Source organism: Tachysurus vachellii, chromosome 22 (assembly GCF_030014155.1).
Source record: "Tachysurus vachellii isolate PV-2020 chromosome 22, HZAU_Pvac_v1, whole genome shotgun sequence".
In the NCBI taxonomy this organism is placed as follows: Eukaryota; Metazoa; Chordata; class Actinopteri; order Siluriformes; family Bagridae; genus Tachysurus; species Tachysurus vachellii.
The window spans coordinates 7,016,399-7,088,487 of NC_083481.1; the positions used below are offsets into that span (position 1 = coordinate 7,016,399).

The following is a 72,089-nucleotide window of genomic DNA, read 5'->3' on the forward strand; positions in this document are numbered from 1 at the left end:
ACCTCGGTAAAATGCTCACAATCCCAACAAAATGAGCACACTGTATTATACGTGCATTCCTACAAGTATGTTTTTTGTTTGTGCATTTGTAATCCTGATGCCTTATGTGATGCCAGTGCCTGATCTTTCTGGTCACTCCTTCTGCTGTACTTCCTCTCTCCCCTGCCAGCTCGATGTGCTATTAAGCTTGTAGCTCTTTGTATTTGTGCATCTGTGTATGGCCTGACATTGATACACTAAAAATTGTACTTCCCAAACCCAGCTTAGTTAAAGACATGAGTATAATCTCATACACTGTAAAATCACATTTTAAAGTCTCTGACTATAAAGTGGAAGTGCCAATGTTTACTAATGGACCCCAAGTGAAGTAATTGAGAGTAAAATGAGTGTGTTGTAAGTGAGAGTAAAAATGTAATTATGTATGTACTTCCTTGTATTTGAGATGTTTAAACAGAATTTCTATTGCACATATTATATTATAATAATAATTTTAGAACCAGTGAGACAATGTGTCATCTTTGACAGGTCATATTTATTGGCAATATTCATTTTTTCATTTTCCTAGTGATAAGTGGTTACTTGATTATGTTTCCACAGTTTTATATATAAATCATGTATAAAGAGAAAGTGGTTTGATCCGTATGACACATGCAGCACATACATACATGTTCAGATGATGATTTAACATTAAAAAACCATACAACCCGAAGCAAACCACTTAATTTAAAAACTCTTAGACTGCTTACATATTATTTATTTTAAAAAGAAATATAGCATAGTAGTAAATAATAGACAGATCTACTAGTTGTACAACCAGCTAGCCATGAGGTATTGATATTTGACCTTTGTAAACTGAGAATTTTGGAAAACCTGATTTCTGGTAGATGATTTTCAAACCCACTTAATGAAAAGCTTAATAACAATCGTCTACTAATGCCTACTACTTTCTTTTTCAGGAGAAAAATCAGCTGCAGTTTAAGCCATGAATCAATATCATATGAAAGCATTAAAAAGGCCAAATGCTGAGTTCATTAATAATAGATAATTATATTGGATTACATACTGATATAGAGTAGAAATGTATTAGTTCACTAAATAGTTCTCTGTTACCAATACCTTAAAGTTAAGGTCATTCCACTATGGCTACTTATGGAGGATGACACATTCATTAGACAAAGAGCAGGCACCTGTATCAAAAGAAACCATAAAGAGTCCATTCCAAACAATACATTGGGCAGTAAAGTGTTAATAACTTCACACTATCCGAATGCCCATCTGTGACTCAATGGTAACATTTGAACTTACAATTGAACACATTCAACCTTATCCACTGAACCAACGCGTGCATTTTTGTCAATCATTTGGCCCCTTACATTAATATCATGAAATTTCTCATTATCATTTTAGATTATGTAGCAGTGTTATGATAAATCACAGAATATACATAGATTACTTCTACCTAAAGGCCGTTGGTCAGCCAAGACATGTTTGGCATCTGAATTTCAAAAAAGGTTGTGCTGGAGCTGCAGGGATAATATACTAATAGAAATCTCTTTCATCCATAATATTAATAAATGTTAATGCATGCCAAAATCATCAGATATTTGATTCAATAAAGATATAGCCTTGTAGCTCCAGTGCAAAACCTAAGAAGTAAACTTAGACACAAAACGTGTCCAAACACATTTTGACTCAGCCTTCCACTGAAATGCTAATAATATAAAATTATAATAATACCCAAGAATGCAACGCATCCAGGAAGTTCATGCTTTTCCTACATTTTTAAATTATAGTGCAGCAGCATGTAGCTGGATAGTCAATTGCTTTGACCTTTAACTCAACACCATAAACAAAGTAAACGTAGTCCTTTGCCTGCCACCGGTACATCACCTTAGTGATGGGAATCAGCTCAACACTTTGTTGCTGGAACACAGAAAGGTCAGAAAATTCTAAATTTGTCTCCACATGAACAACAGTTATGAAATTTTAACCCATTCATGCATGTAGAACAAATGATGGAAGGTTCGTACAATCACATGAAGTGTTTATCTGTGATACTCTCAAATATGCAATACACTTTAGAAAATGTAAGAATATTACTGAAATAAAACTGAAATTTAAATATTTAAAATGTAATACTGAAATTTCGCCTGCAAGGAAGGTTAAAGAAAAAATATCAAAAAACAAAAGAATATCGCTGGCTAGACAAAACTGTGACTTCTGTTAATAAAGCATAGGATAAAAAATTTAAGTACTTCAAGTGTGCAAATGACTGTATGAACAGTCATAAATGAATATTAACCTGCTGTAAGATGCGTGATGTCTGGGAAAATTTGCTGTGATGGTCCCTGACCAATCTTTCAGATGCTTGAGCCAAATTATGTTCTGGAAATCCATTCATGGGATACACCTGTGATAAACATAACAGCAAGGATAAAAAATACTGTAAATTTCAGGATTTACACTGCCAGACATGAATCTAAAGTTTAAATAGTTTAGATTCTAAACTATTATTCAAAAGTAGTAGTAGTAAAAACAATAACCTTTTTCTCACCATGAATTTGGTGTCTTTGAGGAGCTTCTTCCCAGTGACTGAATCAAAATATTTTTTCTCCAGACCACTTGACTGCTCCGCTATATAATCGTCAACGTTGTTTTTCCTGATGTACGCATAACAAAAGTTTTTATTCGCTGACTAGGTTTCAGTAATTTTAAGTTTCAAAAGGTGAATGATTTACCATTCCACAATAAGCTTGATATACATTAACAGCTTCTGTTTCCCTTTGCAGGTGGCACATACAATGGTTCCCCGACCTGAACAATCAGGGCACCTATTAAACATGGGATAAAAGACAACACATGGCCCATATATGGTTATGTTTGTGGCATGAAGTAATAGTAAGTTGACACATTTTTCCATTTTAGTGCTGACTAATATGGGTCTTGCAATGAAAGAAAGCTTTCAGGTGTAATTCTAGTTCATTTTCAAAATGGGTTTCCTATATGGAGGCAAAGAAATGAATGATCGTTATCTTTTTATGCAAACATCTGATGTGCAACCTGCATGTCATTTAGAGATTTTCGCCTCATTGACAAGTGAGTCAGCTATAGTGTGAAAACTTACGACATTTTGCCTGTGCCATTGCATTTTGTACAGACTTGTTCTTCAGCAGCTTTCCCATCACCTTTGCACATACTGCACTGTACCTGAATTGAGACATTTGGAAGAATAAATACTAATTTGGCAAAAAGATTTTAAATGGCAAAATATTGTTTTTCATACCTTAATACTAAAAATAGAAAAAGAAAAAAACAACCGGTGTCTCTGTCTTTAAATGACCACCATTTTTTTGCCATGGCTCGGCTCTTCTTGTCTAGGTACTGCAGATCAATACAAAGATAAAACATTTCTGTCCTAAAGAGCATGGTCTCTGGACACATTATAGAATCTACTATAAAGCTAGGACACACTTATATGTGTTTCATTTTTGCAAGTCAAAATGACGACCTTTGAGTAGCATTTTATTATAATCAAGGCAAGATTGTCTTTTACTAACAAGAACAATCATTTAAGAAATAGAAAAACATGTACAAAGAATTCATTTATTTGTACAGAAATATGATAGGAATGTGGTTTTAATTTGGATTTCAGTAAGGCAATGTTTGGGTTTGGTTTAAAACTAAATAAAATAAAATCTGTTTCATGTATAATATCCTCATGTATATCCTCATTTAATATCCACTTTACAGAGAAACACTGCAAATCAGAAATGTGCAACGATGTTAACTTGTTTCTCATGACAAGAGTGAAAAAAAAGAAGAAAAAAAAAATGCATCCAACCTTTCCCATACCTGAACAATGAAACTGAATACTTTTATATCTTGTATGGGTTCCGAGTTATATATGAGTCAGGAATTTTGCTGAAACTTGGCAACCCTGTCCTAAAATTGTAAGAAAGAAGGCTAGGGGACTACAAGCAGTAACATTAAATTTGTCGAGATGTTCTGCCTTGATTAGTTTACATTCTTCATCTCAGAGTATTTCTTGCATATTTCATTGAGTCTGTGTTTTTCAAATCAAACATTAGCCCAACATACGTATACATACTCTTGGAATATCACTTGTTCAGTCAAAGTCAAAAACGTATTATTACTACATTTATATTGTGAAACATTTCAGAGAGTATGCTTTTAAAGTAATTGAATCCTCTTACATCTCCCTCATATCTACCCCTTTTAATAGAAAGTATAATTCGTAAAAGCTGAAATCACTCACATTTATGGATCCATGACACCTGGTACATTGACATTGTCCTGAGGCAGAGCATGTGTCACATGGCTAGAGAGGAAAATTTCAATATATGTTATATGTGTAAAAATGTAACTACTAGATATTAAACCATACAGTAATTGCAGATTAAAACCAGTTTGTTCAGTTGCATTAAATGCAAGTAAACTCTTAATTCTCTGCTACTGTCACGATCAGCACACCTGCCTCACCTCCCGACCAGCAACGGAGAGAAGCATCTCCGGAATATTAAACGTTTCCGGACTACACATCCCTGCACCCACCGCAAAGCCTAATTGACGCACCACCTGTTTCCTATCAGCCGGCGCGTATAAATACGAACTTGAACTTGACCTCAACGCGAAGTCTCGATTTGCTTTAGCAGTCATTCTGAGCGTTTCCTGTTTGTTTGATTCCGGTTTTGACTCTGTTTCTGTGCCTTGATCCTCTGATTGTTTGCCGCCTGTCCTGACCTACTGCCTGGTCTTTCGTTTCTGATTCTGCCTGTCCTACGATATCGTCTCTGCCGTGTTTTGACCCTGCCTGTCTGTTTCAAGAGTTGTTAATAAATTACGCTGCAAATGGATCACCAGCCATACGACTCCTCATTACAGGAGACCGAGCGATCCAGCAGCCGTCTTCCAGCTCACCACCCAGCTCTCCGCCCAAGCCCAGCAGCTCGCCGGGCACCACCAACAGCTGACGCGACTCACCTCGCTCACCGGAGAGCTCGCCGCGGCGTTACAGGGCCTGCGGGGAACCGCCACGACGCCGAATCCTCCTCCACCGGCGGCTTTCCCTCCAACCACTCCGGCTGCAGCCCCGGCCATCGCCAGCCCTCGGCTCGCGTTCCCGGAGAAGTTCTACGGAGACCCCGGAAAGTGCCGGGGGTTCCTGATGCAGTGCTCGCTCTTCCTAGCGCAGCAACCAGCACTGTACCCGAATGCCGCCAGCCGCATAGCGTTCGTATGCTCCCTCCTCACCGGGAAAGCGCTGGAGTGGGCCACCACGGTTTGGGGAGAGGACGGCTCTGCCTTCCCCACGTTCGAGCACTTCCTCGCGCAATTCCGAGCCGTCTTCGACCACTCCGCCACGGGGGAGAGCACGGAGGAGCGCCTGCTAGCCATCTCCCAGGGAGACCGTCCAGCCGCAGAGTACGCACTGGCCTTCCGCACTCTCGCTACCGAGGCAGGCTGGGAGGAGAGGCCCCTGAGATTGCTATACCGCAAGGGCTTGAATCCGGATCTGCAGGCCAAGCTCGCCTGCCGGGATGAAGGGAGGAACCTGTCAGAATTCATGGACCTCTCCATACAGATCGACAACCTGATGCAGACTCGTCGAGCACCCGCGTATGCCTCCCGACCCGAAGCCACACGCGCACCCCGACCGGCGGACTCCGAACCGATGCAGCTCGACTTCACGCACCTTACACCTGGAGAACGAACACAGCGCTTCCGTCTCCAGCTCTGCCTATACTGCGGAGAAGCCGGACACAGACTGGCTGCCTGCCCCACCAGACCTCCTAGCCGGCGGAACACCTCGGTGAGTTCTGATCTCCTCACTCCTCGATCTCCCAGCTGCGCACAAGTTCAAGTTCAAATCGAGATACGAGGGGAAATAATTAGTTTGCCCGCTCTCATCGATTCCGGTGCCACAGGGAACTTCATGTCAGGAGAGTTTGCCCAAGCTCACGGCGTATCAGTAACTTCATGTGCAACCTTTGGCAGTGGAGGCGATAGACGGTCGACCGCTTGGTGACGGCCGCATCACACGCATCACGGAGGACCTCCGGCTGCAGGTGGGACCCCACCACCAAGAACTCATCCGGTTTCACATCATCCACTCTCCACACCACACTCTCATCCTGGGTCTCCCCTGGGTTCCACAACCCCGCCATTTCCTGGAAAGACCTGCGAATCTCAAGCTGGGACGAAGCGTGCGCCCAACATTAGCAGCCCAAAGAAGAGCTCCTTCAACTCAACACCGCGATTTTCGTGTGCTCCTTCTCCAACACCACCGAACTCCCCGCTGAATACCAGGACCTCGCGGAGGCCTTCAGCAAGATACGAGCTACCGAACTGCCGCTACACCGACCCGGCTACTGCGCCATAGAGCTCCTGCCCGGCACAACTCCGCCCAGAGGGAGAATCTTTCCGCTATCCCAGCCAGAAACAGCGGCCATGAATGACTACATCAAGGAGGAGCTCAAGAAGGGGTTCATCCGACCTTCCCTTTCCCCGGCATCCTCCGGCTTTTTCTTTGTCAAGAAAAAGGATGGAGGCCTCCGTCCGTGCATTGACTACCGAGCGCTGAACGACATCACAATCAAGTTCCGGTATCCTCTCCCCCTTGTACCATCGGCCTTAGAACAGCTCCGCCGGGCCCATGCTGCGCGTATAACCTCATCCGGATCAGAGAGGGGGACGAATGGAAGACCGCCTTCTCGACCCAATCGGGCCACTACGAATATTTATTCATGCCATTCGGCCTTTCGAATAGCCCAGCTGTGTTCCAGTCATTCATTAACGACGTGTTTCGTGATATGCTAGATCGTTGGGTGATCGTATACATCAATGACATCTTGATCTACTCCGAGACCATGGGAGAACACATCCGGCATGTGCGAGCTGTACTCAAACGCCTCATCCAGCACCGCCTGTACGCCAAAGCCGAGAAGTGCAAATTTCACCGGACCTCGACGACCTTCCTGGGCTACGTCATCTCAGCCGAGGGGGTTGCAATGGATGACTCCAAGGTGCATGCGGTATTGCAGTGGCCCCGGCCGCAGACCATCAAAGAATTACAGCACTTCCTGGGATTCGCCAATTTCTACCGCCGCTTCATCCATGGGTTCAGTATAATCGCAGCTCCACTCACGTCCATGACAAGAAAGGCGTCAACCCGGCTTACCTGGTCCGCTGAGGCTACGACAGCGTTCCGATGCCTGAAGGAAAGCTTCACCTCGGCCCCCATTCTCCACCACCCTGATCCGGACCGTCCGTTCGTAGTGGAGGTGGACGCCTCGAACATCACATGGAGCTGTGATGTCCCAACGCCAGGGCCCGGCCAACAAAATGTTCCCGTGGGCGTACTTCTCGCGCAAGCTCTCTCCGACGTGGGGGACCGCGAGTTGCTAGCCATGAAAGCTGCTTTTGAGGAATGGCGACACTGGCTAGAGGGCGCCCAACATCCGTTTACGGTTCTAACCGATCACAGAAATCTGCAATATCTCCGTGCTGCCAAGCGCATGAACCCGCGTCAGGCGAGGTGGGCCATGTTCTTCACCCGTTTCCGATTCACGGTGACCTACAGACCAGGAACCAAGAACACCAAAGCTGATGCTCTGTCCCGAGAGAGCAGCCCGGACACACCTCCCGAACCCATCATCTCTGAGACCCACATCCTCGCACCGATACAGTGGGATATCATGACAGAAATCACCCAGGCCAACGCGCAGACACCCCCGCCTTCAGAGTGCCCACCGACAAAAACCTACATGCCCGAGAGTCTGCGCGCGAGCCTCCTGGAGCTCCTGCACTCCACTTCCAGCTCCGGCCATCCCGGCGTCGCCGGAACCACGTGCCTAGCCCAGAACTAGTTTTGGTGGCCGTCTCTGTCCGCGGACTTACGGGAATTCGTCCGGGCCTGCGCCGTCTGCCACACCTCGAAGTCCTCCCATCAACGCCCCGCGGGCTTACTCATGCCTCTACCCACACCACAACGACCCTGGTCACTCATTGCGCTCGACTTCATCACCGATCTCCCCTGCTCGAACAACTGCACGGTTATCCACACAGTAATCGACCGATTCTCCAAGGCGTGCCAGCTAATTCTCCTGCCGAAGCTCCCCACGGCATTCAAAACCGCCGAGGTTCTGTGTAACTTCGTCTTCCATTTCTACGGTCTGCCCGAAGACATCGTGTCCGATCGAGGTCCCCAGTTCACCTCGCGAGTCTGGTCAGCGTTTTTCATGCAACTCAACATCAACATCAGCCTCAACTCAGGTATCATCCTCAGGCCAATGGGCAGACGGAACAGCTGAACCAGGAGCTTATCCGCTTCCTCCGCTCATATTGTCAGAATAACCAGGCCGACTGGAGTAAATACTTACTGTGGGCCGAGTACGCTCAAAATTCCCTCATCAAACCCACCACCGGCCTGACCCCGTTCCAGTGCGTCCTGGGCTTCCAGCCGCCTCTGTTCCCATGGTCCGGCAGGCCCTCCGACTTACCAGCCGTGGACGAGTGGTTTCGCCGAAGAGAGGAGACGTGGAGCGCGCCACACCGGCAGCTGCAGCGAGCCATTCGCAGACAAAAGACGCAAGCCGACAGACATCGCCGAGAGCATCCCGACTATCAGCCTGGTCAGTGGGTCTGGTTATCCACCCGTGACCTCCGTCTCCGCCTGCCCTGCCGTAAGCTCAGTCCCAGATACGTGGGACCGTTCCGGATCACCACGCAAGTTAACCCGGTCTCGTACCGCCTGGCGCTGCCCCCGACATACCGCATCTCTCCCACCTTTCACGCCTCGTTGCTGAAACCTGCTGAAGGGCCGACCAGACGCGCCGAGGGCCCCCCCCGATCCACCTGCGCCCCTCCTAGTCGATGACGAGGAGGCGTACCGGGTCCGTGAGCTACTGGACTCCAGACGCCGGGGAGGTCACCTGGAATACCTGGCCGACTGGGAGGGGTACAGGCCGGAAGAGCGCTCATGGGTGAGAGCAGGGGATATCCTGGACCCCTCACTCACCGCCGACTAGGGTTGAGAACCGAGAACCGGTTCTTATTCAGAACCGCTTCTGTTTTTTAACAGGAACCGGAACCACGCGGAATTTTTTAGTTTCGGTTCCAAACGCGGTTCCGATGCGATGACGGGCAAAGCGCTGGGAGCGGTCACTTTAAATAGCCATGTCTTACCTCATGAATATTCATTGTTTTACAGTCACGCAACCAAATTAACGCAGCTTACCACAGAAATCAGTCACTCGCGCTGCTGTGCTGAGGTAGGCTTTGTGTTAAACATGTCTAAAAAAAAAAAGTCTAAAGTGTGGATTAATTTCCAAAGCTACAACAAGGAAGCAAATCTACCCCATCATTAAAAAAAAACAAAAAAAAAACACATTTTCCAAAAATAAATGTTGTAGTACAACTATCAGGACATCAGTGATGTGTGATCTGAATTTGGTGACAGTACAGTGTATTACAGTGAAGCTATTGATTTTTTTAATATTATGAAAAATCATAAAAAATAAACAAAAACACATTTCCTGAAAATAAATGTTGTAGTACAACTATCAGGACATCAGTGATGTGTGTTCTGAGTTTGGTGACAGTACAGTGTATTACAGTAAAGTTATTGATTTTTTAATATTATGAAAAATCATAAAAAATAAACAAAAACACATTTATCCCAAATAATATTACAGTAAAGTTATTGACTGTTTTTTGTTTTCGCTTTTCGGGTTCTGCACTTTGCTGACGGTCTTTTGGAATATGTCTCTTAGGCGTTCGCACATAGAGACTTATGTATTTTGTCCAACGCGGAGGAAAGCTGATATTGAGGAAACTTGGGTTGTAGCTGCATTGTAGCTGCCTCTCTACATTACTACGATAAAAAAGAGGCGTTATTTGTGTAATAAGAGTATTTAGGTCAGGAGCTATTGACTCGGGAAATTCGAATCTGTGAATATGGAGCCAACTTTACTTAAGTCCCTCTGAGAGGGTTTTCTCCACAGCTAGAGATACAATAAGCCAGGAAAGGTCTTGTCTTCTCACAGAGAAAGCAGACGTTAATTTCTTCAGAAAAATTGCTAACTGTTTTGCTAAGTTGTAATTCTGGATGTTAAATTTGATGTTGGATTTATTTAAATTTAAATTGATATGAATTGAAATGCTCTGTTTAAAATATTTAAAGAGTGATTAATAAACACAAATGGAATTGTTTAAGTATTGTGCATTATTTTTCACATTTCTTTTATTATGGAATCGGAATCAGAACCGGGAATCGTAAGGCAGAACTGGAACCGGAATCGGAACCGGAAAATTCCTTTTGATACCCAACCCTACCGCCGACTTACACCAGCGGCACCCGGACAAGCCTGCTCCCCGGTCTTGTGGTCGACCCTGGCGTTGCACGCGCCCTCGCGTCGGGAGCCGCTCGCAGGCGGGGGCTCTGTCACGATCAGCACACCTGCCTCACCTCCCGACCAGCAACAGAGAGAAGCGTCTCCGGAACATTAAACATTTCTGGACTACACATCCCTGCACCCACCGCGAAGCCTAATTGCCGCACCACTTGTTTCCTATCAGCCGGCGCGTATAAATTCGAACTTGAACTTGACTTCACCGCGGCTTTAGCAGTCATTCTGAGCGTTTCCTGTTTGTTTGATTCCGGTTTTGAGTCTGTTTCTGTGCCTTGATCATCTGATTGTTTGCCGCCTGCCCTGACCTACTGCCTGTTCTTTCGTTTCTGATTCTGCCTGTCCTACGATATCGTCTCTGCCGTGTTTTGACCCTGCCTGTCTGTTTCCAAGTTGTTAATAAATTACGCTGCAAATGGATCACCAGCCATACGACTCCTCATTACAGCTACAAAGACTTCCCTTCGTCCAAAAAAAATAATTTATTACATGTTTTTATGATTTTAGTTTGAACTCTACTAACTCTATCGCTACTAAAATCTTAAATATATACCCCACAAAATTACAAAAAAACAAAAGGTTTGGTAATTAATCTTGGCATTTGTTAATATATACCTTGACTGAGGCTGTGTTGGGCACTTCAACATCCTTAGTAGTATTTGTAAACATGGTTGGGGGTTGAACCGGAACTTCCCATGGATTAGGAGCAATCTGTGTGAAGGCGGTCAACGTCTGACCTAACGTTATACATTTACAGCATTAAGAAAAAAATAATAATGGGAGCATATAAATGACTTTAAGATGTATCTGATTCTGTTATTACCCTCATAAGGCTTGGAGGCCCACTCTGTTTTTCTGGATTCCGTGAAAGTCTCCAGACGATACTGTGAAGGTGAACACATCCTCTGATTCAGTGCTATTTTCAACACCTTCTCTTTAAAACTAAGAATTGCTTGTTGTAAATGAAGTGTAAGTATAAATTAAAAATATACATGTTTAAGTGTCTAAATTAAGTGTAAAATTACTACCTATTTGTTATAATTTTTGGCTTCTGCTTTTGAAGTACACATTTATTAGATTTCTTGCAAGTACAAAGAAGATATCATTTTTATTAATATTTTTTATTAATATTTATTATTAATTTTAAAATTATTAGAAGCCTTTCAGATTCAACCAACAGAAATGGTGAAGGTTAGCCGATGGATGTGTCATGGGTTTAAAATAGTATTGCTGTGCAGTGAATAAATTCTTAATCTATTCCAAGGAACTACATTATATCCACCCACAGCAATTCATCCAAAAGCAAATGATATCACCAATGGGATTTGAAATTGTACTCATTTGAACAAATATAACAACCAGTGCACTAGGAAGAGAGCACAAATGCTCGTCTTCTGTCTTAGGAATCTCCTTTTGTGTTTTACAGTTTAAGTACATACAGTATAACTCACTTTTGTTTTGTTGTATATCAGTTTTATATCAGAGTGTGTGTGAGTGCAGTTACTCGGTAGGTGTTGAACTGTTCCATATTGGTGATCACTCCATCTTTAGCTGGACCAGTTGAATAACAGCAGTTGCTGGATGCAAAGTTATAAAAAGCTTCTTTGGCTTCTTCGTTGGTAAGAGCAGGAACACTGGAACAAATGAAGAGTTAAATTCTCTTTAACTTGAACATGTTTTATTGATTATTTTATATGTATTACTTGGGCAAAGGCTTGTGACTACTTTAACCATGGCATGTTTGGTCTTTTCTAAGAAAAATCTCTTTTTTGTAAGATTCCATTTCTTCCAAAGAAATATACAGTTCAAGACAGATTGTGGCAGATGACTGTTCTTTGCCCCCTTCAGAAAAAGCCTGGCCCCCTTTATCCACACTGCTGTGGGTCACTACAATAACAGCCGTATTCAGTTTTATAGTACATGGAAAACTGCCATTGTTGAGCAGTCCCTGAAAAAAATCAGGAACCTATGAATCTGGCAATGTACCAGACTTAGCTGACAGGGTGAATACCATTTGTAAGATACAATGTGTGTGCTACAATGTCTAAGTGATAGTGGATATGGTGTTGAAGCTAGTTGTGAACTTTACTTGTTATACATCCTGTCCCAGTGGACTGTCCAGTCCTGCCAGGAACTTCTCAACCAGATGGACCACCCTTACTTCCAGCTGATACATTCTGTCTCATGCCACAGTGGTGCAAAACCTAGAATTCTACTTGTAACTTCTACTAATAACCCACTTTTGGAATGCCCACAGTTCTTGAATGCCTAGGGAGAACACCAATGTGGCTGCAGTCACGTGTCCTAGCATTTTCAAGTGATGCTGATACCACATGTGGTGCTGAACATGGCCAGACTAGAGACTAGAATTGAAAATGGTGGTTCTACTTATTGATCACTATTATCCTAGAAAGGCCTTCAAGAAATAGTTTTCGACTTAGCCTCTGATCTATATGGAGGGTTGGTACTAGTCTCCAATTAACATGGTATCAGCAGCGGGATCACTGATTTTATTTGAGCCATGTCTGCCATGCTTGCCATCATTTACAGTAGCTGATTCATCTTGAGGGTAACTATAACTATTATCTAGGCATACTGTTAAAAATGTTCCAACAAGGACATTTTCACAAACATACATGAGTTTATATGATGATATGAAAATATGTTGCCCATAGATGAAGGAATCTTACCTCCATTCCTGTGCTGGCTGTGAATCAGGAGTTGGCATTGGTTGGACAGGTGGAGGAGGAAGAAACCCACCTGTTAAAATAACACAACATCACCACTAAGTGTGTCCAAGATTTGTGTCATTAACAGCAGGTTAGACACCGGTGAAACAAGCTAAATAAGATGTATTAATCAATTTACATGCATTCACATCTCCAAATACATGGCAAATACATTAAGCCAAACCATAATCAGACTCTGAGATATTTGTTTTTGTACACACTTGTCGTGTACACACATGTCGTGTACACACTTGTTTTTGTACACACATAAGTTGTGGCCTAATAGTTAGAGTTTGACTCCTAACCCTAAGGCTGTGGGTTCGAGTCTCGGGCCGGCCACGACTGAGGTGCCCTTGAGCAAGACACCCCCCCAACTGCTCCCCGGGCGCCGCAGCATAAATGGCTCCGGGTGTGTGTTCACGGTGTGTGTGTTCACGGTGTGTGTGTTCACTGCTGTGTGTGTGCACTTTGAATGGGTTAAATGCAGAGAACGAATTCTGAGTATGGGTCACCATACTTAGCCGTATGTCACGTCACTTTCACTTGACCATTTGATGGCTTGTAACACAATGGCCTGTTCCCAAATTTTTTTTAAAAATTGATTGTTTTATTATTATATATGTTACATTTCATTATTTATGTTCCTACCGCCAATTCCCTCGTATCCAGGCACAGGGTTCGGTGGGACCTGCGCTCCATATAACATGGGCTGATGCGTTCCATGCATTACGGGAGGTTGCTGCATTCCGTACATTACGGGGGGCTGCTGCATTCCACACGTTGCGGGGGGCTGCATTCCTTGCAGTGGGGTATACATGACTGTAGAACACACAGAGGAAAATTTTAAATTAGCATGATAAACATACTGTCACATCTTCTACACCAGTTTAAACCAAATATATTTCTGACTACTGTTGATAATTGTAATCATAGGGTAAACATTTGGCTTAATACTAATAAGTATAAGGCATTAATTAACAGTTTGTAATTAAAGTTTTAAGTTTGGTTATGAATCTGCTGTATTCTGAGTGGGTTAACACTCAGCGGTATATATTAGTATTTTTACACTTAACTCTGATTTGTGGTTACTTCTGAAATGGCTTCCGTCACCTTCAGAAAATCAGAAAAGCAATTTGAAGGAGGAGAATCTCTCCTGATTAGTTGTTTTTTTTTTATTATCACAGTGGTAAATGTTGACAGTTGTGAATTTATCAGTATTGCCCCATATGACCACCTACTTTATTGATGTCCAACCTAGCTTCTACCTAGGCACCTTTTTAAATGTCTTTATTATAAATAATATTTTCATGTATTTTATATAATTATATTTCCAAATATAAAGTATTTTCTTCTTTCATAAATCCCATGACAACACTCCCCGGGGCAGGGAGGGAACTATTAACTCTCCCAGTGCCTGTATAAAAGGGGAGGGTGGGGGCGGGTGGCATCAGGAAGGGCTGTGCCAACTCAACATGCAGTGCAGCTGATCCGCTTAAGTGACTCTGAACAGGAATCAGCCACAAGATCAATGACATTTCAAGTCAAGTCAAGTCAAAAAGCTTTTATTGCCATTTCAACCATATATAGCTGTTGCAGTACACAGTGAAATGAGACAACGTTTCTCCAGGATCTTGGTGCTACATACAGTAAAACAAAGACAGGGCTAAGGACTTAGTAAGTAGTCCTAGCCACATATAGTGCAACCTGGTGCAAATAGTGCAGGACAAGATGTGACTTTTCACATAAACCCATAATAATAACCACTTCATCAGTTCAAACATTTGTTTTTTAACACTTAATGTATAAAAGCATCGGATAAGCGGTAGAAAATGAGTGAGTGTGTGAGTGAGTGAGTGAGTGAGTGAGTGAGAGTGAGTGAGTATAAAAGCATTTGTGGTGGATACTTACATTTTTAAGTGAGTAAGAATTTGACACATTATGCTTTCACTTATACTTAGTATAATTTCTGGCCCTGTCTAATCAAAATGTTTCAGATGTCCACTAAACAACATCTTTAAATGATTTTTAATCCCCAACCCGATCTATAATAGTAAATGAATAACCCAGACAGTGATGGCTAGTTGTGATCTAAGGGATTAAAATCCAGTATCAATCAATAGCTTCACAATCGATAGCTTACATCACAATGTCTCATCAATTGCGTGAAAAACTATTGCAAACACACACATGATAGCATGATGCATGACAAACTATTGCACACACACACACACACACACTTGTTAATATGGTCATATACGGAACCCACGGTTTGTTCTACACAGACCTTTTGGGTCTGTCCATAAAATCTACTGTGCTTGCTCTGGATCCAATTTTCATCTACTGTGCAAACCCAAGCTACATGATAACATCCTATGGGGCTGGGATCTGACAGAATGACTGTTTTTACAGAGTTGAAGTGGCACAGTTCTAAGTATTCTAAGCAAATATGAACCAGACCTGAGGTTTTCAGTGTTGTTCCGTCTGTTCAGCCTACCTCAAGCAGTCTGATGTTATTAGTTTATGTAGGTTCTTGCTATATTTTTGTGCCAACTTAGCAGCACAATATTGTTGTAGATACAACATGTACAAATTCAGGTGTTTCTGGAGCAAATGCTGAATAATCGAGGTAGAAATATCACAAGTCGGGTTGGACAAAGTAGTAATTTTTCATGCATTTAAGACTTTTGGCTTTCTTGTACTATATTTCATATGGATACTGCTTTTTCCAGCTTTTTTTTATCAGCTTTTTTTTATCATCACTACATTTTACTCTATAATCTACCTATATGTGGAAGTTACAAAACCGTTCTTGGTTTCATGATGACAGTTCAGTGTGTCTTGTGATTTCTTGTCAATTTAATTTCACTTTTCATTTTTTATTTTAAAGAACTGAAAGCTATTTACTCATACTGTAAAAGATTAATGTGTAAATATAGCTGCAAGCAGCGATGGCAGGCCCTCGCACGTTTTTTTATCGCTATACGGTGCCTCCCAGAAAACAATGCACGGTGGGCAAGTGCATCAAGTGGGTAAATATCAGTGGACTATTTTATGTTGTTACTGACCCATTTGGGGACTGTAGGTAAATGAAACCCCACATTTTAGATAAACAGGGGCGCTAGTGAGCCACACCTTTGTCTGACCTTTTTGTCCACACTTAACAGCCGACAAATCTGATGTATGTGTCAAATTTCAAGTTAATCTAAGCACGCCAAAAGCCTTAAATATGCCTGAAATAAAAGTAAATTTTGACACGATGCCATGGCAACAGTGTTTGAGATATCAAAAATCCGTTCGCAATTTCTTATCTCCAAAATCTCTGCGTCATGGTGGCCAAGTCTGGTCTCAATTGCATGAATCCCCTAGGAGGAGTATTTAAAAGTTTACCACATGCAGCTGTCAAAAAATTCACCTTTGTGACTGACACACTTCCTGGGGCCTGTTGGTGGCGCTATACCCGAGACTCACAATAAGCACATCGATGCGATCGGAATCCTTGGCCGAACATACACACTGCATGTCATCACAATAGGACATTTTTTTGCCTTAGATAGAAGACAATTCCTGTTTTTCTGAATTCGCCATAACTTAGTTGCCTCGCCATGGCAGCACCATTCGAGATATAAAAAATCCCTTCGCAATTTAGCAAGTGCAATGTCTCGGCATCATGTTCACCACGTTTGATGTCAATCACATGAATTCCCTAGGAGGAGTATTTAAAAGTTCACCACAGGCACTTTTGAAACCATCCAAAATGGCCGACTTCCTGTTGGGCGGAGCTAATAGGTTTGATTGTGAAATTTGTTCGGGTCGATGAGATCTATATACATACCAACTCTCGTACATGTGCGTACATGTTTGGCCGATCTGTGCACCAATATTTATTTTTCCAATTCAGGGGGCTACAGAGCCCTACTGCCACGCCTATGTTCCAGCCTTTGACCGGTCCTAATGGCAGATGACTTTGACGTCTGTGCCAAATTTCCGGTGTTTTCGAGCATTTTAAGGCACCCAAAGTGCATGCCAAGAGCTTAAATATGCCTGAAAAAGAAAGTAAAGTTTGACGCGTTGCCATGGGAACAGCGTTCGAGATATCAAAAATCCCTACGCAATTTATCATCTACAACGTATCGGCATCATGTTGATCACTTTTGGTGTCAATCGCATGAATGTCCTAGGAGGAGTATTTAAAAGTTCACCACATGTAACTGTTGTGACTGACACACTTCCTGGCTCCTGTTGGTGGCGCTATGTCAGAGATTCACAATAGGCACATCGATGCGATCGGAATCCTTGGCCGAACATACACACTGCATGTCATCCCAATAAGACATTTTTTGCTTTAGATATTAGACACTTCCTGTTTCTCTGAATTCGCAAGTGCAATATCTCGGCATCATGTTCACCACGTTTGATGTCAATCGCATGAATGTCCTAGGAGGAGTATTCAAAAGTTCACCGCATGCACTGATAAAACAATCCAAAATGGCCGACTTCCAGTTGGGCGGTGCATAGTTTAGAGTGCGAAAGTTGTTCGGGTCGATGAGATCTATATGCGTACCAACTCTCGTACATGTGCGTACATAATTGCCCGATCTGTGCAACAATGTTTATTTTTGCGTTACAGGGGGCGCTACAGAGCCCCCCTGCCACGCCCGTATTCCAGCCTTTGCCCGAGCCTAGTGTCGCACGACTCTGATGTGTGTGCCACATTTCAAGAGTTTTCGAGCATGTTAAGGGACCCCAATTGGCCAATGTGTGGAAAAAAATTAATAAATAATAAATACGAGCAAAAACAATAGGGCTTCGCACCTTTCGGTGCTCGGGCCCTAATTAGTATATTGGAAACGGGAGTGAGGATAAATATTGTAACCGAGTATTGTTTAACTTCGAGTTCGTCTAAACTGAAATATAAGGAAATAAAGAACGGAGGCTCATCGTCTGGTCATTAACTCTTTTCTTTATTCTTCATGGCGGCGCACTAACTAACTGCTGCACCTTGGAACTCCCAAAAAACAACTGCCCTCCTGTGCGCATGCCCACAACTATAACTATAGATTTTAGCCAATGTATTTATGCGGGTGACAAATGATGCAGTATGCAAATATAATAATGTTAATGATGATGCAAATATATATTTTTTTGTGTTTTTTTTTGTTTGTTTGTTTGCTTTTTTTTTATAGTTTTCCAAAAGCTATAAATAATTATGCTGATATGAATCCATAAAAAGGTTTAAACCTACCTTGGCCGATCGGATAAAACGCTTTAACCGGGAGTGTGTGTGGATAACGGAGTAAAAACTCTCTTATAGAAAAAATCTCTTATAGAAGCTCCACCTCATCCACCGCCTTAAAGGATAAACCCCTCCTCTTAACCCATCTCTCCATCTCTCTTTAACCTACACAGACATATTCAGAGTCAGCTTTATTTTCAGTTCTGCTATATGACATACAGAGCATTGAAATTGCGTTTCTCTCAGTTCTACTGTGCAGAAACAGGTTTAAAAAATAAATACACAAACAAACAAATGTTTAATGTTTTTTTTATTGTATGTATGGAGAAAAAAGAATCGAAACAATAACAATAACTTTTACAATATGTATCCTGACTCTATCAATTATTCTAACACTTAATACTAAATAGGCCTGCATTGTTTTATTGAGCATGGACTAAAACATACAACGTTTTTTCTTTCTGAAGAATGCATTATATATCCTTAATATATTACTACAGAGACCTTTCTCTTTTGTTAGTAACCAAAAGTATTAACAAGCCCAAGACACTATACTTCAGGCCCAAACCGGGAAAAAGAAGGGGAAGAAGGGAAAGGAGAGAAAAAGGAAAAAATGAGAAAAATGAGAGAAAAGAGAGGGAAAGAAAGAAACTAAAGGAGAGATAGAGTGCCATGTGTGATTTTTATGAACATTAATTAATGAGTAAATGAATGAATGACTGATTAATAAGTAAATGAATGAATAGATAATTAATGAGTAAATTAATCAAATAAATTATGAATAAATAAATGATTATTAAGTAAATGACACTCCTGCCTTGATGCCCAATGACGCCTGAGATAGGCACAGGCTCCCCGTGACCCGAGAATAGTTCGGATAAGCGGTAGAAGATGAATGAATGAATGAATGAATAAGTACATGAATAAATAAATGCTTAATAAGTAAATGAATGAATAAATGATTAATAAGTAAATGAATGAATAAATGATTACTGAGTAAATTAATAAAATAAATGAATGAATAAATAATTAATAAGTAAATTAATAAATAAATGATTAATAAGTAAATCAATAAATAATTAATTCCAGTTACATTTTTTAAAGTCGCCCTAATGCAATACACACTGGACATCGCAGACACGGGACTTTTCTATTGTAATCAGCCTAATCCCAAATAACTGTGAGATATTGAGAAGGGTGCTTGAATCTTTATACCACATGTAGTGCCTCATGTAGGAAGTTAGAAGGCGTTTGGAAGCCGCTCGGTCACCAACATCCGGTGTTTCTGAGTTGATTACCCAGCATTCCGCGCTCTACTTCCTTCTCTTCTACCGTCTGTCTTTACTGAAGGCAGACCGATCGGTAAGTGGGGGAAGAAAATCTGTTTCCATCGTTTTGTCCTGATGCCGCTGTAAAGTTTTTAGTACACAGAGTCGTCCTGCGATGCCTTATGATTATGAACGTCAAGATATTTTGAGTGAAAATGTTACGTAGCTTTGGACATTTTAGATAAAACAGCGCTAACAATCATGGCGACGGATGTCGAGCTGGCGCTGTGTTATGGTGGACTGTTATGTAGCAGAGAACCTTAACTAGATACGCGTGGCTTTAATTAAGTGTCGAGACTTTACATTTATTTATATACACTTAGTTTAGAAATATCACAAAAGCGACAACCGAGCATGCTATTTAAGCTATGCTAGCTAAGCCATGCTAGCTAAGCCATGCTAGTTAAACCTCGCTAGCTGCTAGCTCTAATTTCATGCTAAACGGCTAATAACCAAACGTAGAGTTTGTTCTGTTTGGCTTTTCAGTTATAAATGGAGATATGACAGGTCGAAGTAATGCATCATACATAAGTTAATTAAAATGTTCTTTAAAGACACAGGAGTGAGTTTTATTTTCTGCACTTGTCCTTTAGTGCCAGGTATCAGGCTTTACTAAGTAGGAACATGGATATAAAGAGTAATTATTATGCAGTACTTCAAGGACTTTTTTTTTTTTTTTTTTTTTGGTCATATTTCTGAAAGTAACACATTTAAAGGCTTTATTTTACAATGAAATGTCTAAAAGCTTGTTTGTCTGTAGATACTGAGATTCTAATGTTTTTGTTGCAGCTATCATGGCCGCGCTCAGACCCCTTACCAAGCCTAAAATAGTCAAGAAAAGAACTAAGAAGTTTATCAGGCATCAGTCAGATCGCTATGTAAAGATCAAGGTAAGATCTACTATATTTCCTGCAGCTTTAGGTTGTTCAAATGGATGTAAATGATTGCTGTTATTGGCATGTTTGATAGGGAAAACGTGGATATCAGCTTGACTTGAGTATGTTTCAGCAGTTGCCATAATGACGTTTATCAGACGTTGTATGGCATTTCACTTGACTTTCATTTGTATATAAATGTCACTTTCATAGACTCTGTGCACATTTAGTCTTCACTCTAGTTGATAGTCGCTGCTCAGATTTTCTTTTTATTGCTTGATACGCACATCAAGCTTCAAATGGTTGCTCAAGCTTCAAATGGTTGATACTGATTTACAGTATCAGTCTGAACAAGAAGCATATTGTAGTCAGGATTGAGGACATATTTGAATATATAAATGTGGCACTACAAACTAAGTTTTCTAAATTTAGTACTGTGACCCATGTGCTTCTCGATTTCTTTTATGGCACACTTTCCAATTAATTTACTGTTGATTCAGTTTTTTAAATGTTTATGTAGATATATTGTAATCTACAATATATTGTACATATTTGGTAACTTAAGTCAATATAATTTATATATATTAAAATGCTTTTTTTTTTTTTTTTGTTAAGTGTCCATTTTGTTTTTGTGATACAAATCCAGTACTGCTTAAATTTATTTTATTTTTTTTGGGTGCCTAAACACACTATCTGTGATTTTGTGCATCAGATATGTTTTGTACCCATTTTGCCCAAAGGCTTGAGTTTTGTGGGATATTTCTGTTTTAAAAACATGGACATTTTAAAGGTTGATCAACTCTTTTTGTGGTGTGCAGAGCAACTGGAGGAAGCCACGAGGTATTGATAACCGGGTTCGCAGGCGCTTCAAAGGCCAGATGCTGATGCCAAACATTGGTTATGGTAGCAACAAGAAGACCAAGCACATGCTGCCAAATGGTTTCCGGAAATTCCTTGTGCACAATGTCAAAGAGCTTGAAGTCCTCCTGATGAGCAACAAGTAAGCTTTTATTGCTGCCATTGGTGTGATGTCTTTCAGTATTGTCATGCTGTAAAGTCAGGAGATTCCAAAAAATGTTGATCTAACAGCCTAAAAAACTTATTTTTCACATCTATTTTATAAAGTATTCCGCTCATATTTTTGTATACTGCAGCTGAGGCATATGAGCAGTTACCACAGAAAAGAATTAACACATTTTACTTTACTGAAGGTTTGCAGTTGGAAGTCTAATGGCAGATTTGGTGGTCATGTTTAGATTGCAACACTAATTTATATATGTACAGAAAAATAAACTGTGTGAATGAGGTGATGGAGTCAATGCTGTACCTGCTGTTTTGCTCAAAACATTTTACATAGGATGTGTGAAGGTATTAATTGAGTGAAACAGCTGGGTTCCTGTTACTGTAGAATTTGTAGTTGTGGAAAATGTTTGTGCAATTTGAATGTACAGTAAAGTACATTAGGAGTTTTAAATTCTCAATTTCCTTGCAAAAATTCTATGCTAGCATTTTTGCTACTATTGCTATAATGATCATGGTGCAAAACACGTTCACATGACTTAAGTAAATGTAACTTATCAGATTTACTGATTCATGTGACTAGTTTCCACAATTACAATTTCCACAGGCGCTCACTTGTTTTGCTTGAATGACTCCATGAAAATGTGCCACGAAGAACTGAAACAGATCATGTTGGCTTCCACTCTGTGCTCCTGGCATCCTGATGTGTTTATTTTGAAATTATGTAGCAGTTGTCATTGTTCAGGATTAAAACCATTATTTAAATGTCCTTCACAAATTTCCACAAGTAAAAATATAACTACAGTGTTCTGCAAATATAATTTGATACATACACATACTGCTTCTTACAAAATTTGTACATTTTGACTGACTGGTCATTTATATCTTTATAAATATCGGCCCAGCTTTCCTCTCCAGCTCTACCTGCTGAATTCACCCATATTCTAGTCAGGTATTGAATGTGGAGAGAGAGAGTGCGCTGCAGAGGAGATACCCATTCCACCTCAGGCTTTGCCCATAGCCTGCAGGTGGAAGATAATCTGCAACAAATTTCTAGCTTTCATCTGATTATGCTTTACCATATTTGCTTAAAATAAAATGCACATAAGAACTCTTGATAAAAGGAGAGACATGCCAGGGAGAATAGAGGGTCCATAGTGCAGTCAAGTTCCTGACATATATCTACACAGTTGCATGTTGGCTTAATTATTTATTTTTTTTAACATTGTAGGAGCTACTGCGCAGAAATTGCCCACAACGTCTCCTCAAAAAACAGGAAGCTGATTGTGGAGCGAGCAGCTCAGCTAGCCATCAAGGTCACAAACCCGAATGCAAGACTTCGCAGCGAGGAGAACGAATAATCTGGCAATATGGTCTTTTCAATAAAGTTAATCTTAAAACCAGCTATTTCTTGTTTTTTTTTTTAATCCTTTTCTTTTCCCAATGTTACTCTTAAGCCTGTTAATGTTGTTGACTTAACCTACTTGCTGTTGAGTTAAATTAATACTAAACATTCAGCTTTTGACACTATTTGGCAAGTTGTAGATGCCTCTTGTTTCTCCCTTTGAGGATGTGACGTTTTGGTTGTGCGATGCGACCAACATATTTTACTGTGTAACTTATGCATTTTACCATCTTGTCTACAGTTTGCTTACTACTTTATTAAGCCATGACCAATGTGTCTGAACATAAGGATTTTGATTAAGATTTACTAGATTAGTTTAGGCTTCAGTTTAGTCTTGTGCTGCCAGTGTAAATTAACACGTTTTTGCTAATGTGAATAAATTCTACATTAATGTCTAAATCAAAATTGCAATACTAAACCATAGGCACACAGAAGATAAGTGTAATTTCTACAGTCAAAAATAATTAACTTTAAATAAATAACTGCACACTCAGCTGAAAGTTCTAACTTGTGTCCATTGGCTCGACACCTGATGAGGGGTCTTCCTGAACACTTTCAAAAATAGTGGCCATCTCTGCATTGGTTCTGATCTGTGTCACAAAGTCTGCCATCACTGGGCTTTTCTCCACATCTCTGATGGACAGGAGAGCTGCCACTGCACGCATTGCTGAGCGCCTTAGCTCTTCCTGTTTCTCAAATTCTTGCTTGACAGAACCAGCCTTTACCTGTACAATGAGGGCGAAATGTTTTATGTATAGTATCTGTGTGATTCAACATAGCTGACATATTGTGCCATTTAGCACCTACCTTTGTAGTACATGTGGCTCTGAGGGGCTCCACTAGACGGTCCAATGTTTGGACAACTGCAGACGGACAGAGAGTGGCAAGTCTGGCCAGCATGATGAAGGTTAACATCTGGAGAGCATTCAAAGTAAATTATAATACAAATGAAAATTATTTATTCTTAAGGTCTGGTGATTTAAGGCAGTGATTCTTTACATATCAAACTTTAAAAAACATTTGGGTAACATCCACAGTCTGAATTGTGTGATCAGTAGATAGATAGACATCTGTGAAGTCTGGCAGATATTAAATTTTTACATTTGTTTGCATTCATTTTCTTACTCAAGTTAAAGTTATGAAAAATCATGTGACCCAGATGGATGAGAGAAAGATGGTAGTCGTTTGAAAAAATGCCTACATGGTGTGGGTTTTAGTGGATGTTGGATTTCCACAGCCCATGACCGTTAGTCAAGTCAAGCTTTTATTGTAATTTCAACCATATATAGCTGTTGCAGTACACAGTGAAATGAGACGTTTCTTCAGAACCATTATGTTAACGTAAAAATAATAATGTTGGTTTATTTATTTATTTTATTTAGTGTTTTAGCACACATGCCTAAAACATCTACCTATTAACTACCTGAGTAAGATTTAGAATTGCTTCTGTTGTAAGACACATCCATAAGAATCATTAGAAAAAGAAACGGACCGAAAGATTATAAATAATGACAAACATCTACTGTATATTATGTAAGGAATAAAACATGAAGGTAAAAAGAACATGATCAAGGGTGGGGTGATGTGATGAGTACAGCTGGTACTACTTTCAGAGCTGCTATAAAACAGCTTTATAAAAGATAAAGTACAATCAGTTATTTTGCAAGGAATTGGATTGTGTTAAATTATTCAAACAAATAAACAATCAAATAATCTGAATGGCATGAAATCGTGATATGGTATCATCAGTATACTCACTCTAATGTCATAGTGGTCTTTTAAGCCTTCCTCAACATGCTTGAGGAACTCAAAGATGTCCAGACACTCCAAGCAGTTGTCCAATAGAGTATACATGCATTCAAAAGCTGCTTTACGCACATCTAACCCATCATCCACTGTATGTTTAAAAGGACCCATCTCTACCTGAAATAATAAGCAGATATCAGCTATTTATTTATGTGCATTATAAAAAAAAACATTAAGTTTATCAAAACCTCATGATATACAGTGGTTAAGGTGTTGGACTACTGATCGGAAGGTCATGAGTTCAAATCCCAGGTTCACCAAGCTGCCACTGCTGGGCCCCTGGGCAAGACCCTTAACCCTCAATTGCTCAGTTTTATAAATTGAATTAAATCGTAAGTCACTCTGGATAAGGGTGTCTGTTAAATGGCAGAAATGTAAAGTGACGTGACATCTTTTTAAAGTGACGTGACATACGGCTATGTATGGTGACCCATACTCAGAATTCGTTCTCTGCATTTAACCCATCCAAAGTGCGCACACACACAGCAGTGAACACACACACACCGTGAACACGCACCCGGAGCAGTGGGCAGCCATTTATGCTGCGGCGCCCGGGGAGCAGTTGAGGGGGGGTTCGGTGCCTTGCTCAAGGGCACCTCAGTCGTGGCCAGCCCAATACTCGAACCCACAACCTTAGGGTTAGGAGTCAGATTCTCTAACTATTAGGCCACGACTTCCCCCAAATGTACAGTAAATTATGAAAATACATTTATTTAGCTAATATTGCTTATTTTGCCATGCAGTATTCAAAGACATTTACACTAACCTATTCCAGCTCATTTTTTTTAAAAAAACATCACAATTTTAATATCTCTATTTTATTTGTGGTAGTTTTGCCACTGTATTGTGGGTAATCTAGAATTTGCATGCTACCTCTCGAATGAGCTCCTTCCTAATTTGGGTTTCCTTGTAGAGGTTTGGTAGAACTGTGTTTAGAAGACCACGTATCAAGCCAGGTTTGTTGTGAGCAGCTGAGTTGAACATCACCAATGCAACACGCCGTACATTAAGATCTGTATCTTGGATGGTTTTTAGGAAATCACCTTGTAGGAAAAATGTGACAAAGTTTTGCAATGCACTGAACAACTATATTCATTAACATTCTAGTAATATTTCTGTTGAAATATTTTTACCTATGCATTCTTTAAGAAGTGAGTCTACAGGCACAGGTTGATCTACAATAGTGAATTTCACAGCTGTCACAACAGTACTACGGGCAAGAGAGGAACCTGTGAAGAAATTTCCTTGTGTTATATTTTTCATTTGTCGCAGCTAAATATATTGTTCTCAGTTTCAATCAGTGGTGGCCCTACTTAAGAGCTGCCCCAAGCAAAGACTCTTACAAATACTTTTATTTGCAATAGCTTAAGATGCTAAGGTTCCATACCTGTGGATAACTGCTTCTTAAGCCTGGGCAGAAGCTCAGATGGGTTGACCAGTGTGAGTTTGCCCAGACATTCTGCCACAACATTACGAGTACCTTCTTCTGGACACTCACAATTCTTGAAAAGCAGAGACCAAATGCTCTCCACATGAGGCTTAAGACTCTCAACTGATAAAGCACTGATCACTTCTTTTAGTGAATGAAGAAGCAAGTACTGTCTCTTGGGCTGACTACCAATTTCTTTCAGTAAAAATGGTAGATACTCATCTAGATTTCCCACACAGATGTTACCGAGTGCACATGATGCTGCAGTCTTCACATCTTCATTGGGGGAACTGAAAGCATCCATTATGACAGTCTTCAACTCCTTTTGAGTACCCAGCTTCATGGAACGCCCAATTTCCCCAAGACAAAGAAATGACAGGATTCTCACAGACTCTGAAGTCTTCTGGTTCTTGACCTCCTGGGTGAGATTGGTAACTGTTCCGGAGGCTTCTTTGGGACATACAGAAGAAAGCGCTGCCACGCACTTTGCAACTGAGTAATAGGACTGTCTGTGAACTGGCACAGAGTCAGATAATTTTGCTTTATAGAAAGGACCAGTCAAAGCTTTTATGAGATCATTGTACCCCGCATTACTGGCTTTGGTTAAGACCAGGACTTGGAAGAACTCAACAATGGAACCAAGAGCAACTCCTTGAAGCAGTGGAGAATGGACCAAATGAAATACTTCTGGCAAGATAGTGCCTCCAATCCTGGCTAAAGAATTTAGACAAACCTTTGCCATACACGTGACAAGCATGATTGCCACTTGGGAAACATGCATATCACTCTCCTGAATCAAAGCAGGCAATTCATTCAACACAGATTCTATCAAAGTTGTATTGAAACTGTCACTGTAATTTCTGACAATGATATTTAGGGCTGTTAGCGTATTTAGCTTAAGGGCACGCTGGTTCTTACGTAAGAACGATCCAAGAATTGGAATTCCTTCTGTCAAGATTGATCTTATGTCAATCTTAAGTGGAGATGTTGCAATGATGGATAAAGCCTTTACTGCTGTGAGTCTGGTGATTTCATTCTTTAATCTTTCCAAAAAGATTTGTAGGGTGGGCTGCAGGTCACCTCCCAACTGGTCTCCCAAATGGCTGATAATGTGAGCCATGCAAGAAATGGCCCTCTCCTTCACTTCCTGGTCAATGTCTGCTGCTTTTAGCCTTTTTAGGGTACTGTTGAAGACATCTTTAATGTATGGCTTTGCATCAAAAGATGATGGATTATCCAGGGGATGCATCATCTTGACCATTTGCTGGGTCACTTGAAGGGCTTCAGATGTGATTTTGTAGAAAGGGTCTTCAACACAGAGAATTACTGGTGGCAGAAATAATTTGATGTGTGGGTGAAAGACCTCTGGGGTGTGGCTAGACAGAAGAACATTGAGAAAGGAGAGCGCATCGATCTTCATGTTGGAGGAGGCACACTTGTCTGCAAGAGAGTACACAATGCCTACGGAAAGAACAGAATCAGAAAGGACTATGAAAGACTATAAATGTTAACAAGACTATGCAAATGTGGAAGAAATACAGTACCGTTTTAATATTGCTATGGTTTATATTTCAGATAAACATTTATTACTTGAATCTTATGAAGCATATCTCAGTCTAAAATATACAAGGACCTTACCTGGAATGAGGGTAGGAATGTGCTCTCCTAAAGATCCAGGAAGGACAAGAGCAATCTCTGTTAGTATATTGAAACAGCCTTGTCTGGATTTCATGCTTTTGTCCTTCAGTTGTTTGTGTAGGGCCTTAATTATTGTTGGGACCTACAAAAGCAATGAATATCAGATTTGAAAGTGCACTATTGTAAATCTACTGTATATCACCAAATACTTCAATATCTGAATACCCTTCATTACAACATTACCAGCCAGGTTCTTACACATTTAAGACTATTTCTACAGTGCAATCCATATGTAATTAGACAATGACAGTTTTTAATTATCCCTATACACTGGATTTGAACTGAAACAGTAATTATATAATATATGCACTCTGTCTGTACCTGGTTCTTTAAACGGGTAACTGCAGGGTCTTCGTTAGTTCCAAGATCTAAAGCAGAACTGTGAGGGGGTTTGGTCTGACGTAGTAAAGCCACAAAGGCCAAGAAAATGTCTGACTTGACATTCTCCTCTCGTTCCTTGAAACGTGACACCAGAACTGGGCACACATTTCCATAAATTTCCACTAACAAGTCTCTACGGTTGCTGATAATGGCCTCCAGACACTTCACAGATGAGCGCCTTACCTTCCAGCTCATGTCATCATCATCACTGTATTCCTCATCAGATTCTGGTAAAACATGTGGTTGTGGTGAAAGGTTTTGCAACCTGTTTTGCAAACTATATTATGATTTAATAACTATGATTATGTATTTAAAAAAAGGGTTTAGGGTTAAGCGTAGGTGGGGGATTAGTACCTTTTCTATTCTTCTTTTAACAAGAACTCTGAAAGGATTAAATCGTAACTCTCTGGAGTTATGCATACATGCAAGATGGAACATGTTTGAAGCACAGACATACTCCCATACAGTGAGGAAAATAAGTATTTGAAGTTCCCCTGCTTAAACCAGCACATGTCCAGGCCCGTCTTAAGTTTGCCATTTGGATGATCCAGAGGAGTCATGGGAGAAAGTCATGTTGTCAGATGAGACCAAAATAGAACTTTTTGTTCATAATTCCACTAAACGTGTTTGGAGGAAGAAGAATGATGAGTACCATCCCAAGAACACCATCCCTACTGTGAAGCATGGGGGTGGTAGCATCATGCTTTGGGGGTGTTTTTCTGCACATGGGACAGGGCGACTGCACTGTATTAAGGAGAGGATGACCGGGGCCATGTATTGCGAGATTTTGGGGAACAACCTCCTTCCCTCAGTTAGAGCATTGAAGATGGGTCGAGGCTGGGTCTTCCAACATGACAATGACCCGAAGCACACAGCCAGGATAACCAAGGAGTGGCTCTGTAAGAAGCATATCAAGGTTCTGGCATGGCCTAGCCAGTCTCCAGACCTAAACCCAATAGAGAATCTTTGGAGGGAGCTCAAACTCCGTGCTTCTCAGCGACAGGCCAGAAATCTGACTGATCTAGAGAAGATCTGTGTGGAGGAGTGGGCCAAAATCCCTCCTGCAGTGTGTGCAAACCTGGTGAAAAACTACAGGAAACATTTGACCTCTGTAATTGCAAACAAAATATTAACATTGATTTTCTCAGGTGTTCAAATACTTATTTGCAGCTGTATCATACAAATAAATAGTTAAAAAATCATACATTGTGATTTATGGATTTTTTTTTTTAGATTATGTCTCTCACAGTGGACATGCACCTACGATGACAATTTCAGACCCCTCCATGATTTCTAAGTGGGAGAACTTGCAAAATAGCAGTGTGTTCAAATACTTATTTTCCTCACTGTATATGTAATTCCTAGTTTAGGAATGTTAAAATGTATAAAAAGTTATTTCACCCTGCTCTTCATCTCCTCTATCCTCAATATCCATGGAGTCCTCCTGGTCATCTTCTGCCTCATAGTTATAGTTTGGGTCATAGGTGACATACTTCAGGCACAACTTAATTACCACAGGAATGTGTGAAGACATTTCCTTGGGACATCTTCCAGGAACAAGAGAAAGGATGGATGCATTCTTTAATGGATTATTGTGAAATCTTTGAAAAATCATGTCTTGACATGTCATAATTCAAAAGAATTACTTGCGAACAAAGGCTTCAAATGCCTGAAAGCAGTTCTCCCTCAGTTCATCATCTTCTACACTGCAGAACTTCACCATCATGGGAATAATCTTCTCCAGATGCTCCCCTGAGAAAGACATAGAGGATTTGATACAACTTATACAAAAGTATATATTGTTAAGGATTATTTAATGTAACATATGTAATGTAATGTAAGTTGTATTTGAAAACCATGCAAACCTGAAAGCAATATGAGGTATTTGCTACAAGCATCTACACATTAGGCAATAACTTTAGTCACTGATGTTACATAAGAAAAAAATACGTTTCACCACATCCTACTCAAGCTCCTAATAATGCATTACTCATTGATGATGCTGATAGCAAAGACTTATCTCACCAATTCTGTGCCCTCCATGCTGGCTGATGGCGGTGAGGCATTGGATGTAGGTTCGTGTGTTTGATGCAGGTGTTCTTCGTGCCAGTTCACCCATGAGATGCTCTGTGAGCTGCATGAAGATCACAGGGCTACTACTAGGAACCAGCTGTCCAAGTGCCATAATGGCACGTTTCCTCACTGCCATGCGAGGACTAGTCAGATGTGGAAGAAGACTGTTCAGGATTGACTGGTGGAAACTGACTAGAGTGCTGCTTAGCCTACAGAGGTGAAAACATTATGAGAGATAATGTCATTAGAAATAATGAATACAATCTTCAGTTCAGCTCAAAATAAATTATTTGAAATGAATAAATTATTAAAGTGTGTTTTTGTTTTAGACTGTTTGAGTTTGCAGTGCATTCATTTGTGTGAATGAAAGAGTGAAGTATGAAAGTCAAACAATTAATAGACCAAACATCCATCCTTTAGGATCTTAATGCTTAAGTTATTATTATATTCATATACAAATCATTCATTCATTCATTCATTTTCTACCGCTTATCCGAACTACCTCGGGACCCCTGTGCCTATCTCAGGCGTCATTGGGCATCAAGGCAGGATACACTCTGGACGGAGTGCCAACCCATTACAGGGCACACACACACACTCATTCACTCACGCACTCACACACTAGGGACAATTTTCCAGAGATGCCAATCAACCTACCATGCATGTCTTTGGACCGGGGGAGGAAAGCGGAGTACCCGGAGGAAACCCCCGAGGTACGGGGAGAACATGCAAACTCCACACACACAAGGTGGAGGTGGGAATCGAACCCCAACCCTGGAGGTGTGAGGCGAATGTGCTAACCACTAAGCCACCGTGCCCCCCATATACAGATCACACCTTCCAATATTAAAATTATATTAGGCAAATCTACGAGTAACAAGTAACCCTTTCAGTCACTGTTTATTTCTTTATTTAACGTATTTGTTTATTCTTCCTTGAGTCTTATGTCCGTTTCATACAGTTAACTTTTTCATACTGATGCATATGATATTATCAGAAACAAAGAGTAAATCCAGTGTATACTTTGCAGCTGTTGTGTGTCTGAGATGTTTATTTAAAAAAGTAGACTTTGCATGTGCAGTTGAGAACATCTGAGTGTGATCAGAGGTCTGGTGAATGAACAAGGAAGTAAATGTGCACACTGGGAAGTGCAGTTCAGTGCAGCCATGTTTGTAGACCACCATGCATGTTGGGAAGTGGAGTTTGTGAAATGCCTTAGAACGTGAATTCTTTTCTGTTTCTTTCTGAGTGATTCTACAGAAATGAAATTAAAGGATTTATTTCCTGAGAAATATTTAAAAATTCTAACAACTGCTTAATTCATCATTATTCACACTATATAACACAGTTTATTAGGTATATTAATCTAGTACAATTTGCAAGTGGTTATTGTTTAGAAAATACCAGAAAATGCTGGATTTGCTGAATATCCCTCAGATGGAAATACAGTGCATATATGAATCCAGATGACATGGTTGAGAATGTAATCCCAAATTAATGATAGACACCAACCTTCCTAGCATATCAGAAAGGATGTCCAGGGCTTCTAGTTGCACAGACACATCATCATGTTTTCCCATGGCACCAATCAACTGAGCTGTGATCTTTTTACACACATTAGCTGTCAGACACAAACCTGAAAAAGGTCGAGATCAGGTAGAAAAATGCTTAACAAACAGGATGCACTGGATGTTGCCTATGTTAGCCTTATTAACCAAGCAGGGAAATACAATTATTTGGAAATGTTATTGAATTTACAGTGAATTTGTAACACACATATAGCAGAATATGGTTACCACCGTTTACATTTGTTTACAAATGAGACTAGATACAGATAAGCAGATATATGTTAGAAGCTTTAATGCACAAGCACCTTCAGTGGCAGTTTACTGGTACAGGGATTTAAATGTACAGCCCTCTTTTCATTAGGCCAAAGCCGACGATTAATGTTTCACCTGCAGTTGGTGAGGGCAGCTCAGCGATAACTGTCTTTAGTCCCATGCTGGAGATGTCACGTAGTTGTTCTTTGTCAGACACCATGTTGGAGCACAATGTGTCCACCATCATCTCCACTTGATATTCCTTCACTTTGCCCACAAGAGGACCAAGACTGCATAGATCAGAAATACTTCATATTCAACAGCATTTGAACTAAATAGCTTCGATAATACTTCATGGACAGCAATGAATTATAAAGACTGTATACAGTATAGTCAGTGACACAAGCAAATATTTTGGCTACCATTTGACAGCCAGGTTTTGAACTTCCCCATTTTTGTCCTCTAGCAGCTTCAGGAGCATGGCCACCACTTTTCTTTCGCTGTCCTCATCCAGTTTTATGGAATCTTTTTGCAGCTCCATCATTAGATCATTGGTGGCCATGAACCTAAACAAAGAGGTCTAGTCAATAAATTGACTGGTTTGCATAGCTCTTAAATGAGCTGCTTGTGACAAAACATCAAATTCACAAACATTCTCTTACTACAAGTCATAGGTCATACTTGCTATACAAATTGCAAAGCGATGTAAACAGTTGTTTTCTACAATAGCGAAAAGAGTTAATAATAGACACTTTTTTATCATCCCTGCACTCATTCCAAAATTTGGGAGGCTCAGACCAGTTGGCCAGAATGATACCAAATTTAAAAACATTACCGAGGTTACCGAGAATGAATGAATGATTCTAGTTTTTTGGAATATGTAAAAGAAAATATGGAAAATTGTGATTGCCAAACTTTGATTGCCAAACTCTCACTTTAGCATTATCACATAACATCATGCCTACTTTCTAAATCTAACCTGGATTATAAAAAGAGTTTTAAAACCAACTTGAGTTTTAAAATCTAAACGAGTTTAGCCTTCATAGTAGTCCCAAAGGTACAACACAAGTAAAAAGTGACCTATTTATTGTTTGATTGTTTGTTTGTTTACTTCATACTCCATGTGTTCTAACTGTTATGGATGCATTATATCTATTACATATGTTGTAATCAGCCAGAGCTGCATTTGCATGTGTAAAATGCCCAGGTAAAATTCTCCAGAGATTTAAACACTATCATATTCAATTAGGAGGCTCATCATTTTCATATCCTTATATTAAATAATTTATAAGCTGTGATTTATTTGCACACACACTGTTTGTAATCATCAAAATCTGACACATGCAGGACTTGTGTCTGTTTACCTAAAGTCTGACTTTAGTATGAAAAGGAAACACATTTTATTTGAGGACAATCTGTTCAAGTCCTATTTTTATATCCAGGTATTATTAAACTAGACATTTTCTCTTACCTAAAGTCTTTGTCAGTGGATGTCATTTTTTCCAACAGGTTGGAAATGTGGTAGGTAATATTCGACATTTCAGCTCTTCTTTTTATTTTTCTTTAGATAAACACGACCATATGTTCTTGTTCAGGGGTTTGTATCTAGTGGAGGACACACTGAGAAACCTGATGCTTGTGCATAGTTATAAATAGATTGTTAAATCAAAGGGTGCGTTCAAAACCACAAACTATACAGCCTACTCCTGGGACTCCTTACATGTCTTGTGTTTAATATTTAGTTTTAGTGCATGAGCAAACAATATGGGACTTTATTGTTCTCAGCCTTATCTTAATGTTGTACATTTGGAGGTAATATGACCCACAATTGTGACACGTTTAATCAGAATCAGCTTTATTGTTTATATATATTCCTTCAACTGATTATATAATGATCCCATTGAGCACATGTACACACGTACACAAGACAGAGCAATACACAAAAATATTGAGATACAACAGGACAGTTTACAGTGTAAACATTCATTCTAAAGTTATTGGTTTTTGCTGCAAATGTGTACTGTTATTCCACTAAAATATGTGTTGTGTAAACGTAATAAACAACGAATAGTTTGAAGAATGTTTGCGTCATCTTGTGGCAAGTGATAGAATTGTAGCAAAGCGGAACTAATATTTGGAACTGTTTTCCGGTCTTCTTGTCCCACCCGGTGCCTTTTCATAGTGGTCGGTTGCCACGTCGAAAACAAGCAGTGGTTTGTTGGATGTCTTTAGCACTGGCTGTTTTTTTTAACTTGCTAAACAATCCTTAATATATAGACATGGTGAGTGAAACACCACTAGCTACTATGTGTTTGGTATTTGCTTAGATTAGGCTTACTTCGGGAAGTTTTATTTACAGTGCTTTATTATGTGCTAACAGCTAGCTAGCTAAGGTTAGCATGTAGCAACCGGCTTCCTTACACATCTAGCCGTTACTTACTAGCGTTGGTGGATAAGCCAAAAATATGTAAATATAATTACGAGTAAAACTAGTTCAAACTAACAGTTATATAAAGCTAGTTCTGGAAATTGATTTATTGTTATTGTCGTGGGGAAGTTTACTGTTTATAATATTAGCTAGCCAGTCAGCTAGCTTTCCTTATTATTGTCTATAACAGCAGCTTTGAGAGACAGTATTTCTAGCTACAAGTCAAATCACATTTCTATAGTAAAAAAATGGAATTACTATTTCTATAATAAAAATAAAATGTGATTTGGTAAAGTATGTATATAGTAAGTACTTTTTTTTGAGCCAGTGCTTAATTTAGCATTGATGGAAAGAGTCCAATATCTGAGATTTATATCATTTAAGAAGTAAAGCACTTACAGTGATAACAGGAACTTGTTTCACAGAAACTTCAACAATAAATGTAACTTCAACAATAAATGTAAGCAGTACAAATGTGTGATTTGGCAGACTTTAAATTCTATAAATTTTTTTTATCATTGTTATAAGAGGAATAAAACTTTCGGGATTGTGCTGTAATTGCAATAACAGCATACTTTGTTTACATTGTGTTTTATTCTTTACTTGTTGGGATTCCTTTTTCAGGATTTATCTTTTATAAAAGTTAGGCAACCATTTCAGTTCTAAATTCTTTCTTTTTTTGAATTGTGTCTATATTTCAGGTTTCCATCATGAACACCGTGGATACCTCCCATGAGGATATGATTGTACGTATGTTTGCTGACTAATTCATCTTAATTTTGAGTAGCCTGGATTTTTGGGTTTGGTACTTCCAGATTCGGACAATTCAATCAAATCCCTCCCTCGATCCTCTCTCTCTCTCTCTCTCTCTCTCTCTCTCTCTCTCTCTCTCTCTCTCTCCCTCCCTCTCTGTCTCTGCTTTAAAGCATGATGCTCAGATGGACTACTATGGCACAAGATTGGCGACCTGCTCCTCTGATCGATCTGTGAAGATCTTTGATGTTAAGAATGGTGGCCAGATTCTTGTGGCAGACCTGAGGGGGTAGGGCAAGTCTTACAGCTTTTCTTAAATGCGCAACATGTATTGTATCAACTGTTACCTCAACCTTATCTGGATTGGTGCTGCACAGCTCTGCCTTTTCTTCTTTTAGCTTTGTTTCATCAGATGTGTAGTAGTCAGTACAGGAAGAAGAAGACATGTCAGTATTTATCTTTGGTAATGAGGAGGCTGGTTGTATTTGCTTTAGCCTTTGATAACGAGCTGCTTGTCTGACTAGACTGTATTGATTACATATAAACCTACAATGGTTGTTTAAAAAAAAAATCAGCTTATATATTAATATTTGCATGAGCTTGCAGACACCAACAATTGCAATTGCCCAAGAAATTGGCTGTGGCATCTCTGGGGTTTGAACTAAGGGTTAGGGTTAATTCAGAACATATAGCAAGAATTACATGTGTATGCCTGGACTCAGTAAAACTTTTTTTCCCTTTTCACATGCAGACACGAAGGTCCGGTGTGGCAGGTAGCCTGGGCACATCCCACCTACGGCAACATTCTGGCCTCGTGCTCCTATGACAGAAAAGTGATCATTTGGAAAGAAGAAAACGGGACGTGGGATAAGATGTACAAGTACACAGGCCACAACTCCTCGGGTATGTTATGCTGCTTCAACTCATAAAATTAGATTTATTGCATATTATATTCTCTGACTATTATACTAATGGATTGGTACATTATGTTTAAATGAATTTTCCATCTTGTAGTGAACTCTATTTGCTGGGGACCCTATGACTTCGGTTTAATCCTTGCCTGCGGAAGCTCAGACGGTGCCATCTCGATTCTGACCTTCACTGGCGATGGGCAGTGGGACATCAAGAAGATCAACAATGCACACACTGTAAGTGCAGTTTAGAAGACCTATTTCTTCACCTGGCCCATATGAATACAAAGCAGTGTTCTGACTGCGTTTCTTTAGCACCAAATAATCATTCTGAATATAGATACGAATGTTATGTACAAGCGCAAAAGTTTGAATTTCCTGTTTGAAATTAAAAAAAGGAGGATTCGCTATATTTCTTTTTTTTTTCTGCTAGATTGGCTGCAATGCAGTAAGCTGGGCTCCAGCTGTTGTTCCCGGCAGCCTCATAGACCAGCCTACAGGACAGAAACCCAACTATGTGAAGAGATTTGTCTCTGGAGGCTGTGACAACTTGGTCAAGCTTTGGAAGTAAGTAATAGGCTTGTTAGTGGTTGTGCAAAGCAAAGCTGACATGAGCGCGGGTATAACAGATGTTTGTTAGCTGTAGGACTGCATCATATGCATAACATAGAACACAAGCTATTTGGTAATGATGCTGTTTTTGCCCACTGTTGTACTACCAGTTATTTTCACTTTCCTATATTTTTAATTTCACAGAGAGGAAGATGGTCAGTGGAAGGAGGACCAGAAGCTGGAGGCCCACAGTGATTGGGTGAGAGATGTAGGTTGGGCTCCATCTATCGGTCTACCTACCAGCACAATTGCCAGCTGCTCCCAGGTAATTCCTTTATTTTCTTACAGTAGAAATAGAAAACTTAATACAATTCTCAGGGACAAATGTGGCATGGTTTACATTTTTATTATATCTTAAAGCTCCAAAATCTAAATGAGCCTTAATCTCAGACAGACAGACAGATAGAAAGAACTTTGTCATTGCATAGTACTAGCACACAGCAACGAAATGCAGTTTGGCATCTACCAGAAGTGCAAAGAGTAGCAATTGTGCAACTAGACAAGTGCAGATAAATATGTAGCATATGTACAGTATGTAACATATATAGGTATATATATTTGGAAATGTCTTCCTTGTTTTTAATGAGTTTTATTTAATTATTATAATTATTTTACTCTAATGAAGGTGTTTGAGGATTTGGTGTTTTCATTGTACAGAGTCAATGATCAATGTAGTGGTCCTCCAAATATATTACAAATAAGAAATCTGTCCTTGTTCTTATCTATTATCTTCATATTTTAAAAAATTAGAAGGCAAACAGATTAATCAGCTTATGACTGTTATTTAAGGTCTGGGATATCTTGCACATTAAAGGAATGACTGTAGGATTACTGATAAAACCTAAAGCCAAAGCCCTGTCTATGTCAGAGTACTGATAAAAATGTGCGTTGTTGGTTATAAGATTTATTTAGCAAAATGTTCAAGAGCCCCCTCATTCTCTGTGCAGGATGGTCGTGTGTTTATTTGGACATGTGATGATCCTTCTGGAAACACCTGGACTGCCAAACTCCTGCACAAATTCAACGATGTTGTCTGGCATGTCAGCTGGTCCATCACAGGCAACATCCTGGCTGTGTCTGGTGGAGACAACAAGGTACACGTCCCTGTGTGTCTGTAGTATAATAAGAAAGGGCCACTGAACACTGCTGTAGGATTCCAGATTGCAAATGAATATGTTCTGCAGCGTTTGCAAACTTTTATTCTTATGTTTATCTAATGGTAGTTATACATGAGTCTTTCATGTGATGAGCTGATACCTAAACCATGATTATATGTGGCCTCCTCAGAACAATGCCAGTAGATAATAATATAAATAATCAATAAAATTAGATACTGTGTGTACTGAAATCCTCCTCATGTTTAAAACCCCATATAAACCTGGCTGTTCAAAGCGTTAGTTGTACAGTTGCAAGAATCAGTGTCAGTAAATGCTGATACATTCTCACGTGTCAACAGTTTCCTAATTTTGGTGAACAGATGTCTCCTCTTTCCAGTCGAGGCCAGGAGTGATGCACTATGTATATTTATAGATTCTTTATGAGGGTAAACTTGTAGCGATTTTTTTTTTGTTGTTGTTTATTAACATGTAAGACATAGAGGCTGCTGTGGCAATGGGATAATGTAAGTAATAACAGGACTTTTTTCAGTCATTCCAGAACATTAAATATAACTATAGAAGGATAACAGGTATAAGTTGGCTCTCATTGCTGGTTATGCTGTTAAAAGGAAATAATCAACTTACCAGTAACTCTGCTTTATATAGGTCTCAGTCACACCACTCCACTGTTCATGAACTCTTTACTAACACAATCCAATCATGTTTTATTTCTTGCTTGTTTTGTAGTACGAAGCAGGACATAAGGTGGTTTATATGGTTAAGAGCTGGGTTACAGTATTGCTAGACTGTGTAAAAATAAATAAATAACTCTCATACTTTAAGGTTCAGGGGTTAATGACTACATTTATTACACTTGAAGAAGGCTGATTTTATTTAGACATAAGATGCTGAATAACTGATCTTTCAATGAGAGGTCCTCGCTAATAAATTCCGTTCAATTTGGTGCACATAAGATTCAGATGCATGTGGAGCTGATTTGAAGAAAAAAATCAACTAATTTAAAAATGCAAAACATGAGCTAGCTATTGGAAAAATTAAAGTTAGTAAGGTTTTAAATATAATACGAATAATGATTAATAGTATTTATTAATTTGCGTATTTGTTTGCTTATTTACATGTTCATTGTTCATAAGGTTTCAATTAAAACAATAATATTTAATATAAATAATTATAATTGCAATTTTTGTTAATTTATTTAGAAAACATGACAAATTTCTTTAGTAATTAATCATTTAAAAATTTCAGAAAAATAAGCAAAAGTATAGTATAAAATACAAAAAAGAAAACTTATTTAATTACAGTGTTTGGGGGGAAAAGATGCTGAACTTATTTGGGATGTCTGTTTGATGGCCTGGCTAAACAAAAAAATAGTATTGCGTGTAATTCTTCAGTCAGTCACACGAGGGCAGCAATGTGATTTTATGACCCTCAGTAACTGAGAGAAAACGTATAACATTTCTAGCACCTTGTTGAACATAAGAAATAAATAAATGTTATAAAAAAATACTAGTGTTTATCCTGAATGTAAATTCACATGGCCCCAATTCCTGCAGAGCAACAGATGTTAGCAACACCGCTGTTGTAGCTAAGTATGTTTTGCCTAATCCTGACACTAAGTGCACTCAACCCGAGCATTATGACTCACAGCACTCACGTTATGAAGCCTGAGTTATATGCATGCAGTGTAATGCACATCTCAGGAAAAAAAAATCTATTATAAGAATTTATGATGCAAAAGATTTCATTTTTTGTTTTTCAGTTTTCTGTGTGATTCTATGTGATTCTATCTTATTGTACATATATGAACTTTAATAAAGTTCTTAAAAATAGTAATTTAAAATCAGAACACGTTATTTGGACCATTATAAGGTGCCCTTTATGCTCATGTTGTTCCTTATCTTGCTTTCCCAGGTGACCCTGTGGAAGGAGTCTGTAGGCGGACAGTGGGCTTGCATTAGCGACGTGAATAAAGGCCAAGGGGCCGTGAACTCCATCACAGACGGCCAGCAGAACGAGCAGTGAGACGGAACCTTGTGGAGATGACTGCATGCGGACATACAAGCTCAATAAGCCTCAGAGACTTTCTTAAACCAATGACCTGTCATTCCCCTGAAAAACCAGTACATCCAGATGGCCAAAACAATCTGAATCACTTTTCAATCAAGTTCTGAAGTCCTGGAAAAGTTATTCAGAATTCTATGTTCATTTTCATTGATTGCTTGCAGCTGTGTTTGAAATGCAAGCTTTTCTGATATGTCCTTTGAAAACAGATTTAATAAGTTGTGTGATTAATGATCTGAAGGTTCAAAGCCCAGATTTTGTATTTAATATCTTAATTGAAATAGCTAATGATATTTTGTTGAAATTTGGAGTGCCACTGGATTAATAAATAAACTTTTATAATTAATTATTCAATAGCTTGAAATAGTTTGTGATATATTTTAAGATCTAGAAGCATAAATTAAATAACAAATTAAATCAGATCCTATTTACATTTTCTAATTTTAATCACTTCTTACAATGGCAAGTTTGCCTTTTTTGTACAAGTCACAGACTTAATCATCTGACATCCACTTGAGTGCTGGTCATGTGTTTTGAACAACGTGTGAAAGCATTTGTAATACTTTCACACTGTGTGTCTATTTTACAGCAGCAGCTTTTGACAACAAATCTACAGTATATCTATTTAAGATCATACAAAAGCAAGCACACTGTCTTGAGTATTAACTGTTTTTAGATTATTTACACAGGACTATCTACAGCAGCAGAGATTTCAATCAAGCAACAAACAATAAAATATAACTCAGTAGGAAAATCACCAAACTGTATGGGATCCAGTACATTCAGCACATAACTTTCCAGAAGTGCATCATTCTGGACCCCAGTGACACTAGAGAGTGCTACGAATTTCAAATCTTTTTTTCCTGTAGCTGTTCTTGTGGCATATGTCCTGCAGCTCCTCCCAAAATCGGTCCACACTAGTTATAGCATTTGTATTTATACAACTATGTATATATATGATAAATTTGACAAAGATGGAAGCTACACAGATCCTCTCATTTTTTATCACCACTTCAAAAATAAGTCACAGAAGATTGCAGAAGTATAGATATTCTATATTCTGTAGATAATTATAGATATTTAGGGAAAAAATAACAATAAATTATATAATATATCTATCATTTGAGAATATTAAAGATTATTTATATTTTTTTATTATTATTTATTCTTTATTATTATTATTGGTATTAGTATTAGTATTATTATTATTACTGTTGTTGTTAATAAACTTTACTATTATTCTGCAATCAGGTTTATGTATAACACACTTTCAGGGAAATATCACAAATCTTGGCTATTTTAAATTTTACACATCAACTTTAAGAACTGAATATTTAAATGCTGCCTAATTAAATACATCCCACCTCTTCACAGGTGCCACTGTAATGAGATAATCAATGTTATTCACATCATCTGTTAGTGGATTTAATATTATGGCTGATCAGGGTATAGCCTGTGTGTGTGTGTGTGTGTGTGTGTGTGTGTGTGTGTACACAATAAGGTGTAACTCAGGTGTAAATTGTACCAGCCTAAAGGAGGAAGAGACTGTGGGCAGTAGAGGTGTGATACAGTATGAATAGGGAATGTGGTGAGGATCACCTTAGAGAAATTGTTGTTTAAATAAAATGGAAAATAACGATGTGTAGGTTATTAAAATCTGTCCTTTTGACAGTATTCACTGTTTATTTTAGACAGGTTATGCAGCAAGGATAGATGAACATCAGAATTTCACAGATAAAAATATTGGTAAATAATGTTTTCTTTTACTGTGTAGTCAAGTGAAAAGTATCAGCCTTATTAAAGGAAATAAATAGATTAATGTCCTTGTAATTGTGCCAGACATCAGCTTTTAAAAGCGTAAATGCTTACAATTTTAATTATGAAATTTGACTTCTATTGATCACATAAACAATCATACAGTGAGCTGCTATTTACAAGTGTCTGTTTTATAAAATGTATAATCCTATATAGTAGGGTCAAAAAAGGGGCATTCAGAAATATAAAACACAATGAAATGAAGAAAAATGTATTAAAAAATCTAATATAAACTAAAATAAGATAAAGTGGTTGTTGTGAAAGGGTTGGAGTGATAGTTGAGGCTGATCTGATCTTTCCTGTCCTGATAGCTGTCTGTAGTAATGTCAATATGACAAAGATAAAACAAGCAGCATGAGAAGGAAAAAACCTTATAACTTCACTTAATTTGGTAAATTAACATTGTTGTTCTTAGAAATGAGATAATTCTGAGATTTACACAGATTTATATACTGGGATTAAAGCATGAAGACATTAATGTGAATATATTTTAGCACAATAAATAGAGTGAGACCTCTTGGGGCTGAGCCACTCATATCTTAAAGTACTAGTCAGGACATTTTAAATATAATAGAATTATTGTCATGTTGTGTTGTGGTTGTGAAGGTAAACATATGGTTACATATTTTAGTAGTGTAGTGTATAACACTCAAGGATTCTGAGTCATGTGACTCACCTGGAATGCAATGACAGCGCATCACGGTTTACGTTTAAATTTGTTGACATTCGAATTCAATCACAGTGAGCGAACTTCATCGAGCGAGCGATTATTGAGGGAGATTTTACTATTCACATTTTACACAGCATACTGTATGTTTTTATACCACACACACCAAAATTTTTATACACCAAACTTTAATTAGCAAAATTTCACTTTTCAAACGAGTCACATCACACCACCAAGTTTGGAAAATGGTAAGTTTCATGATTATGACTTGATTAGTAAATGTGATCATCAGGATCCATTGTATTTAACCATTTATACTGTCTAGTGTAATGTTAAGTTTGTATAGTTTAATATTCACTCACATTTCTAGTAAATTAATTGTATTATCATTTAATTTCATAATTGTAAGACAAATAGCTTAAGCTTAACAAATAGCTGTCTTAAGAAGCACTAAAGCCTTAGACATGATGATTTAACATGGAAGTGGAACATACAGTACATTAACCCTTGTATGGTGTTCAGGTCTGTGGGACCCATATTCATAAACATTAATAGTTTTGAAAAACTTTTCTTCCTTTTAAATTTGTTGATTTTTTTCCCACTCATAACTTATAAATTTAATTTTCTTTTTTTATTACATTTTATTAAAAAACAGCAAAAAACAAGTAGCACTTTAAATAAAAAATGTGATTTTTTTAAGGTAAAGGGCAAATATTAACCATATATGCTGTTTATATTGCTTGTAATTTGTATGAAGTAAACATCTGTAGAGTATTTTAACATAAATTTTTTGATTGTGTTGAATTAAAAACCCAAAAAATGCAGTGGGTCCACCAGACCCAAGAACACTGGCTGAGTAACAAAAATACGAACAACATACAAAGGGTAAATATATCCAGGCCTGTTTCTGAAGATAATTGACATAATTATCATCAGTAAACCTCAGTATGAACCTGTTCATTTCTTTTTGTTTTTCTGAAACAATTAGTTTCTCCAAAAACCAACTCTGTTTCTTATTTCAGTTCCAGCCTGAAGAGACAGTGACCTATGTGCCTGCCACTTACACACCGGACTTTGTATATGTCCCTGACAATGTCTACCCCGTGTACTACCCTGTCCATTACTCCGTGTACTACCCTGTGTACTGCCCTGTGTTCGAGCCAGTGTACTACCACGACCTGTCACCTGACTTCTACCCCAACCCATCAACGGTGGAGACTGCTGTAGAAGAATGCTTCCTCCCATCTCCACAGCTTCCTCAGGACCAACAGCCAGTTCTGCCCGAATGGGAGCCCACACTGGTAAGAAATCTAAAAAGGCACTACAGTAAAAATGTTTAAAGTTCTTATAATGGTGATTCCACATATTAACTCCAGACATTTAACAGTTAGACTCTGCGATACTATAGAGGAGATGTGAACTCCATGTGATCTTTTGCATCAATACAACATTTGTTTGACTGTATATTTATAATCACACCCTCCAGTGTCACCCATATGAGGATGAGGTTCTCCTTTGAGTCTGGTTCCTCTCAAGGTTTCTTCCTTTACCATCTAAGGGCATTTTTCCTTGCCACTGCTGCCTGAGTCACCTCAGACTTGCTCATTGGGGATAAATACATACACATTGTGAACTAAATATCTATCTAATATTAATCTTGAATTTTGTACTCTATTAATCTTTATATTATTCTTTATATTAACGTTTTGTTCTATGTTTATGTTCCTTAAAGCTGTTTTGAGACAATGTCAATTGTAAAAAGCGTTATACAAATAAACTTGAATTGAATTGAATTAACACCTAAACTATCTGTAGGAGATACACAATATAACTCCAACTTGTATTTTCTGCAGACTACAATTCAGGAACACTATGATGAAGATCAGGACATTACGGTCAACAACTTTCTGGGAGGAAGAGCCATGTTTCCACCAGAGACCGTGTTTGTACCCCAAAACGTGTCTCCACCTGAACCTGCGTCTTCCCCTGAAGCTCTGCCTGAGAATTTGTCTCCACCTTTGTCTGAACCTGAACTGGCCTCAGATCTGCCTCCTGTACAGACAGATAACGTTGTGTCCACCAACCCTTCACCACTCCTCCTACTGACATGGGGACAATTTATGGACGCAATGGATGCTGAGCTGGAGGAGGCAGAGAAACATAAGGAGCAGGAGGTCAGCAAGGAGAAGGAGAATTATGAACTGCTACAGGAAACTTTTGAAGAAGAATGCTTCCTCCCATCTCCACAGCCTCCTCAGGACCAACAGCCAGTTCTGCCCAAATGGGAGCCCACACTGGTAAGAAATCTAAAAAGGCACTACAGTAAAAATGTATAAAGTTCTTATAATGGTGTCATAAGCATATTAACTCCAGACATTTAACACCTAAATTATCTGTAGGAGATTCACAATTTAACTCCAACTTGTATTTCCTACAGACTACAATTCAGGAACACGATGATGAAGATCGGGACATTACGGTCAACAACTTTCTGGGAGGAAGAGCCATGTTTCCACCAGAGACCGTGTTTGTACCCCAAAATGTGTCTCCACCTGAACCTGGGTCTCCCCCTGAAGCTCTGCTTGAGACTTTGTCTCCACCTTTGTCTGAACCTCACCTGGCCTCAGATCTGCCTCCTGTACAGACAGATAACATTGCGTCCATCGACTCTTCACCACTCGTCCCACTGACATGGGGACAAATTATGGACGCATTGGATGCTGAGCTGGAGGAGGCGCAGAAGGAGCAGGAGGTCAGCAAGGAGATGGAGAGTTATGAACTGTTAGAGGAAAAGACGGAGAAACTTATTGAGAAGAAGGACAAAATTGAGGAGGTCATAGACAAGAAGGAAAAGGTGGAGGAATTGAATAAAAAGAAAAAGATAGAGCAGAGGAAGAAGACAGTGGATGTTCGGAAGCAGACGTTTGCCTACAGCACACAAAACCCAAAGGTACAGCATTAAAGCCTGTCTGCAGATTGCAGACCTGAGAGGACGTGTCTTTGTGTACACATATGGACATGGGGATGTGCCAATAATGTGAACTGATTATCATGAATCTAGCAGCACAATTTACTGACTTTTACATGCTGCTTTGTGATTTTCTGTTTCATTTCTCACATTTCTCACATTTTGATTGCCTTATTCAACACACTGGATGTTAACTGGACTTTGCCCTCTGTTCTGCAGGGAGTTGAACTGTTCATAAGGGGTTTGGACTTGAAGATCGATGAGCAGCGCCTCTATAAGTTGTTCCAACCATTCGGGAATATCGTCAGAGCTAAGGTGAACTACTAATTCCTCCAGTTTCTTCCTTATTCAATACACTGTGTTTGCTTTCCCTTACTCTCTGTTTTAGGAGACTGGTTTTTTATTCACTCTGTTTTTTTATAGATGCTAAGAAATTTTATCAGTATAGATAGATAAGCTTTATATATGGATTACAGGGGATTCAATCACAGTTCCCTGACACTAACACAACATAGCTGTTCTGTTTTATATATTTCAGTGTATGTAATGCTCATTGTTTGCTTTTTGTATCTCCTTGTACAGCTTATGACAAAAAACGGACAGTCAAAGGGATATGGATACATCACATATTCCTCTGAAGCTGAAGCTAAGACAGCTATCAGGGAGATGAATTGGACAATTGTGGGATCGAAGATGCTGAATATTACTCTGTCCAAAACAGAAGAGGAACGAGCACAGCAGAAGATGGGCAGTGGCTGGAAAAGGACATGATTATAACAAAGACTAAAAGAGGGTCTAACCTTTGCTATTAGGAATCCTAATAAGAATCAATAAAATTACATTTTCCAAATGTTGCACAAATGGTCTGAGTTTTTAAAGTAAATAAATCAAAGTAAATAAATCAAAGTAAATAAATCAAAGTAAATAAATGTTGGCGTAAATGTCTCACACAGCAGCAGAAGCAGTAAAATTGCTGTAAAATAATCAGCTCTAAAATTTCACCTAAAAAAATAGAATTTGAAATTAATAACTGAACATCATTAAAACTCAAGTTATGAACTATGTAATAACTGATGAACAATATTTACCATAACTGAGTAATATATATACACACAATGTTTATATGTGTTTTTTCCAAGTTCTCTGGTTTCCTCTTACATCCCAAAGAACATGACAGGAGGCAGACCAACTAAACACACTACAGTGACCTTGTGTGTTTATGGAGCCTTAAAGCTAGTTCGTTAGGCATTATTGACCTAAGACAAATTTAGAGCATATAAAAAGGGAGAAGATCTTGGGTGATGAAGTCAAGTGGTTGAGAAGCCAGAGATCTGATTTGGATTGTGAAGCTGCTGAGATGTGAAGATGTTCAAACAAACGAGAAAACACAAAAGACATCCATCGTTGTTTATTTCATACAAACATCCAGCCTAAATCTACATGAAGCTCTTTATTACTCTATAATAAATTATAAAAAATACTATACTATTAGAAAATTAAAGCAAATATATAACTCATCTGCAAATTCAGAAACACATCGACGTTAACTCAAAACAGAAAGTCTTAGTCCTTAATGAACATCACAAGCACATAACTGATTAGGTACAGTCAGTCTGGAAGTGTCTGAGTTCACAAGTAACTGGGTTTATTCACCTCTGAGCTAACCTGAGGTCAACACACAATCTTATAAAAATAAACCTTTTATGAATTTTATTATTTCACACACGTTGTGAATTAAGACAACAGTTATAATTACAGCATCCTTAATCCTTAACTATAACCACACAGTGAGGATCCACCTTGACCAGCATTTTTACATATATATTAAGGTAAGTTTTTTTTTCATGATTAGCACTTTAAATCTTAAGTGGAATCGATGTTTAAATGTTTCCTATCCATATTCACAACGCCCCATCCCAGGATCTTAGCTGACCTGAGCAACAGATGTTAGAAAAGCCACAGTTGATGACTAAGTATATCTGCCTAATCATGACGCTAAGTGCACTCCACCCGAGCATTAGGAGTCACAGCACTCACTTGTTACTGTATGTGTTATATGTATGCAGTGTAATGCAAATCTTAGGGAAAAAGTATCTAAAGAATTAGGATGCATAAGATTTCACACCACGGTATTCTGTGTGATTCTATGTGATTCTATCTTACGTATATGAACTTGAATAGTGCTTTAAAATCAGAACATGTTATTTGGATCGTTATAATGTGCCCTTTATGCTCATTTTGTTCCTCATCTTGCTTTCCCAGGTGACCCTGTGGAATGAGTCTCTGGGCGGACAGTGGGCTTGCATTAGCGATATGAATAAAGGCCAAGGGGCCGTGAACTCCATCACAGACGGCCAGACGACCATTTCAGAGAATCCCCCACCTTGTGCCCATGTCCAGCAGGATAGCCTCCAGGCTCCTTGTGACCCTGTTTGTAAAAGTGGTACAGAAAATGGATGAATGGATGAAAATATATGGAATTGGACTAGTCATTTCTATTGTCTTAAATCATCAAGACTCCAGCTACAAACAACAATCCTTTTTTGTTTGATGGGAAATATTAATACATTTCTTATTAATACATTCTCTTTCAATTCATACATTTTAACTTCCAGTCCTACAGTGTAAGTAAATATTTGTGATGGCCAATATGAGGAAAAATATGCTTTGTGACAGTGGAAATAAAATATTTCTTTGTGTCTGTGATACATTTATATAGATCTACTAACAAAACAGAAGTGCTGCTACTTTTATCTGTGCTATGAAATCTATGCTAGCAGTCAGATTTGCAGGACAACTTGAAAGCAACATTTACACTTTTACAACTACAATTGAAACTGAAACTGGCCATGAAACTGAGTATGATGCCTGTATCTATAGATAATGATCCTGAGCATGATGCCAGAATGAATCAAGGCTGGTATTGTGCTTGCTGGCCTATCCAACCTCCTGACTTTATATATGGAGTATTTTGAAGTTGCTGAAACTTTTAACATTGAGGAATTGAATATGATTTGCCATGAAAAAAAAGGCAAAAAATGAAGCACAATGCTGCAACAACAATAGCATTTTAATTTATTTTTATTAATCACTTTTATTTTGAAACATATCTATATTTGTGCTTACATATAAATACTGGAATATTACTGGAATCTTATTAGGCAGAATTTGAACAGTCAGTTCTTGAAGTAAATGTGTAAAATGTAAAATAGCCAAGAGTTTGGATTGGAGCGATTTTGAGCAGGCCAGAATTGCCATGATTTCCAAATCAGCAGGTCTTATGGGATGTTCCCATGCCAATAGTTCAGGAATGGGTTGTGCATTAGCACAGTGTTTTATTTAGTGTGTAGTAAAGAAATGTACATTTTACTCCAGACACACACACAGTGCTCCAAGCACAATGCTGCATCATTCTGTAATTTGTAATTCTGACTTGAGATTTCATTCTTTACACCGCAGACTGCAGGTATAACTGGGGCAAATCAGTATAAAAAACAATTTTTCTCTACGTTAGCTAACCTTGGTGGTTTCTAAATCCTGATCATTTAAATATCAGATACAGTGCCACTGAAAATGTCGCTAATCTTTTAAAGTGTTTCTTTAATTTTTGGAATTTGGTATAGTAAGAAGTTGGTTAAGTAAGAAGTTGGGTTAAGTAAGAAGTTGAGACAGATCAGGCAGGTTAATTGTGAATCTGTCTTTAGTGTTCGAAATATTAGTTCTACCAAGCGCCTTGCACTCTAATCCAGTGGTGCTGACCGTGGTGCTGTAGGGTTGGGGAGCGCTGTAGGCGGCGCTGGCCATAGTGCTGAACCACTGCCTTTAATTCTGTTTTTTTCCCTCCGCGGTTTTTCTGCTGCATCGGTCACAATGCCTTCACAGAATGGGCAATTTAATGATGTTCAGTTAATTTATAATTCTAGTTTTTAAGGTGGGATTTTAGAGCTGATTATTTTACAGCAATTTTACTGCTTCTGCTGCTGTGTGAGACATTTACACCAACATTTATTTACTTTGATTAAAAACTCAGACCATTTGTGCAACATTTGGAAGATGTAATTTTATTGATTCTTATTACAATTCCTAATAGCAAAGGTTAACCTCTCTCGAGTCTTTTTTATAATTCTTTCATGTCCTTCTTTTCCAGCCACTTCCCATCTTCTGCTGTGCACGTTCCTCTTCTGTTTTGGACAGAGTAATATTCAGCATCTTTGAATCCACAATTGTCCAATTCATCTCCCTGATAGCTGTCTTAGCTTCAGCTTCAGAGGAATATGTGATGTATCCATATCCCTTTGACTGTCCGTTTTTTGTCATAAGCTGTACAAGGAGATACAAAAAGCAAACAATGAGCATTACATACACTGAAATATATAAAACAGAACAGCTATGTTGTGTTAGTGACAGGGAACTGTGATTGAATCCCCTGTAGTCCATATATACAGCTTATCTATCTATACTGATAAAATTTCTTAGCGTCTATAAAAAAACAGAGTGAATATAAAACCTAAAACACTCCTAAAACAGAGAGTAAGGGAAAGCGAACACAGTGCATTGAATAAGGAAGAAACTGGAGGAATTAGTAGTTCACCTTAGCTCTGATGATATTCCCGAATGGTTGGAACAACTTATAGAGGCGCTGCTCATCGATCTTCAAGTCCAAACCCCTTATGAACAGTTCAACTCCCTGCAGAACAGAGGGCAAAGTCCAGTTAACATCCAGTGTGTTGAATAAGGCATTCAAAATGTGAGAAATGTGAAAAATGAAACAGAAAATCACAAAGCAGCATGTTAAAGTCAGTAAAGTGTGCTGCTAGATTCATGATAATCAGTTCACATTATTGGCACATCCCCATGTCCATATGTGGACACAAAGACACGTCCTCTCAGGTCTGCAATCTGCTGACAGGCTTTAATGCTGTACCTTTGGCTTTTGTGTGCTGTAGGCAAACGTCTGCTTCCGAACATCCACTGTCTTCTTCCTCTGCTCTATCTTTTTCTTTTTATTCAATTCCTCCACCTTTTCCTTCTCGTCTATGACCTCCTCAATTTTGTCCTTCTTCTCAATAAGTTTCTCCATCTTTTCCTCTAGCAGTTCATAACTCTCCATCTCCTTGCTGACCTCCTGCTCCTTCTGCGCCTCCTCCAGCTCAGCATCCAATGCGTCCATAATTTGTCCCCATGTCAGTGGGACGAGTGGTGAAGAGTCGATGGACGCAATGTTATCTGTCTGTACAGGAGGAAGGTCTGAGGCCAGTTCAGGTTCAGACAAAGGTGGAGACAAAGTCTCAGGCAGAGCTTCAGGGGGAGACGCAGGTTCAGGTGGAGACACGTCTTGGGGTACAAACACGGTCTCTGGTGGAAACATGGCTCTTCCTCCCAGAAAGTTGTTGCCTGTAATGTCCCGATCTTCATCATTGTGTTCCTGAATTGTAGTCTGTAGGAAACACAAGTTGGAGTTATATTGTGTATCTCCTACAGATAGTTTAGGTGTTAAATGTCTGGAGTTAATATGCTTATGACACCATTATAAGAACTTTATACACTTTTACTGTAGTGCCTTTTTAGATTTCTTACCAGTGTGGGCTCCCATTTGGGCAGAACTGGCTGTTGGTCCTGAGGAAGCTGTGGAGATGGGAGGAAGCATTCTTCTACAGCAGTCTCCACCGTTGACGGTTTGGGGTAGATGTCAGGTGTCAGGTCGTGGTAGTACACTGGCTCGAACACAGGGCAGTACTCAGGGTAGTACACGGAGTAGACAGGGTAGTACACGGGGTAGACATTGTCAGGGACATATACAAAGTCCGGTGTGTAAGTGGCAGGTACATAGGTCACTGTCTCTTCAGGCTGGAACTGAAATAAAAAACAGAGTTGGTTTTTGGAGAAACTAATTGTTTCAGAAAAACAAAAAGAAATGAACAGGTTCATACTGTGTTCCACTTATCAAGAATCACGTTAGTTCTGGCAGGCCATGTCGTCAAGCGTGCATCAGCTGTTAATCAGCTGTCCACGACGTGCACCAATCCGGTTACGACATCCTTATTACACGACCATTTAAATTCCCATTCATAGAGCCGCTCTAGCGCTTCGCTGCTGCTGCGATTTAAACTCCCTCCTCCTACCCCGACTCCACCATGCCACCAACCTCTGGTCGTTTTACCAGTTTACGTCATAAATCTCCACATATTTTTCTCTCTCTCTCTCTCCCCCTCTCTCTAATTATTTAATTATTTATTTATCCATTTATTATTTTCCAAAAACTCGTAAGCGAGCATATCTAATACTACGCATGATTACCCAGAACAGAACCATACCGCCAACACTAACTGTATGCATATCATCTAATAAATTCTCATTTAACAAAGTGGTCCTGACAGAACTGTGTTAAATCATCATGTCTAAGGCTTTAGTGCTTCCTAAGACAATAAGCTATTTGTCTTACAATTATGAAATTTAATGAAAATACAATTAAATTACTAGAAATGTGAGTGAATATTAAACTATACAAACTTAACATTACACTAGACAGTATAAATGGTTAAATACAATGGATCCTGATGATCACATTTACTAATCAAGTCATAATCATGAAACCTACCATTTTCCAAAATTGGTGGTGTGATGTGACTCGTTTGAAAAGTAAAATTTTGCTAATTAAAGTTTGGTGTATAAAAATTTTGGTGTGTGTGGTGTAAAAACATACAGTATGCTGTGTAAAATGTGAATAGTAAAATCTCCCTCAATAATCGCTCACTCGATGAAGTTCACTCACTGTGATTGAATTCGAATGTCAACAAAGTTAAATGTAAACCTTGATGCGCTTTCATTGCATTCCAGGTGAGTCACATGACTCAGCACCAGAGGTGGGAGTAAGTCACACGTGTGCAAGTCACAAGTAAGTCTCAAGTCTTAACCTTCAAGTCTCAAGCAAGTCCGAGTCATTCTTTGTTAGAGTCAAGTCAAGTCAAGTCAAGTCATTGCTTTATGTCAAGCAAGTCAAGTCAAGTCGTAGCTTGAGTAAAGCAAGTCACTGGCAAGTCATACAAGTTTGATGATTTAACTAAATGTATATGTTAAACAAAGTTAAATCTACAGTATTTATGGACTATGAGAGTTTTATTTGCAACAAAAAATGATTATATGCATTTATTTTTAAAAGGTGTCCACATACAGGTGAGTTGTAAATACAATATAAATCTAAAAATGAATAAAAATGAAAACTACAAAGCCTACAAAGATGTAAATGTTACAGAAATAAGGCCAACATAAAAGCATGAAAAGTTTCAATATGCCTCAAACATGGCAGAAGACCATGGAAAAGTATATATAAAAAAAAGTACAATGGTTTCTGTGCAACCAAATGGCATTTTTTGAACAGGCATTCCCTTTTAATGGGACATGAACACATCCTTAAATTAGATCCTTCCTTTTTAACAACAACAATAATAACAACAACAATTAATCACGTCAATCAAAAAACGTAAATTATTGAATCACACAAACCTTGAAGTGAATTAACTATTGGAGAGAGAGAGAGAGAGAGAGAGAGAGAGAGAGAGAGAGAGAGAGATGATTGGAGTGAGTGTAATTTATTAATTAAAGGGATAGTTCACCTAAAAATGAAAATTCTATCATCTTTTTCTCATCCTCATGATGTTACAAACCTGTATAAATTTCTTTGTTTTGATGAACACACATGTAGATATTTTGAGGAATGTTTGTAATCAAACCATTCATGAGCCCCATTCACTTCCATAGTGGGAAAAAAGAATACTATGGAAGTGAATGGGGCTCATGAATGGTTTGGTTACAAACATTCCTTAAAATATCTTCCTCCGTGTTCATCAAAAGAAAGGAATTTATACAGGTTTATAACATCATGAGGGTGAGAAATTGATGACAGAATTTTTTTATTTTTAGGTGAACTGTCCCTTTAAATTGAATGTGTGTGCGTGTGCATGCGAGACAAGAATATGGCTCTGCTTGCAACTTTGAAGTTTTTTATTTTTATATTTATGTTTTTTATATATAACGTGCATCCCCATAAACGATCCATACGCTTTTCACTCAAAGGCTAACACTGAAGACCAATTATAAGTGCTATTGCAAAACAGCTGACATTTCAACATAAACAGTGACCAAACATTTACACTACATTGCGCTTGCAAAAAATTCAATTTGATAAAAAATTAGAACTTTGTCACTCAATTGTGAGCGATGTGGTCGCATACTGCTGTTCTTCTCTTCTCATCTCGCACAAAATCCCGGTACCCGGACTTAATTATTTTTGGTGTAGCGCCTTCCATGTTTCATCACGACTGTTAAGGTTTATTAGTTAGTGCGCGCGCTCCCTCTGCTTGCCTGCTGCGTCACGTGATTAGATTACGCTCTTGCGTGCGTTTAAAAACAGATACAAAAAAATAAAAAAAAAAAAAACAAGTTATTTCGAGTCATTTAACTCAAGTCCGAGTCAAATCTCAAGTCATGTATGTCAAGTCGAGTCTTTTTTTAATATTTGTCAAGCAAGTCTCAAGTCTCAACTGTGCGACTTAAGTCCGACTCGAGTCAAGTCATATGACTCGAGTCCCCCATCTCTGCTCAGCACCCTTCAGTGTTATACACTACACTACTAACATATCGTCGCTATCAGGCGGAATCTTCGTATCTCCAAAACCGTTATTTTTCAGGAAATGAAAAAAACGCCGTACTTTATCTGCAGTGCACAGGGTTTAGTCTGCGTTGCAGTGGATTGTCTTGCGCTAAATTCCTGTCCTCAGACGAGCACCAGAACTAGCGAGGGTCAAGATTTTTTTTCTTTGAGCCCAGTGTTTTGAAGACATTTACCTCAGAAGACGTGTTGATTCGTTGCGACTCTTCTTGAGGAGAAATATGCCGCGAAGCTCTCCTGCGGAGTGAGGAAGAGGTGGACAGTTGAAGTGTCCAATGGAGTTATGAGATTTGCGCTCAAGCTATTTTCAAGACTTTAGATTGGTTAATAACTTGTAAAAATAACAGACCCACATGGGGACTGACCAGTAGCATCGATATGTGAAAAAATATGAAATTGACTAAATTTGGACATACGAGGTTTCTGCCCGACAGCGACGCTATGTGACCATATGTTTACGTTCACAACCACAACACAACATGACAATAATTCTATTATATTTAAAATGTCCTGACTAGTACTTTAAGATATGAGTGGCTCAGCCCCAAGAGGTCTCACTCTATTTTTTATGCTAAAATATATTCACATTAATGTCTTCATGCTTTAATCCTAGTATATAGATCTGTGTAAATCTCAGAATTATCTCATTTCTAAGAACAACAATGTTAATCTATCAAAATTATATTAGATTTTTTAATACATTTTTCTTTATTTCATTGTGTTTTATATTTCTGAATGCCCCTTTTTTGACCCTATTATATAGGATTATATATTTTATAAAACAGATGTGAATAACATTGATTATCTCGTTACAGTGGCACCTGTGAAGAGGTGGGATGCATTTTATTAGGCATTTCAAACACCGCTGCAAGCAATCAATAAAAATGAACATAGAAATTCTGACTTTTCCAGGATTTCAGAACTTGATTAAAAAGTGATTCAGATTGTTTTGGCCATCTGGATATACTGGTTGTTCAGGGGAATGACAGGTCATTGCTTTAAGAAAGTCTTTGAGGGTTAATAAGCTTGTATGTCTGCGTGCAGTCATCTCCACGAGGATCACGTCGCTAATGCAAGCCCAATGTTGCCCAGACTCCTTCCACAGGGTCACCTTAGAAAGCAAGATGAGGAATAACATGAGCATAAAGGGCACCTTATAATGGCACCTTAAAACAGTCCAAATAACATGTTCTTATTTTAAATAACTATTTTTCAAGAACTTTATTAAAGTTCATATATGTACAATAAGATAGAATCACATAGAATCACACAGAAAACTGTGGTGTGAAATTTTATGCATCCTGAATTCTTACGATAGATTTTTTTTCCCTGAGATGTGCATAACATTGCATACATACAACTTTGCTGCCATCGTGTGGCCGACTGTAGAATTGCATCTGTAACCTACCGCAAGCTCCAAATGGATAAATCATAATCCAGATTCATCTCAGAATTTAAGATCACACCTTTAATTTCCTCACTGTAACCTGAACATTTTTAAACCAGATATAATCTTCCTTTATTAAATCATATAATACTTTCTTGTTTAGCCAGGCCATCAAACAGAGATACCAAATAAATTGAGCACCTTTCCTAATTATTATTATTATTATTATTATTATTATGTAATATTATTGTTTTATTTAAAACAGAAAGATCAGAGTTATTCAGCATCTTATATCTAAATAAAATCGGCGATCTAGGTGATCTAATGGCTTCCCCAAGTGTAATAAATGTAGTCATTAACCCCTGAACCTTAAAGTATGAGAGTTATTTATTTATTTTTACACAGTCTAGCAATACTGTAACCCAGCTCTTAACCATATAAACCACCTTATGTCCTGCTTCGTACTACAAAACAAGCAAGAAATAAAACATGATTGGATTGTGTTAGTAAAGAGTTCCTGAACAGTGGAGTGGTGTGACTGAGACCTATATAAAGCAGAGTTACTGGTAAGTTGATTAATTCCTTTTAACAGCATAACCAGCAATGAGAGCCAACTTATACCTGTTATCCTTCTATAGTTATATTTAATGTTCTGGAATGACTGAAAAAAGTCCTGTTATTACTTACATTATACCATTGCCACACCAGCCTCTATGTCTTACATGTTAATAAACAACAACAACAAAAAAACAATAAATCATGCTACTGAGAAACCAGAAAGCACAAAGTCATCTGTCCTGAAGACTTTCCTGTGGGAGAAAACTTGCTGAAACTGTAGACACCTTACATAACAAACAAGAAACTCCTTACATAATGCTTGAACACATTTTAAATCTGTTGATGCTAGTCACAGTTGATGTAAAATGATCAACATTTTCAGATTCGAGAACTCAACAGAACTCAGTTTTAATATGCATTAACTAACATTTCTAATGGTTTAACAAATACTTAAAAGAAGATATTGTCTATGGGAGAGGATATTAAATGCCGATGAAAATACATAAAAGGCCTTAGAAAATCGCTACAAGTTTACCCTCATAAAGAATCTATAAATATACATAGTGCATCACTCCTGGCCTCGACTGGAAAGAGGAGACATCACCAAAATTAGGAAACTGTTGACACGTGAGAATGTATCAGCATTTACTGACACTGATTCTTGCAACTGTACAACTAACGATTTGAACAGCCAGGTTTATATGGGGTTTTAAACATGAGGATTTCAGTACACACAGTATCTAATTTTATTGATTATTTATATTATTATCTACTGCCATTGTTCTGAGGAGGCCACATATAATCATGGTTTAGGTATCAGCTCATCACATGAAAGACTCATGTATAACTACCATTAGATAAACATAAGAATAAAAGTTTGCAAACGCTGCAGAACATATTCATTTGCAATCTGGAATCCTACAGCAATGTTCAGTGGCCCTTTCTTATTATATTACAGACACACAGGGACGTGTACCTTGTTGTCTCCACCAGACACAGCCAGGATGTTGCCTGTGATGGACCTGCTGACATGCCAGACAACATCGTTGAATTTGTGCAGGAGTTTGGCAGTCCAGGTGTTTAAAGAAGGATCATCACATGTCCAGATGAACACACGACCATCCTGCAGAGAGAATGAGGGGGCTCTTCAACATTTTGCTAAATAAATCTTATAATCAACAACCGCACAGTTTTTTCAGTACACACACTCACAATCACACTCACACATACACTCACACACACTCACACACACACTCACACACACACTCACACACACACTCACACACACACTCACACACACGGTATAAAAAGTGTAAACACTGTTAAGAAATTGCATGTTTTTTAAATATAAAGACAGAAATATCATAAATAACAGAACTTCCAACAAACAAAAATCCACAGGGGAAAAAGGGGTAATTATTTATTTAAAAAATTGACAACACCCAAGTCTGCACAGCCTTTCATAATGTGGGCTCTAACAGTCCTGAGAGTTAACCAGTTACGTTCAGAATTAGGCCTGTAGGTAAATGGCGCTCACCTGCCATCAATTAACATGATTCTGATTAAAACCAGATAAGTCAGCTAGGGCTGCAATATTTGCTTGAATGTTTGGGGTTGTATTCTACTGAGAGCCATGGGCCACAGAGAGATGCCAAAGAAACACAATGTTTGAAAAGTATCAATCAGGAGAGGGATCTTGAAGGCACTGAATGTACCATGGAACATTGTCAAAACCATCATCAATAAGTGGAGAAAATGTAACAGCACAGACACTGCAAAGATCATTACAACCCTCCAAATTTGATGAGAGAACGAGGAGAAAACTGATCAGTGAGGCTACCAACAGGCCAACAGCAACACTGTAAGAACTATAGGAATTTCTAGCAGGTACTGATGACTCATTGCAAGTGTCTACTATCTCCTGTATTCTACACAAGTCTGGCAAGTCTGAAACCATTTCCCACAAAAATGACTATGCAAGCACACCTGTATTACAGCAAAAGATTCATTTTTCCACACCAAACCATGTGGGGAAAATGTGCTATGGTATTATTATTATTAATATAAATATTATTTACTGGTCCAAAAAACAGTACACAGAAGCTCTCATGCTTCAACATCCATTTAGAGGGATGTTCTGTAACTACTAGCTCATCAGTGAAGGACCTGGGTGTTATATTAGACAGCAACTTGTCTTTTGAAAATCGCCCATATTACAAAAACAGCCTTCTTCCACCTTAGAAATATTGCCATGCTAAGAAACATCCTATCTGTATCTGATGCTGAGAAGCTAGTTCATGACCTCTAGACTGGACAATTGTAATGCATTACTGGGAGGTTGTCCTGCATCATCAATAAATAGGCTACAGTTAGTCCAAAATGCAGCTGCCAGAGTTCTTACCAGGAAAATATCAACGAACAAGAAAATATCATCATAAAACCCAAATCCTATCATCTCTACACTGGATACATATTAAGAATGTAGAATTGATTACAAACTGCTACTTACATACAAGGTTCTAAACTGTTTAGCTCCCATGTATCTAACCAGTCTTCTAACACGTTACAATCCTTCATGCTCTCTGACTTCTGGTAGTTCCCAGAATATCTAAGTCTACTAAAGGCGGTAGAGCGTTTTTGTATTTAGCTCCCAAACTTTAGAATAGTCTTCCTGATGTCCAGGGCTCAGACACACTTTCCCAGTTTAAGTGTAGATTAAGAGTAATCTCTCTTTAGTCAGGCACACAAATATATATATATATATATTATACATAATACTTCTAGTACATCTAGTGCTCTAGTACATCTGATCAAATACACATTATCATCTAGTGCTTGCTAATATTACGAACAGCAGCTACACTAATTCCTCTCCACTGATTCTCTTTTTCTACCCATCCCGAGACATCAAGAGATTTACCAGCTCCAGTTGTGTCATGAAGATTTCGGACCTTCATTGAGATGAGGCAGACCCTGTGAGGATCCCGAGACATCTAGAGATTTACCAGCTCCAGTTGGATACAACATTCTAAAAGGAGATCCTACATGTAGTCTTCAAGGACAACAAACTCCAAATCAATACAACATTTATCAGACTGTATATTTATAATCACACCCTCCGGTGTCACCCACATGAGGATCAGCTTCCCCTTTGAGTCTGGTTCCTCTCAAGGTTTCTTCCTTTACCATCCAATGGAGTTTTTCCTCACCACAGTCACCTCAGACTTGTTCATTAGAGATGAACACATTTAAATATAAGTCTAATATTAATCTTGACCTATTATATTAATCTTTGTACAATATAAATGTGTCTTGTGTAACCCCATAGATATCTACACCTAGATGTCGCCTTGGGGTTCTAAAAATGCGCCCATGAATGCGTCAAATGCGTTCATGGACGATGCCGGACTTTTGTGCTGCGTGTGGATGTTCAAATGAACGAAATATAATAAACAGACAGTAAGGGATTACATTTCACAAGTGAGAATGTGTTTTATGATACTGAATGTTGCAAAATTATATTTCTGGTTCCGTTGGTTTGTTTCAGTCCTTGGTTAACGACCGCAGCTAATCCATGCTAGTTACTCATTAGTTTTTGACAGTTAGGAAAACTGACAATGTTTGTAGATTCCGAAGCTCTTAATAAGGACATTAAAAATTGACCCATGTTTTTTTTTTTCCTTAAATTTTAAGACCCAACTTTATGTATGTTTTGTAAGATTCCCTTATCTGTCAAACATATTTTATTAGATTGTCCTGGACTTAACACAAGCAGAATGCTCTTTTATCAAGTTACTTCACTTAAAGACATATTTAATGACATTATGTCTGAAAAGGTTTTGGATTTTTTTTTTTTATCGTATGTTGATTAAAATAAAAAATTGTATAATATGACTTGCTGTTTATATTTGTTTTGGTTTTATTGTATTTATAAGATATTTGTGTTTCTGTAATTTAATTTTGCCAATTTTGACTAAAATATCTAATCAATGTCCCATAGTCTGAACTTGTCCGTTAGCAGACGAGGTCACGGTAAACACACCTGAGCGTGCAGTTATCCAGCGATGCTCCTGCTCGACAAACCGTGTTCAGCGCGATGCGCTAGCTCGTGTAGCTAAATGTTGTTAGCATTAGCATTAGCATTAGCATTAGCTCTCTCGCTCTCCACGTCACCTTAGCAGGCTTTTTCTGGCCCCTCCCCCCTCTGCACTGATTGGCAGATGACCACATAAAAAAATGACTCATGAAAACAAATAAACTTGATTGGACAATGTACACAAAGCCCCACGTCATATCTGAGACTAAAACGTAAAGCATCCAGGTACATTGTATTAAATGCAGTAAAGTTCAGTACAGTGTTATCCATATCTGTACTTTACAGGTTTTTACACTTGTGTTATGTTTCTTATGTTCTGTAAAGCTGCTTTGAGACAACATCAATTAAAAAAAATTAATTCATGTAGAGAAAAATTCTATTTTTCACACATTCTCTGGGTATAACTGCAGTTCACATCAGTCTGCAATATAAAGAATGAAATCTCAAGTCAGAATAACAGATTGTAAACATGTTAGCATGGAGCACTGTGTGTGTGTGTGTGTGTGTGTGTGTGTGTGTGTGTGTGTGTGTGTGTGTGTGTGCGCCTGGAGTAAAATGTACACTTCTTTACACTGCAATGTACTGTAGACTACACACTGTACTTATACACAAGCCATTCCTGAACTATTCCCATGGTGGGAACATCCCACAAGCTGATTTGGAGATTCTGGCTATTCTGCCTTGCTCAAAATCGCTCCGATCCAAACTCATGCCTATTTTACATTTTACACATCAACTTTAAGAACTGACCGTTCAAATGCTGCCTAAATAAAATACATCCCATCTCTTGACAGGTGCCACTGTAACGAGATAATCAATGTTATTCACATCATCTCTTAGTGGATTTAATATTATGGCTGATCAGGGTATAGCTTTTGTGTGTGTGTGTGTGTGTGTGTGTGTGTGTGTGTGTGTGTGTGTGTGTGTGTGTTCATTGTGAAATTTGACTTCTATTGATCACATACACAATCATACAGGGTACCACATGCAGTGAGCTGCTATTTACGTGTCTGATTTATAAAATGTATAATCCTATATAATAGGGTCAAAAAAGGGCCATTCAGAAATATAAAACACAATGAAATAAAGTAAAATGTATTAAAAAAATCTAATATAAACTAAAATAAGATAAAGTGGTTGTTGTGAAAGGGTTGGAGTGATAGTTGAGGCTGATCTGATCTTTCCTGTCCTGATAGCTGTCTGTAGTAATGTCAATATGACAAAGATAAAACAAGCAGCATGAGAAGGAAAAAACCTTATAACTTCACTTAATTTGGTAAATAAACATTGTTGTTCTTAGAAATTAGATAATTCTGAGATTTACACAGATTTATATACTGGGATTAAAGCATGACGACATTAATGTGAATATATTTTAGCACAAAAATTAGAGTGAGACCTCTTGGGGCTGAGCCACTCATATCTTAAATTACTAGTCAGGACATTTTAAATATAATAGAATTATTGTCATGTTGTGTTGTGGTTGTGAACGTAAACATATGGTTACATATTTTAGTAGTGTAGTGTATAACACTCAAGGATTCTGAGTCATGTGACTCACCTGGAATGCAATGACAGCGCATCACGGTTTACGTTTAAATTTGTTGACATTCGAATTCAATCACAGAGAGCGAACTTCATCGAGCGAGCGATTATTGAGGGAGATTTTACTATTCACATTTTACACAACATACTGTATGTTTTTACACCACACACACCAAAATTTTTATACACCAAACTTTAATTAGCAAAATTTCACTTTTCAAACGAGTCACATCACACCACCAAGTTTGGAAAATGGTAAGTTTCATGATTATGACTTGATTAGTAAATGTGATCATCAGGATCCATTCTATTTAACCATTTATACTGTCTAGTGTAATGTTAAGTTTGTATAGTTTAATATTCACTCACATTTCTAGTAAATTAATTGTATTATCATTTAATTTCATAATTGTAAGACAAATAGCTTATTGTCTTAAGAAGCACTAAAGCCTTAGACATGATGATTTAACATGGAAGTGGAACATACAGTACATTAACCCTTGTATGGTGTTCAGGTCTGTGGGACCCATATTCATAAACATTAATAGTTTTGAAAAACTTTTCTTCCTTTTAAATTTGTTGATTTTTTTCCCACTCATAACTTATAAATTTAATTTTCTTTTTTATTACATTTTATTAAAAAACAGCAAAAAACGAGTAGCACTTTAAATAAAAAATGTGATTTTTCTAAGGTAAAGGGCAAATATTAACCATATATGCTGTTTATATTGCTTGTAATTTGTATGAAGTAAACATCTGTAGAGTATTTTAACATAAATTTTTTGATTGTGTTGAATTAAAAACCCAAAAAATGCAGTGGGTCCACCAGACCCAAGAACACTGGCTGAGTAACATAAATACGAACAACATACAAAGGGTTAATATATCCAGGCCTGTTTCTGAAGATAATTGACATAATTATCATCAGTAAACCTCAGTATGAACCTGTTCATTTCTTTTTGTTTTTCTGAAACAATTAGTTTCTCCAAAAACCAACTCTGTTTCTTATTTCAGTTCCAGCCTGAAGAGACAGTGACCTATGTGCCTGCCACTTACACACCGGACTTTGTATATGTCCCTGACAATGTCCACCCCGTGTACTACCCTGTCTACTACTCCGTGTACTGCCCTGTGTTCGAGCCAGTGTACTACCACGACCTGACACCTGACTTCTACCCCAACCCGTCAACGGTGGAGACTGCTGTAGAAGAATGCTTCCTCCCATCTCCACAGCCTCCTCAGGATCTACAGCCAGTTCTGCCCGAATGGGAGCCCACACTGGTAAGAAATCTAAAAAGGCATTAGAGTGAAAATGTTTAAAGTTCTTATAATGGTGATTCCACATATTAACTCCAGACATTTAACAGTTGGACTCTGCGATACTATAGAGGAGATGTGAACTCCATGTGATCTTTTGCATCAATACAACATTTGTTTGACTGTATATTTATAATCACACCCTCCAGTGTCACCCACATGAGGATGGGTTCTCCTTTGAGTCTGGTTCCTCTCAAGGTTTCTTCCTTTACCATCTAAGGGCATTTTTCCTTGCCACTGCTGCCTGAGTCACCTCAGACTTGCTCATTGGGGATAAATACATACACATTGTGAACTAAATATCTATCTAATATTAATCTTGAATTTTGTACTCTATTAATCTTTATATTATTCTTTATATTAATGTTTTGTTCTATGTTTATGTTCTTTAAAGCTGTTTTGAGACAATGTCAATTGTAAAAAGCGCTATACAAATAAACTTGAATTGAATTGAATTGAATTAACACCTAAACTATCTGTAGGAGATACACAATATAACTCCAACTTGTATTTTCTACAGACTACAATTCAGGAACACTATGATGAAGATCAGGACATTACGGTCAACAACTTTCTGGGAGGAAGAGCCATGTTTCCACCAGAGACCGTGTTTGTACCCCAAAACGTGTCTCCACCTGAACCTGCGTCTTCCCCTGAAGCTCTGCCTGAGAATTTGTCTCCACCTTTGTCTGAACCTGAACTGGCCTCAGATCTGCCTCCTGTACAGACAGATAACGTTGTGTCCATCAACCCTTCACCACTCCTCCTACTGACATGGGGACAATTTATGGACGCAATGGATGCTGAGCTGGAGGAGGCAGAGAAACATAAGGAGCAGGAGGTCAGCAAGGAGAAGGAGAGTTATGAACTGCTACAGGAAACTTTTGAAGAAGAATGCTTCCTCCCATATCCACAGCCTCCTCAGGACCAACAGCCAGTTCTGCCCAAATGGGAGCCCACACTGGTAAGAAATCTAAAAAGGCACTACAGTAAAAATGTATAAAGTTCTTATAATGGTGTCATAAGCATATTGACTCCAGACATTTAACACCTAAATTATCTGTAGGAGATTCACAATATAACTCCAACTTGTATTTCCTACAGACTACAATTCAGGAACACGATGATGAAGATCGGGACATTACGGTCAACAACTTTCTGGGAGGAAGAGCCATGTTTCCACCAGAGACCGTGTTTGTACCCCAAAATGTGTCTCCGCCCGAACCTGCGTCTCCCCCTGAAGCTCTGCTTGAGACTTTGTCTCCACCTTTGTCTGAACCTCATCTGGCCTCAGATCTGCCTCCTGTACAGACAGATAACATTGCGTCCATCGACTCATCACCACTCGTCCCACTGACATGGGGACAAATTTTGGACGCATTGGATGCTGAGCTGGAGGAGGCGCAGAAGGAGCAGGAGGTCAGCAAGGAGATGGAGAGTTATGAACCGTTAGAGGAAAAGACGGAGAAACTTATTGAGAAGAAGGACAAAATTGAGGAGGTCATAGACAAGAAGGAAAAGGTGGAGGAATTGAATAAAAAGAAAAAGATAGAGCAGAGGAAGAAGACAGTGGATGTTCGGAAGCAGACGTTTGCCTACAGCACACAAAACCCAAAGGTACAGCATTAAAGGCTGTCTGCAGATTGCAGACCTGAGAGGACGTGTCTTTGTGTCCACATATGCACATGGGGATGTGCCAATAATGTGAACTGATTATCATGAATCTAGCAGCACACTTTACTGACTTTTACATGCTGCTTTGTGATTTTCTGTTTTATTTCTCACATTTCTCACATTTTGATTGCCTTATTCAACACACTGGATGTTAACTGGACTTTGCCCTCTGTTCTGCAGGGAGTTGAACTGTTCATAAGGGGTTTGGACTTTAAGATCGATGAGCAGCGCCTCTATAAGTTGTTCCAACCATTCGGGAATATCGTCAGAGCTAAGGTGAACTACTAATTCCTCCAGTTTCTTCCTTATTCAATACACTGTGTTCGCTTTCCCTTACTCTCTGTTTCAGGAGACTGGTTTTTTATTCACTCTGTTTTTTTTTTATAGATGCTAAGAAATTTTATCAGTATAGATAGATAAGCTGTATATATGGATTACAGGGGATTCAATCACAGTTCCCTGACACTAACACAACATAGCTGTTCTGTTTTATATATTTCAGTGTATGTAATGCTCATTGTTTGCTTTTTGTATCTCCTTGTACAGCTTATGACAAAAAACGGACAGTCAAAGGGATATGGATACATCACATATTCCTCTGAAGCTGAAGCTAAGACAGCTATCAGGGAGATGAATTGGACAATTGTGGGATTGAAGATGCTGAATATTACTCTGTCCAAAACAGAAGAGGAACAAGCACAGCAGAAGATGGGGAGTGGCTGGAAAAGAAGGACATGATTATAACAAAGACTAAAAGAGGGTCTAACCTTTGCTATTAGGAATCCTAATAAGAATCAATAAAATTACATTTTCCAAATGTTGCACAAATGGTCTGAGTTTTTAATCAAAGTAAATAAATTTTGGTGTAAATGTCTCACACAGCAGCAGAAGCAGTAAAATTGCTGTAAAATAATCAGCTCTAAAATTCCACCTTAAAAAAAAAATAGAATTAGATTTACCACAACTGAGTATATATATATATACACACACACACACAATATATATATACACACACACACACACACACACACATATATATACAGAGCCAATCCTGACCTCCCTGGGGCCCTAAGCAAAATTCTGCTAAGGGGCCCTCCTATCTGACCCATGAACCATGTAAACCATTTGCCACACAATCACACTTGACACCCCATTCATTTTATAAGCTGCATTAGGCCCCACTTAAACTGCCTCCCTCAGATTCCTCTTTATCCATTTTCAAATATAAAATACTATTTATAATATGATTTGGATCTTGCAATATTCAACTAGTGAATATGCAACAGCAGATATCAGAAATTATGTTTTTACTAGTGTAAAATGTAATTCCTGATATCAAAAATATGGTTGCTACTAAAAATCACACTCTTAATATTTATATTTATTTTAAGTATTGAAAACTGAATTCTTGATATCAAAAATCCATATCATGTGAATGTATAAAAGCTAAAATGGCTTGCCATACCGTATCACTGTGTTTTATAGTATGCATGAGAGCAATACTTGATCCCTGATGGTTATTATTTACTGAGGGATGTACATTCATATTGACCTGCGTGGTTATCGAGCTGCCGTTTATAAACACCTTTGCCCTTGGGCGTTTATTCACGCGAATGTTCACGCAATAAATTGTTGTGTGACAGACAGGCCAAGAGATGCACTGCCAGTATGGCACAGCTAATTTAGCTAGTCAGATAGAGACTAGAGACAGAATCACATCAACTTAACTTTACTGTTATTTGCTCTTGCTGACATCAAACTTGAAGAGAACACAAGTTTACCTGATTGCTGTTCTCACATTTCACTCTCATTTTGTTTCTTTTTTCTCTTTTCATGGCCAGATGGACAGCTCCGCTTCATATTGTCATCTACACAGTAAACATTAACACACGCTGTAAAATGAGGCAGGGGGAGGCGGGGCCTTGCGTAATTTGCGGGGCCCTACGCAACTTGCGTAGTGAGCGTATAGGGCCGATCGGCTCTGTATATATAAATACAGATCATGTTTTGCATGTCTGATCAGAGACTCACACAGTAGAACACATGTGAGAGTCGGAACATACGTAAGATTTTATTTCTTGGTAGACCAGCTACACACACTATAGTGACCCTCTGTGTTTCTGGATATCATACATCTATATCATAAATTATGAAAAATACTATATTAACAAATATATAACTTGTCTGCAAATTCAGAAACACATCGACGTTAACTCAAAACGAAAAGTCTTAGTCCTTAATGAACATCACAAGCACATAACTGATTAGATACAGTCAGTCTGGAAGTGTCTGAGTTCACAAGTAACTGGGTTTATTCACCTCTGAGCTAACCTGAGGTCAACACACAATCTTATAAAATTAAACCTTTTATGAATTTTTTTATTATTTATATTCACATTGTGAATTCAGACAACCGTTATAATTACAGCATCCATAATGCTTAACTATCACCACACAGTGAGGATCCACCTTAAGCATAATTTTTATTTTAATAAAAATTAAATTTTTTAATATATTTATATTTTAAGGTACATTTTATTTTTCATGATTTGCACTTTAAATCTTAACTGGGCTCGACATTTAAATGATTCCGATCCATATTCACAACGCCCCATCCCCAGGGTCTTAGGTGACCTGTATAGTTTTTATAAAATAACTGACAGGAGATGCATCCAAACGTAAACAAGCATTCTTGCCATTTTCACTTATTTATTTAAAAACAAATGACAAATTTCTTCAGTAATATAGCATTTAAAATTTTAATAAAAATAAGCAAAGGTATAGTATAAAATACAAAAAAATAAAACTTTTAATTAATTAAAGTGTTTGGGGGAAAAGATGCTCAATTTATTTGGGATGTCTGTTTGATGGCCTGTCTAAACAAAAAAAGTGTTAAATGATTTAATAAAGGAAGATTATAACTGGTTTAAAAATGTTCAGGTTACAGTGAGGAAATTAAAGGTGTGACCTTTTATTCTGAGATGAATCTGGATTATGATTTATCCAGTTTGAGTTTGCTGTAGGTTACAGATGCAATTCTTCAGTCGGCCACACGAGGGCAGCAAAGTTATCTAGTGTAATAGACAAATGCGTGTTATTTTATGACCGTCAGTAACTGAGAGAAAATGTATAACATTTCTAGCACCTTGTTGAACATAAGAAAGAAATAAATGGTCAAATGTTTATTTTATATTTTTAAATATTTATTTTATCTCATAGCCAGCTTCTGTTTTGCACTAAATATACTAGTGTTGTTTATCCTGAATGTAAATTCACATGGCCTCAATTCCTGCAGAGCAACAGATGTTAGCAACACCGCAGTTGTAGCTAAGTATGTTTGCCTAATCCTGACACTAAGTGCACTCAACCCGAGCATTACGACTCACAGCACACACATGTTATGATGCCTGAGTTATATGTATGCAGTGTAATGCACATCTCAGGAAAAAAAATCTATTATAAGAATTTCGGATGCAAAAGATTTCACGTCAGTTTTCTGTGTGATTCTATGTGATTCTATCTTATTGTACATATATGAACTTTAATAAAGTTCTTAAAAATAGTGATTTAAAATTAGAATGCATTTAGTCTGTAGGCGGACAGTGGGCTTGCATTAGCGATGTGAATAAAGGCCAAGGGGCCGTGAACTCCCATCACAGACGGCCAGCAGAATGAGCAGGAACCTCATGGAGATGACTGCACGCAGACATACAAGCTCAGTAACCCTCAGAGACTTTCTTAAACCAATAAACATCATGACCTGTCATTCCCCTGAACAACCAGTACATCCAGATGGCCAAAAGTATCTGAATCACTTTTCAATCAAGTTCTGAAGTCCTGGAAAAGTTAGTCAGAATTTCTATGTTAATTTTCATACAGAATCAAGTACACTGACGCAAGAATGTCTTGAGTATTAACTGTTTTAGATTATTTACACAGGACCGTCTACAGCAGCAGAGATTTCAATCAAGCAACAAACAATAAAATGTAGCTCAGTAGGAAAATCACCAAACTGTACATTCAGCACATACTGTAACTTCCCAAAAGTGCATCATTCTGAACCACAGTGACACTAGAGAGTGCTACGAGTTTCAAATCTTTTTTATTGTAGCTTTTCTTGTGACATATGTCCTGCAGCTCCTCCCAAAATCTGTCCACATGGGACACAGTCCAACCTTAAATAGTTACAGCATTGCGTCCAGTCTTGAGAGCTCACCTTTGATATTTATTCATTTATTCATTCATTTTCTACCACTTATCCGAACTACCTCGGGTCACGGGAAGCCTGTGACTATCTCAGGCATCATTGGGCATCAAGGCAGGATACACCCTGGATGGAGTGACCGGGGGAGGAAAACCGGAGTACCTGGAGGAAACCCCCGAGGCACGGGGAGAACATGCAAACTCCACACACACAAGGCGGAGGCAGGAATCGTACCCCCAACCCTGGAGGTGTGAGGCGAATGTCCACTAAGCCACCGTGCCCCCCCTCACCTTTGATATGTTTGACAAAAATGGAAGCTACACAAATCCCCTCATTGTCCATCACCACTTCACAAATCAGTCACAGAGGATTACTGATGTCATCTTATAGATATTTAGGAAAAAATAAGCAATTAATTATTTCATAGTGATTAGATCTATAATTCTTCTTCTTCTTCTTTTTTTTCTAATTATTATTACTACTGCTGTTAATAAACTTTACTATTATTCTGCAATCAGGTTTATGTTTAAACCATTTTAAGAGAAATATCACAAATTAGCATGAAGCGCTCATATGTCTCGGGCAGGAAAAATTATGAACTGAATAAAGCAAACAAAGTGAACCACAGCCAACAAAATTTTAAGTAAATAAGAAATTAATGCTTATTAGTTTGTCCAATTTATTGCTCTATTGCTATCCTTAAAGAAATAGTAAATTTGTTAATTATTAATTTTTTTACATTTACAGCATTTGTCAATGCTTATTACATATAAAATAGTAGGATAGGTATGAGTTTCCTCTGTGGAAGACTATACCAGTAGAAAAAAACAAATGCACTATTTTGGAAAACCTTAAAGTAACACTTATAACACCTAGAATCTGAAAAACATTGCATATATACTTACTCGTGCACCACAGCACAGAAAACAGATATGTGTAAAAGAATATTTTAAAGTATTAGATAATAAATAGATAAAAGGGATGTGGTAGCCTACTGATGTTGGACTACTGATCAGAAGGTCATGAGTTCGAATCCCAGGTTCATCAAGCTGCCATTGCTAGGCCCCTAAGCAAGGCCCTTAACCCTCAGTTGTTTAGTTGTATAAATTGATACAAATTGTATATCCCTTTGTATAAGGGTGTCTGCTAAATGTCATAAATGTAAAAAGAAGAACATGTCACACGTTGCAGTGGCTAATCACAGGAAAAGAGCGATGCGTAATGGGATGCTTCCCAAATGACTCCCTCCTCCCTACGAAGTGCACCAAAGTTGACAGCATTTCCCCTCTTTGTAGTGCACTATTTATCAAATAGGAATCATTTGACATTCATATCGAGCTGTGTGGCCTCTCGTACCTACAGGGTGCACGCAGGTTTACACACTTTCCCAAGCGCGCGGTGACATTAAACCTGGTGAGTCACCTTCGTGTGCGCGCGCGAATAGTAAACGTAACGGCGCGCGGCTTTTTTCTCCCCACTTTCTCATGCCAACAGAAACCACTCTTGCCTTCTGTTTGGTTTGATCTCTGAGAGGATTCTACTTTTCACCGACTATCGACATTTACCGTCTCTCTGTCCCCGTTGTTGTTATTTAGCGCGCTGCCGAACCGCTGGCCATGCCAAGCTGGAGGAGGAATTTGACTTTTTGCCTTCAGAAAACACACGACGAAGGTAAGACGCGGGGATTTGAACCTTCACCGCAACATGCTCGGTTTGCGTTGCGGGAATCTCAGTGGCCGGTTGGACCCTGCATGTGTGCGGCTTTGGAGCGCGTGCGTAAGAGTGTTTTTCTCCACTGACGCTCGTGTTTGTGGGTTTTAAAGGACTGCATTTGTGTTTAATGTAAACAAAGTCTTTACTTTCATGCCATTGGTTAATGCTTTTTCCCCCTCAATGCTGATTATGCATCAGGAAACGTGAACCTTTCCACGTGCTCAGGCTGTGAGGTGTCTATTTCTCAAGTTTAGGCTAAACCAAGTTTAATCTCCATCTCAAATACATCTGATCCACGTCATCGGTCTGTCACATTGTCCTGTTGTGGAGCTAAACTCTTAAGGATGATGGATCAGTTTATGAGAATTCCTGTTGTGCAGTTCTGTATATAAAGTTGCAAACTTAATTGCATGCCCTTAATTAATCCTTACACAAAGTATAAAAATATAAAACACATGCAGATGAAGATCCATTTTCAGATACATTATATGGCCAAAAGTTTGTGGGCACCTGAAAAATCATTGTATGAGGCCTGGGGTGCAGTTAGTATTCCAGTTCATCCCAAAGGGATTCAGTAGGGTTGAGGTCAGGGCCCAGTGCAGGCCACTTAAAGCCACTCCAACCTTGTTGAATTATGTTTTCACTGAGCTTGCTTTGCACAGATTTGATTCTGGAACATGTTTTGGCCTTTTAGTTCAAGTTTCTTCCTCTTTCCACAAGCCATCAGACACCTTAATAACTGAACTGAACTGTACTGAGCACAACACACACACACACACACACATCAACTGTATGGACTGCACAGACCTACACCAAATACACACTCTTCCAATATACATCCATCAAACTCTTTACATGCTGATTTTGCTCTTTGCACATGCTGTCTTACATGCCAGGTGATTTCTGTTTTGCACAATACTTTATAATACCTCATGTAACTGCTGCTATAATACTGTATTCATTTCAGTATTTCTGCACACACAACATTGATTGAACATACAGTATTTACACTGGTCGCTGCTGTTTTTGTTTATTGTCTTTTGTGTATTGTCTTGTATTTTTTGTCCTGCACTGTCTTTTGTCCTGCACTGTCTTCTGTCCTACACTGTCTTTTGTCCTGCACTGTCTTGTCTGTCTTGTCCTGCACTGTTTGCACCAGGTTGCACAGTTGCACGTTATGTATCTAGGACTACTTACTTAAGTCCTTAGCTCTGTCTTTGTTTTATGTAGCACCATGATCCTGGAGAAACGTTGTCTCATTTCACTGTGTACTGCAACAGCTATATATGGTTGAAATGACAATAAAAGCTACTTGACTTGACTTGAATAGAAAATATAATGATACAGCATACAAAGATGTCCTAGGCACT

The 72,089-nt window shown here is 38.6% G+C and overlaps 5 protein-coding genes and 1 long non-coding RNA gene across 6 annotated transcripts; 2 read left to right on the top strand and 4 right to left on the bottom strand.

Annotated features, from left to right (window-relative positions):
* Positions 1-512: 512 nt before the first annotated feature.
* On the bottom strand, positions 513-18,493 carry LOC132838075 (protein SSUH2 homolog). The gene is made up of 12 exons (XM_060858198.1): positions 18,399-18,493; positions 13,805-13,975; positions 13,118-13,187; positions 11,932-12,061; positions 11,251-11,311; positions 11,043-11,164; positions 4,277-4,339; positions 3,125-3,207; positions 2,739-2,831; positions 2,555-2,660; positions 2,303-2,410; positions 513-1,923 (listed from the first exon to the last, which is right to left on the bottom strand). The coding sequence occupies exons 2-12, from the start codon at positions 13,971-13,973 to the stop codon at positions 1,783-1,785; spliced, it is 1,146 nt and encodes a 381-aa protein (XP_060714181.1). The 5' UTR covers positions 13,974-13,975; positions 18,399-18,493; the 3' UTR covers positions 513-1,782.
* Positions 18,494-19,610: 1,117 nt separating this feature from the next.
* Positions 19,611-23,015, top strand: rpl32 (ribosomal protein L32). Its single transcript, XM_060858161.1, has 4 exons — positions 19,611-19,751; positions 20,507-20,607; positions 21,411-21,592; positions 22,844-23,015. The coding sequence occupies exons 2-4, from the start codon at positions 20,512-20,514 to the stop codon at positions 22,971-22,973; spliced, it is 408 nt and encodes a 135-aa protein (XP_060714144.1). The 5' UTR covers positions 19,611-19,751; positions 20,507-20,511; the 3' UTR covers positions 22,974-23,015.
* An 8-nt stretch (positions 23,016-23,023) lies between these two features.
* cand2 (cullin-associated and neddylation-dissociated 2 (putative)) lies at positions 23,024-33,833 on the bottom strand. The gene is made up of 15 exons (XM_060858160.1): positions 33,696-33,833; positions 32,647-32,790; positions 32,360-32,514; positions 31,917-32,040; positions 30,357-30,613; positions 29,978-30,083; positions 29,733-29,878; positions 28,272-28,558; positions 27,891-28,032; positions 26,211-27,713; positions 25,957-26,052; positions 25,697-25,866; positions 24,776-24,940; positions 23,825-23,932; positions 23,024-23,742 (listed from the first exon to the last, which is right to left on the bottom strand). The coding sequence occupies exons 1-15, from the start codon at positions 33,761-33,763 to the stop codon at positions 23,521-23,523; spliced, it is 3,693 nt and encodes a 1,230-aa protein (XP_060714143.1). The 5' UTR covers positions 33,764-33,833; the 3' UTR covers positions 23,024-23,520.
* A 550-nt stretch (positions 33,834-34,383) lies between these two features.
* On the top strand, positions 34,384-40,461 carry sec13 (SEC13 homolog, nuclear pore and COPII coat complex component). The gene is made up of 9 exons (XM_060858564.1): positions 34,384-34,506; positions 35,354-35,398; positions 35,579-35,694; positions 36,157-36,308; positions 36,420-36,553; positions 36,750-36,883; positions 37,073-37,193; positions 37,876-38,022; positions 39,958-40,461. The coding sequence occupies exons 1-9, from the start codon at positions 34,504-34,506 to the stop codon at positions 40,066-40,068; spliced, it is 963 nt and encodes a 320-aa protein (XP_060714547.1). The 5' UTR covers positions 34,384-34,503; the 3' UTR covers positions 40,069-40,461.
* Positions 40,462-49,685: 9,224 nt separating this feature from the next.
* LOC132838451 (RNA-binding protein 42-like) lies at positions 49,686-51,869 on the bottom strand. Its single transcript, XM_060858767.1, has 5 exons — positions 51,855-51,869; positions 51,135-51,410; positions 50,482-50,994; positions 50,149-50,244; positions 49,686-49,877 (listed from the first exon to the last, which is right to left on the bottom strand). Exons 1-5 carry the CDS (start codon positions 51,867-51,869, stop codon positions 49,686-49,688), a joined length of 1,092 nt encoding a protein of 363 aa, XP_060714750.1.
* A 3,314-nt stretch (positions 51,870-55,183) lies between these two features.
* On the bottom strand, positions 55,184-60,359 carry LOC132837722 (uncharacterized). Its single transcript, XR_009647577.1, has 3 exons — positions 60,213-60,359; positions 57,147-57,293; positions 55,184-55,336 (listed from the first exon to the last, which is right to left on the bottom strand). It is a non-coding gene; the product is annotated as an uncharacterized LOC132837722 (long non-coding RNA).
* Between the last annotated feature and the right edge of the window lie 11,730 nt (positions 60,360-72,089).

Excerpts from the sequence above, each read along its gene's own strand:
- LOC132838075 (XM_060858198.1), bottom strand. The coding sequence starts at position 13,973 with ATGTATACCCCACTGCAAGGAATGCAGCCCCCCGCAACGTGTGGAATG. Across the intron at positions 2,832-3,124 it reads AATGGCACAGGCAAAATGTC|GTGCCCTGATTGTTCAGGTC; the intron begins GTAAGTTTTCAC and ends CATGTTTAATAG. Across the intron at positions 2,661-2,738 it reads ATCAAGCTTATTGTGGAATG|GAAAAACAACGTTGACGATT; the intron begins GTAAATCATTCA and ends TGCGTACATCAG.
- rpl32 (XM_060858161.1), top strand. The coding sequence starts at position 20,512 with ATGGCCGCGCTCAGACCCCTTACCAAGCCTAAAATAGTCAAGAAAAGA. Across the intron at positions 20,608-21,410 it reads ATCGCTATGTAAAGATCAAG|AGCAACTGGAGGAAGCCACG; the intron begins GTAAGATCTACT and ends TGTGGTGTGCAG. Across the intron at positions 21,593-22,843 it reads GTCCTCCTGATGAGCAACAA|GAGCTACTGCGCAGAAATTG; the intron begins GTAAGCTTTTAT and ends TTAACATTGTAG.
- cand2 (XM_060858160.1), bottom strand. The coding sequence starts at position 33,763 with ATGTCGAATATTACCTACCACATTTCCAACCTGTTGGAAAAAATGACA. Across the intron at positions 30,614-31,916 it reads CTTTCTGATATGCTAGGAAG|GCTAAGCAGCACTCTAGTCA; the intron begins GTTGGTGTCTAT and ends TCACCTCTGTAG. Across the intron at positions 30,084-30,356 it reads GCATGGAGGGCACAGAATTG|GGGAGCATCTGGAGAAGATT; the intron begins GTGAGATAAGTC and ends TGTCTTTCTCAG.
- sec13 (XM_060858564.1), top strand. Across the intron at positions 35,695-36,156 it reads CTTGTGGCAGACCTGAGGGG|ACACGAAGGTCCGGTGTGGC; the intron begins GTAGGGCAAGTC and ends TTTCACATGCAG. Across the intron at positions 36,554-36,749 it reads AGATCAACAATGCACACACT|ATTGGCTGCAATGCAGTAAG; the intron begins GTAAGTGCAGTT and ends TTTTTCTGCTAG.
- LOC132838451 (XM_060858767.1), bottom strand. Across the intron at positions 50,245-50,481 it reads ACAGCACACAAAAGCCAAAG|GGAGTTGAACTGTTCATAAG; the intron begins GTACAGCATTAA and ends TCTGTTCTGCAG. Across the intron at positions 49,878-50,148 it reads GGAATATCATCAGAGCTAAG|CTTATGACAAAAAACGGACA; the intron begins GTGAACTACTAA and ends CTCCTTGTACAG.